At 32.7% G+C, this 62,059-nt stretch overlaps 1 long non-coding RNA gene and 1 other non-coding gene across 5 annotated transcripts; one reads left to right on the top strand and one right to left on the bottom strand.

Moving 5' to 3' along the window:
- The first annotated feature begins 27,786 nt into the window (after nt 1-27,786).
- LOC149921293 (uncharacterized) lies at nt 27,787-51,493 on the top strand. 4 transcript variants are annotated; one of them, XR_016477459.1, is made up of 3 exons: nt 27,787-27,924; nt 30,287-30,396; nt 31,567-31,585. It is a non-coding gene; the product is annotated as an uncharacterized LOC149921293 (long non-coding RNA). The 4 variants fall into 4 exon arrangements; XR_016477456.1 differs by lacking the exons at nt 27,787-27,924; nt 30,287-30,396; nt 31,567-31,585 and adding exons at nt 27,983-28,050; nt 50,145-50,254; nt 51,180-51,493; XR_016477458.1 differs by lacking the exons at nt 27,787-27,924; nt 31,567-31,585 and adding exons at nt 28,011-28,050; nt 32,798-32,864.
- A 10,122-nt stretch (nt 51,494-61,615) lies between these two features.
- Nucleotides 61,616-61,692, bottom strand: TRNAT-GGU (transfer RNA threonine (anticodon GGU)). The gene has a single exon. It is a non-coding gene; the product is annotated as a tRNA-Thr (tRNA).
- Between the last annotated feature and the right edge of the window lie 367 nt (nt 61,693-62,059).

The raw sequence follows: 62,059 nt of genomic DNA, 5'->3' as shown, positions 1-62,059 counted from the left end.
CAAAACATTATTAAATTATCAAAGCAACAAAATGAGAAATTCAAAATACAAAATTTAATTTTTAGAACGCTTAGGAAAGGTGCAAAAAACTATTTTATAGAGAAAAACCAACCCATTGTATTTTAGGTCTTAAATAATCAAATTTATATGGAAACACAAAATATAAAGCGAAAACCAAAACTTTAAGTGAAAGCACTAATAACAAGTTGGCAAGCCAAAATATACCTCTCCTCGGAAGAATTGTCCCTAGTGGTATTAATTTCGAGATAACCCTTAAAGATATATCTCCGCAATTTAGAGTTATTTGTTAAAAAAATTCTCGTCGCCATTATATCGAAAATTTATTTGATTGTAATGTTGTGGGCGAGTGATAAGAAAATAAAATGGCAACCAGAATTATGCCTAATTATAAATGATTATTTTTATTCAGAACAGTCTATGGAACGTTCTAGATTTAACTTCCATCAATGACCCAACAATATATATCTCTTCTACGTAATTGTACAGAACTGGTACGCAAGTGTTTAAGACTAGATTTGTCTTATTTCATCGTGATTGAAATATAAACCAAAACACACTTACACTTAATTTCAAGGGTATAATTAGGTAATTCCAATTCAAAAAATAAAAACAATTAATTTTATCTTACAGCTGACTTGAGTTAGTTCACAATTACTTTAACACTTTTAGTCTTAAACACGCACTGTTCATACACTTAAGTCCATTCCCTCACGTTCCAAACGCGAAACACAATTTAACTCTTTTCTTGACCGAAGACCGAACATACTAATTAAAACCGCAAAGTTACCTCATAACTTTTGACCGACACCAGGACCCCGTCCTGTAGTAGTTCGTCTGACAGCCAAGAACTAAGAAAGATGATTTCTTCTATATTGACGGCAACGGCTTTATATACTTTTATTATGTGTTGTTCTTTGACCCGTCGAGATTTGACTAAAATTCGAAAAATTGAAGATATTATATTTTTTACCCGGTTTAATTGATAGTTCCCCACACGGTGGTGCTATATTATTACATTGATATAGTTTCCGCGGGAGTTTTGAATAATTATCCTTTTTCAATGCGTTATTAAAAGGTAACAATGAACTACTTTTTGTGTTTTAACGAAATTTTGTAAAGAATTTAACAAAAATTTAAAACAAAACAAAAAACCAAAGAATAAACTAACAAAGTTCAATAAACAATATATACAGATATTATTTAAAATTTGAAAGGTTTTACCAGCCATGGCTTTAGAATTTAAAATAAAATAAAATTACGTAATAGAAAGACTGGATACTTCATGGCTAAAATTTATATATTTTTATTTACATGGGCGAGCTTTCGGACCGTGGTCCCTTTTCAAGCCGAGGATTACAAATGAAAATTAAAAATGAACAATCCTAAGATTTCACAAAAATACATTTTTTATACTAATTTTACGCCTTATCAATTTATTGATTTTTTTAATCTAATTTTAAAATTTCCCAATTGTATTAATCCGTTTAGTAAAAAAATTTAATATAGTAAAATTTAATTAAATATTTATAAATTATATTAATCTTATATTTAATTAAATATTTATAAATTATATTAATCTTATATTTAATTAAATATTTATAAATTATATTAATCTTATATTTAATTAAATATTTATAAATTATATTAATGTTATATTTAATTAAATATTTATAAATTATATTAATCTTATATTTAATTAAATATTTATAAATTATATTAATCTTATATTTAATTAAATATTTATAAATTATATTAATCTTATATTTAATTATATTAAAGTTTAATATAGTTTATAAATATTTAATTAAATATAACATTAATATAGTTTATAACTATTTATTTAAATATAAGATTAATATAATTTATAAATATTTAATTAAATATAAGATTAATATAATTTATAAATATTTAATTAAATATAAGATTAATATAATTTATAAATATTTAATTAAATATAAGATTAATATAATTTATAAATATTTAATTAAATATAAGATTAATATAATTTATAAATATTTAAAATGATGTAAAATAAATTCACAACACGAACTCAACATTCACAACCTACACATAAACATTACAATAACGAAATATCCAATCAAACTGAGTTAAAACTGTCGCTACGGTGAGCATTATTGTCTAATTCAAACTTCACGCCACCCGCCATTTATCATCATATTCTAGCATATCGAAATATATTGTCTAATTCAAACTTCCCGCCACTCGCCAATAATAATCCTATTCTAGCATATCGAAAGAAATTGTCTAATTTAAACTTCCCGCCACCCGCCATTTATAATCATATTCTAGCATATTTTAAAGAAATTGTCTTATTCAAACTTCCCGCCACTCGCCATTTATAATCATATTCTAGCATATCGATAGAAATTGTCTAATTCAAACTTCCCGCCACCCGCCATTTATAATAATATTCTAGCATATTTTAAAGAAATTGTCTAATTCAAACTTCCCGCCAAACTGGTATTGGATCTAAAACTGAGTCTTGAACTTTACATGAAGGGTCATCTTCAATGAAATCCAATTTTATAAATTCAGATATAGCAGACTACCCAATTTAAACTACATATTAAACTCTATTGGGCAAGACCAAAAAATTATGAAGACAAGTAGTGACCTCCGTGTGATCATCATCTGTTACTTCCAATTCAAGACCATAGGAGCGCTCATCTTGTAAGGAAGATCTAATATTTCGGGTATTTTACCAATACGGTCAATCTGCATGGTGTCCATCTCATCCTGTTTTCTATAAGTCAGCTACAAAAACCGTTTATCATCTATATACCGATTTTACTATGAAACACCTTTAATTGTATACTTTTGTCCCGGTTTCATTAAATCTGAAGTAAAAATCCAAACTTGCCAAATCCAAAGAATAACGAAGGAATTGAATTTTCTTTTTGTTGAAGTGTTTACCACACGCATAATGGTTATTCCCAAGTTTGAAGTTTAATCGTTTAATGGCTTTAATCAGTTTGTTAGAATGAGGAAATCTTGAGCGGTAAAATTAAATGATATAATATGATCAATTGTAAAATGCTTATATTTTATTTCAAAAAAATACTCAAAGACTGACTTTTACAGCTAAGAGCGGTACAAGTTTTAGGCATTTTAACCATTTTTAGATTTATGTCTAAATTTACAAATAATTGTTTTATTTTTATTCCTTTTGAAAATATTTATATGTCAATATATAAACATATTTATGTGAATCTCAAAACACCCGCCAAAAAGTGCTTTACTTTGGTTTTCAAGCGATGAAATATCGAAATAGTCGGCGTCGTCAACCTAGCTCACCATTTCTTCAAAATTAAAATCCAGTTCACGCATAATTACGCGCTATTGGGCACCGTAAATTTCAAATTTCGCGCCAGCGTAGAATTTCAGAGAATTCAATTTGAAACTCGGCGGGCTAAGTTGACGCCAGCTCGCCGAAAACTAATATTTCTCTTAAATCCATCCTATAATTATGCGCCCATTGTGCGCTATTGTGCGCCACCATTTTCAATTTTTGCGCCATAACGGATCAAAAGTTATTAATTATCCAATATTTGAGATTGAGCCCGCCAACTCATTAAATTTCAACGCAACGTTTTTCAAAATATAGTTCTGATTTGGCGCTATTAGGCGCCACTAATTTAAAATTGGAAAATGTTATGTTACTGTTACATATCTATTTATTTGAGTATAAAAACTTCCTGAAGTCTTTATTTTAGTAGAAACGGTAGAGTTATCAAAAGGACTGAACAGTGAAAATCATATGGTTGCGAAACTTGAGGAGGTTACAACATATTTCCGTTGCAATGAAAAGAAATTTGAATAAAGAGGAGTTATAGGATTTCGAAAAAGCAGTGAAAACCCAGGAAAGCAAACAGGGCATTACTTGAGCTTTGCATATAGACACAGTAAGATAAAATACTAGATTGAAGTGAATCGAAAATCACCATTATTCATTTAATTTTATACTCAAATAAATAGTTATGCAACAGTAACATTATGTAATTAAAAAATGTTACAATGTGTAAATAATATTGTTTTTACCTCTCCGAGGGGACAAAGTCCCCTAGGAGGGGTTATACAACGACCGTGTCTGTCTGTGGGTCTGTGGGTGGGTCTGTGGGTGGGTCTGTGGGTGGGTCTGTCTGTCTGTCAGGACTGCGAACGCGTTCGCATTTTCGGTGCAAAGTGTAATCACTGCGTACGCAGTTTCTCAAAGGGTTGGCAAAACCACCGTGTGACGGTGAGCGTTAACGGATGCATTTGCGGTTTGGTTTGGATTTTGTTTTTTCGCTCACCGTCGTGACGGTTTGGTGTATTACGTTTTTGTAATGTTTATGCGTAGGTTGTGAGTGTTGAATTTGTTGTGTTTGTGTTCTGATGGTTGTGCATGTTGAGTCTGTTGTGTTTATATGGGCGTTTTCTCTCCAACTTCTTCTTAATGACTTTGGGACGGACCGAGTGCTGAGTGTAATGCTACCTCTCAACGTCCAATGGCAGGGTTTCCACCAGTTGTACACGGTATTCGTCTTAGTATCAATTTGCGATCGCATCGGGCGGGATTTGAACCCGAGACCTCCTGATTGACAGGCGGACGTTCTACCACAGAACCACCGACACTTGTTACGCCTTATTGAAAATTAGACCTTCAGCTTTATCGGAAGCGTATTTAATAGAGTACGAAATTTTGGTTTAATTGAAATAGAATTGAAATTGAAATTATTGCATCGAAGAAATTCTAATTTAGCGTTTCTCTATTGATTAAAAACAAATGCGCCACCCAGGTTTCGAACCCAGACCATTCGGCTCTACCACAGAACCACCGATAGCTGCTTAGATTCACTGAAATTAAGACAGGCATCGTAAGCATAATAGGTAATAAAGTCTTTTTTTATTAATGAATTTATGAAGGCCTAATCTGGTATTTTTTAAAGGTTAAATCTTGTTTTAGCGCAGTCAGCCGAGATTAGAGGGTTAAAGGGTAGACCCTGTGGGTGGTCCACTTTCTTAACGACCTATATATAGTTCTGTTAATTCAAAGGAGATAATTTAACGTTAATTGCTTTAAGAGGTGGCGGTTAGTCAAGTGGGTCTCTGTGCTTTGTTGATGGTAAGGTTTTGGCTTCTTGTAAATACATTTGGTGTGGATATTTGGATATCAACGATTTCTAACGCAGTCAATGATTTCTTGGGTGTGCGAGTCATTATATGATATTGGAAATTGGACGGCATTGGTCTTTTTCATGTGGTATGCGTCACAACGTCAACAGGAAGTGAACGAGTCGTCCACTACCAGATATCTACGGTATCTTCATCAAGGGCGAGTGTTGAAATAAAATGAGCGTTAAAGATGCGGCAAGTATTTCGTAAGCGAGTAATTCCAAAAAGCCTCTGTAGATATTTCTTTCATTAAAATTTGCTTCGTATTATATTTAACTGATAAACTTGTTCTGTAAAAGGGTTTAATTCAATTGTGCATTGTTATAGTACGTCTAACTTACTGTTGTAACTACTTAACTTATGATATTCTGAATAAATTAAAATTGGTCGTTTCGTCTCAATTATTTTAATTATAATTAAAATTTTATACCGGGCGGGATAGAAATGGGTTAATATTTTTAACAAATAACTCTAAATTGCGGAGATATATCTTTAAGGGTTATCTCGAGAAATTAATACCACTAGGGACAATTCTTCCGAGGAGAGGTATATTTTGGCTTGCCAACTTGTTTTAAATATGCAAATTATAAATATTAAGCAATTTCAACTTTGTACCCGGCGGGCCAACTTAATAGGCAGATCGCCAACTTTAATATTTCAACTCCAAAACGAGCTTATATTATCGCGCCAATTAAGCGCTATTACGCGCCATATACTTCGAATTTTGCGCCATACCGGTTTTTTAAAAATTCAAATTATAAATATTAAGCAATTTCAACTCTGTACCCGGCGGGCCAACTTAATAGGTAGATCGCCAACTTTAATATTTCAACTCCAAAACGAGCTTATATTATCGCGCCAATTAAGCGCTATTACGCGCCATATACTTCGAATTTTGCGCCATACCGGTTTTTGAAATATTCAAATTATAAATATTAAGCAATTTCAACTCTGTACCCGGCGGGCCAACTTAATAGGCAGATCGCCAACTTTAATATTTTAACTCCAAAACGAGCTTATATTATCGCGCCAATTAAGCGCTATTTCGCGCCATATACTTCGAATTTTGCGCCATACCGGTTTTTGAAATATTCTAATTATAAATATTAAGCAATTTCAACTCTGTACCCGGCGAGCCAACTTAATAGGCAGATCGCCAACTTTAATATTTTAACTCCAAAACCAGCTTATATTATCGCGCCAATTAAGCGCTATTACGCGCCATATACTTCGAATTTTGCGCCATACCGGTTTTTGAAATATTCAAATTATAAATATTACGCAATTTCAACTCTGTACCCGGCGGGCCAACTTAATAGGCAGATCGCCAACTTTAATATTTCAACTCCAAAACGAGCTTATATTATCGCGCCAATTAAGCGCTATTACGCGCCATATACTTCGAATTTTGCGCCATACCGGTTTTTGAAATATTCAAATTATAAATATTACGCAATTTCAACTCTGTACCCGGCGGGCCAACTTAATAGTCAGATCGCCAACTTTAATATTTCAACTCCAAAACGAGCTTATATTATCGCGCCAATTAAGCGCTATTACGCGCCATATACTTTGAATTTTGCGCCATACCGGTTTTTGAAATATTCAAATTATAAATATTAAGCAATTTCAACTCTGTACCCGGCGGGCCAACTTAATAGGCAGATCGCCAACTTTAATATTTCAACTCCAAAACGAGCTTATATTATCGCGCCAATTAAGCGCTATTACGCGCCATATACTTTGAATTTTGCGCCATACCGGTTTTTGAAATATTCAAATTATAAATATTACGCAATTTCAACTCTGTACCCGGCGGGCCAACTTAATAGGCAGATCGCCAACTTTAATATTTCAACTCCAAAACGAGCTTATATTATCGCGCCAATTAAGCGCTATTACGCGCCATATACTTCTAATTTAGCAATTTAAATTTTTAAAACGAAATTTGTTCATTTCATATTAAGTAATCTTGTTTTTGAAATTGAATTAATCGTTACTTTGTCATGCTTAGCGCTCGCTGCTCTCAATACTTTTTCAGAAAAGTTCAACCCGAATTTTATAATCTAACTTAAAAAAACAACAAATAATTAAACACCGTATTTTTCAATACACCAAACATCGTGCACCGATTTTGCTTGTTTGGGGCTCTTAATTTAGCGTTATTAGCAAAAAAAGAACTATGAGCATAAAATAACGGGACACTTTGCGGAGCTCGTCCATTTGTAAATCGCAAATAATATTTTGAACGTTTAGTAAATTTCTTTTATGATGAGCGTAATAGCTGAACGTAAATGATTAATATAGCTCTCGAAGTTAAAATTGGAATTGATATTTAAATTCTCAAACGGATGTGGTGAAAAATTCAAACTCATTGGCGCGTAATGGCGCGTAATCTGTGCATTAATATGAAGTATGTTTCAAACTTATTTGAGAGCTTTGGCTACTGCGTAATCTCAGCCCGCCAGTTTCAAAACGTATTTGTGATTAATTTTGAACCGAGCAAAATTCGACAATGGTGGCGCGTAATAGCGCGTATTTGTGGCAATATTTTAAGTAGGTTTCAAACCTAGTTTAGCGCCTGGCGGGCTGCGTCAACTTGGCCCGCCGTGTTTCAATTTTTTTTTTAATTTTTGGTTATTATAACATTTTCAAATTTTAAATTAGTGGCGCCTAATAGCGCCAAATCAGAACTATATTTTGAAAAACGTTGCGTTGAAATTTAATGAGTTGGCGGGCTCAATCTCAAATATTGGATAATTAATAACTTTTGATCCGTTATGGCGCAAAAATTGAAAATGGTGGCGCACAATAGCGCACAATGGGCGGATATTTATAGGATGTGATTTAAGAGAAATATTAGTTTTCGGCGAGCTGGCGTCAACTTAGCCCGCCGAGTTTCAAATTGAATTCTCTGAAATTCTACGCTGGCGCGAAATTTGAAATTTACGGCGCCCAATAGCGCGTAACTAGCGCCTAATTATGCGTGACCTGGATTTTAATTTTGAAGAAATGGTGAGCTAGGTTGACGACACCGAAATGGCGTAAAAGTTTCAAAAATATACTAAAATTTTAAAAATCTGATTTAAATTTTCGACATCAGTGTGAACACCGCAAAAACACGTAAATCACGGACAAAATCCCTAAGTCTAAATTAAACTCCCGATATTCCCGTCAAATCTTGAAATCCAAGTCAAAATCTCAAAATCCCGAAATCTGTCTTAAAATTCTGAAATCTGCCTTAAAATCCGGAAATCTACGAAACACAGTCACACTCTAGAAATTACCGTCGAAATCTCATAATTAAAAATAGTATCTCTGAATCTATTGTTAAAGTTCCAAAATCACTTAAAATTTTGAAATTACTTTCAAAATCTAGAAATCAGTGTCGAAATCCAGAAATCTGTAATATAATCGCGAAATCTGACTTACAATCAGGAAACCAGCGTCAAAATCTAGAAATCACCGTCAAAATCTCGGAAATAAAAATAAGATTTCTAAAATTATTGTCAAAGTTCCAAAATGGTGAAATCAATTTAAAATTTTTTAAATACTTTCAAAATCTCGAAATCGGTTTGAGATTGACCCTAGGTATTTTCACTAAGACGCGCTTTTTTTCCTTAAATAGGAAAAACTTATAGGGACCAAATGATAAACCTTATGGGGACCCATTAAAAGTGTATTTTACTTGATGTGACGTCATAATAGTTTATATACCGTATGCATATGTTACATACCTTGTGGGGACCATTAATAGTGTGTTTCTTACCGGAAGGGACGTTTTCAGTTACAGTAGGCCTCGTTTGGGGCGCCACTTATCAGTCATGGTTAGTCTAGATTTGTTACAATTTGTTTCTGTGTTTATCTCTAAACACCCTTATTTAATTTGAACGTTCAAATGAGGACATTAGTTTTATATTGATAAATCTATTAAAACTAATTTAGAATTTATTTTAATTTAATATCTTGGAATTTGACTATTTTGTGTTTTGTACGTCCAAGCATTCCAAGTAAATGTATGCATTCCTGTTGTTCCTTATCGCTTGTTTTCGAAATGCAAAATGCGATGGCGAGCGTCGTCGCTAAAATCTTTGTTAAAGGGCCACATAATCATTTGAAAATTTCATATTAATATGGAATAAAATGGAATTATCAATACCCTTTCATGATAAAACAAATTTTTTCACATTTTTAATTATATTTAAATTCCGTCCCTTAACATTAATTGACGCAGGCGGCACTAGATCATATAAAGTACATAAAAATACCAATTAAATTATTAATTAATGATAAAAGTATTATGAGGTTATCGAAATTTACATTGTTTGCGGTTGATATATTGCGAAAAGTTAATGAATGGAGCCCTAAAAGGCTATACAATCACCGTGTCTGTCGGTGTGTGTATCTGTCCGTCTGAGCTGCGAACGCGTTAGAATTTTCGGAGCAGAGTGTAATCGCTGCGTCCAAATGGCAGGGTTTCCACCAAATTTTCACGGTATACGTCATAGTATAAGTTGGCGATTGCATCGGGAGGGTTTCGAACCCGAGATATACGCAGTTGTTTAGCCTTCACTTTTCAGTTTTTTTTGTGTGCGTTATAAGCACGCTTAATTCTTTTACCAACTCGTGACTTAATATAAATGTTTTCCAATTGTCTTTATTGATACAACACCATATAAATTGTAGGAATAAATTCTGGACCATGTTTTAAGATTGCTACACAAAGCTCATCTTTGCGTAAACATTCTTGTATCAACTTTGCCCGATTATAAAGCATCGTGAAGGGTTATCGAAAAATGTAATGTTTATTTAGAAATTTTTAATGTATTATATGGCTTTAGATATTTTTGGCTCTAGTTATAAACTATTATTCAATTTGTGACAGGGGTGTTTTATAAAGAATGCGTTGAGTTTATATTTCCTTTAAAATAAATTGGAAATTTCACATATATATTTTAACTGAAGTGCAGATTGAATTATTACAAAAATAGTGCTATAGCATTCTATTATAACGTAAATTTAATTATAATGTACTTTCTTCATACATTCAATTACAGAATTGTTTTCCATTAGCGCTCAGACATTTAAGAGCTCGTCCTCTTTTATTTTTAATTGTTTGACAGTCATCGTTTGTTGCGCAGCTGCAAACGCAGGCAGAGGAACTATATCCCGCAGCATAAAATATAAAGCAAAATCCATTTTGTTTCTCCGCACATTTCAAGTCGTTGCAAATTGTGTCTTTGCCGCTACATTCTGTAAATATTCAATTTCTTTTTATTCTTTTTACACGATTTTTTTATAATTCGCAAGATTCCGGGTAGCATTTGATGGTTCAAATCCTTATCTCACGTCATTGATCTCGAGCCCGATCAATCTTGGTTTGCGCGTCGAAACGGAAGATACTAAACGTTTGCTACTAGAGCACTTTTAATTGGTCTATTTCATACTTTTATGTTCTATTGGATGAAATAGGATTTCGAAAAAAATAATGTTTTTTTTTAAATATTATTAGATAACCCCCAAATTGGAGTAAACTTTGATACGGACAAGCTAAGTTCATTGCAAGAATTTCTTTGATCGCTTTTCAAACTGCAATAAAATGAAATGAAGAGCTTACGATGATACAGAGCCCCTACTTTGCGATGGAGTTTTACTGAGAGCGAAAATTGAAAAGCGTTGAACTTGTATCCTTTTTTACAAAGCGCTTAAATTGAGGAGCAAGGTTTTGGTTTTTACAAACCTCTAAACCTGAGGGGTGCTGTTTCGTTTTTTACAGAGGGCTTAAATTGAGGAGCAAGGTTTTGGTTTTTACAAACCTTAAACCTGAGGGGTTCTGTTTTTGTTTTTTACAGAGCGCTTAAATTGAGGAGCAAGGTTTTGGTTTTTACAAACCTCTAAACCTGAGGGGTGCTGTTTTTGTTTTTTACAGAGCGCTTAAATTGAGGAGCAAGGTTTTGGTTTTTACAAACCTCTAAACCTGAGGGGTGCTGTTTCGTTTTTTTACAGAGCGCTAAAATTGAGGAGCGCTGTTTCGATTTTCATACGAACACTAAAAATAAAAGCAAAACGAAGGGTATATTAATTTCTAATAACTCCCTTTAGAAATTAGTACATTCGTGGAGCCACATAATGAGCGTAAAATGAGATGAGCACTGAATTCTTTCTTTTTATTTGCAACTACTCAAAAGAGACAAAGGAATGTTCTCATTGACATTTGCTCCCTTTAAATTGGTCTGTTTCCACCGATATATTCCAGTAATAAAAAATTCCCGAAATTACGAAATAGCGGTAATTATTAACATTAGATTGTATCAGATGGTGCTAGCCTTATTCGTTTTATCCGTTTTTAATAAAATACATTTCTGTAAAAATCCAAAAATTCGCAAATTTCCGTAAACACTAGTTTAATTCCCTTCTTACTTGCTCGCATTTCAACTGCTCCAATTCCAAGGACAGCGCAGAGCGTCAACGCCAAGAAAACAGCCAGAAGTTTCGAGCCCATGATGTCGTACAGTTCACCGGGATATAGCCTTAATAATAAAAAATGTTTTATTAGAAAATATATTAATACAAGAATAAGTCAATTTGTCATTTTACTCTGAAAAGCTTAGCTCTTTGTATTTTTAAGCGGCGTCATTAGATTAAAGTAAACAAAATTTAAATAAACAATTAAGAACCTTCTTATAATATGTTCAAACACTCTAACGTATTAATTATCTTTAGTTTCCTTAAAACATTTATGAGCACCTATTTGTTTATTACTTTCAAATCTATTTTTTTAATGAAAGAGTTTTAAGAGTGGTAATATTTTGAAATTCATATTTCTGAACGTACAAATAAGGTAAAAAGAAATATAATAGCCAGTAGTTATCATGACTCGACAAATTTGAGGTGTTGGAGTATGATTGTAACTTACGCAACCTCACCCTTACAATTTTAATTTATTTTTGAACGTCATCTTCATAAATACTTTTGTGAGCTGTTTAATTTAATTTAATTGGAGATTTTCTGTCCAGAATGGCAGATGGCGCCATAAAGGTACGGTAACTACCACTCACGCAGTTACAATTAATACAAGAAAAACGTTTTGCTCGAAATTGGGAAAATTGAAGCTTGAATTTGGTGATTTTAGTGCTTCCAACGGCCATTTTGAAATTGCGCCTTAATCATAATCTCAAATAAAACACCGGATGCGGATAGCTAAACAGCTTTCTAACGAATACGTTTAATATAAGTGTATATATAATATTGTGAACAGCAAAAAATAAACCCTTCACGCCCTTGGTCACATTGTGTCCTTACAAATAAATGAGAAAATTAATACGAATCAAAAGCTATTGGTTAAATTCGGCGGATTTAAATTCAAATTTTATCCAAAACTCTTTCAACCGTTGAATGCTGGGGAAATCAATTGGTCAAAACCGAAAATTGGATGTTTGTTTGAAATCTAGCAGTAAGCCGATGTTTTGAACTTTTGGAAAATTGGCCTGGCTTAAGTTGAATACGTGACAGGTGCAAACTACAAAATACCGTAATATATCAAAAAATTTATAGGAAAAGCATTATTTTTACTAAAACATAGTTCAATTAAATATTATTTATCTAAATAATGTCATATAATTCATTTAAACCGGGAACTTGCAAAATTTCTTCGACGTTTGAATTTTGCCAATAATCAATTGAAGGCTTCAGGCAATGGATTGGAAAAGATGGTATTTTCGAAAGAAACTAACAAATTCTCGTAGCTTTCTTATAATTTATCAGTTTTTTAGATCGGGCAAGTTGCATTCATTAACACTGTTTTGTATGAAAATAATTATTTACCGACTCTTGTAGCACGAGTTGCAAATTTAAAAGAATGGTCTATATACTGATTGTAGTTCTTTATTCTAGGCTATTCATGATTTCATTTTTCTTTACATGCATTAAAAGTGCGAAAGAGGTATAGTGAATTGCACCAAGATAATTCGCCATAATCAATTTTAACGATAGTACTCTGTGAAAAATCCCCCGCAACATTTCGATGACTTTAACAAGTGACATTTTTAGGATCTTAAATTTGCCTTGGCTTCGCTACAGTCACGATTTCAGAATAACTAAACCGCATTCAACTATATTTTTACCTTTCTCATTTTTCTCAAATAACTGAAAAAGCTAAATAATTTTTGAAGAGCAGAATAACTATTTAAATTTACGATGTTTTAAAATAATTTAAGTTCGTAATCCAATTTTCTAAAAGTAAGAGTAACGAAACTGACCCACACAACCGGACTATATCTTTACGCACCTGCACGCAAGCAAACTGGCTACGAATCGCCTACGAAGGCTTGAACCCTTTCAAAACTAGACCAAAATACATTTATACACTATTATTAAAATATTGAATATTTAGTGTAATTGAATAATTAAATCATGATTAAAAGAATAAATTATTCAATAATGATTATACATGGTGTTTCAAAAGGTTATTCAAAAATTTTAAGGAGTTGTATCGGTGAGTGGGGCAGACTTTGAAGAGCGCCATAGAGCTTCCAAGTTGCAGTGGCGTCACCAGGATTTCAAAACTGGTGGCGCTTAAGCCATAAGCACTGGTCAGGGGCGTCTCATTGAGTGATATGAGGGAGTGGGGGCTCCTAAAAGGTTTGTAAGGTTGAAACATTGAGACCGACCGAGACCGACTTGAAAAAATTAAATTTTTATGCCCATTTTTAAGTTTGAAGAATATTTTCGCCAAGTGAATTGGAAAAATTTTTAATTTTAGGAGGCGCTTTTAGGAAATTTTAGGTGGCACTTCAGAAATTGTTCAGGTGGCTCAAGCGCCGCCTAAAACGCACTAGCGACGCCACCCCTGGAAGCAGTCTGCAACAAGCAGATTACCAAGAATCAGGGAAATGCTAACATTAGGGTATGATTTAGTGTGACAGGTAAAAAAGGACTTTGTAAAAAAATCAAGGTAAGCAGCGTAAAAAAGAAAACTTAAACAGTTTTTAAAGTCACTATACTAATTAATAATGAGATCGGAAATAGACTAAAATTCAGGCAGAAAAACATTTTATAATTTGAACACATTTCTTAATTTCACTTATTGGTGCCCTGATTCGACATTTGATAGGTTAAGCAGAGCTCTCTAGAAGTTTGAATCAGCTGATGGTTCACGTGGCATGAAGGGCTGGCCACCAGCCTCCTACTCAATTTAACCCGGCCACAGGTTATTGGCTTCACAAGTATTGGTTAAACACGTTTTGGTTTTCTTCATCTACCCGGGTATATCAAATTATTCTTAAATGTTAAAAACTCTACTCTTATTCTACATTATTTCTTTGGCAGTCTAAATAAAAACAAGCTTCACTGATTTTAAAGAAATTAATTTCACGACGTCTAAATACGCCTGTCGTTCCAACGCCGAGAGCGTCCTGCCTAACCTTTCTAAAAGTTTAAATTAACGGGGTGGTCTTGGTACTTATGACAATGGGGATTGAAAAGGGAGAAAAAAATATGCTCAACAACATTCTACTTTTGTTAATGGAGTTCATACAACATTAACTTTAAGCAAATGACTATGTTGTAATCCATTCCGTAAATTGTTTAAAATTTCAAATAGATCTCCTTAATCAAGGAACACCACTGCGCGTCTAAAAAAAAGTGTCGCGGAAAAATCAGATAACCTGTTATGGTAACATCAAGATCAATTCTTTGATTATGAAATATCGTATTGTATTAAATTACTTAATACTCCTATTTATGAATTAACATTATCTAAAATTTATTTCCCAAACGGAACCCTTAAAGGATTGTTTGGTTATCTTACCAAAAACGTTAAATAAAATAATTAGGCAAATTCTTACGAGAATTAATTTTGAAGGAAGCAAGCTCCGGCAATTTCCAAACAAGTAATGTTCTCTACTATGTCCTATGCGACTTTTTATTGCAAAGCCGCGAATCGTGTAGATGATATGCAGAGTTACCTTTACCTCGCCGAGATGCTTCACGTTCGAGTTTAGTGATCTTTACTGACGTTGACTTTACGTAGAATGTAATTGAGACTGACGTTCGCGTCGATGTTTGCGCAAACAGCTTAATTCATGCAAACGCCTGGACTACTCTTACTACGAAAGTACCTCTTTTCACTATAACCTGACAACCTTGACAAATGTGCGGTTCATACAGGCTACAGACGCAATTACTTCTAAGTAACGTATACTTGATACCGATGGCTTACGCGCCTACATATTAAAATTTACGCTAATGTAATGACTTTAATACAGTTAAAAAACTTGCGCTTTCATTAATAAAAATTCAAAACCTGTCGTTCATGATTAATATATTCGTAGACGCTTTCGTGTTGAAACTCTTAGTTAAAAATCTTCGAAATTTAGCAACAGATACTCAATAATATAAAATTATTAGGTAAAATTCCTTGTTTATAAAATACAAATATTATTAAATAATAATAATATTAAAGACTGTATTGTTTTTTGAATTTTCATCGTATTCTTTTAATTTTTTATTTTTGAAATAAAGATTTCTGTATAAAACACATTGAAAGGCAGGCATACTTTGCGAAAATATACCCTTAAAAAGACTAGTAAGAGGTGAAGCGAATGAGTTACATTTTTCTGAATCGCGTTCTTTAATATACACGACTCATTATAGTAGTGTTGTAAGTCGGAAATTTTCAGTGGAAAATTTCCGCTTTGAAAATTTTCCGGAAAACGACTGAGGCCTTTTTATCCGGAAATTTTCCGTATTTTTCCGAAAAAAATAAAAAAAGGTTTTCATTTCATGATTAGTCTAATACTTTGTTTGCATATTTAAATAAAGTGGCATTTTCACCTAATTTTTTCGAATCTGAAAGTAAAACTAAACATCTAGACTAGTTTAAACTGATTAACAATGTAACACTATTAATGTTTTGTAGTATGTTTACTAATATTAGACATTTTATATCGATAAAAACTTAAAAACATTAAAAACCCCTAAAAAGTAAATTATGTTTAAAATTTTTATTTTTTCCGGAAAATTAAAAACACTACATTATAGGGTGACCGCGTGTGTGTGTGTTTGTTGGCAAGCCAGACGACCAACCGGATTTATTTCATCAGCGATCCCCTGAGAGAGGGTATTTTATTGAAGCTCCCATACCGTTTACCCTGCTTAACAAAAACATTAGCCTAGCTGATTATTATTTTGATTAAACAATACTAAAATTAAACAAGTATTTTCGTTAGTCAATTTTTGTGCAATGTCTGATTTCCATTTCAAGTGGGTCACGCGATTAATAAAATATTTTAGTGGTAAACTAATGTACTTTGTGCGTAGTTTAAATTTTGCGCGTGCTAAGCTATGCGATCTGAAAATATCAAATTCCTAGGAAAATATCTTTTCAATTATCAGCGCCGCTGCGTTTTAATCAAATAAATGTCGCTATTTTAGCGACTAATTTTAACAAGTCCAGCTGGTGTGCGTCAAAATTCTAAGAATTCCTTCCTTGATAGTGAGAGCATTCTCACTTGGGCAAAAAGGGGGAAATTATAAATAAAAATGGCAGCTAATATTCTAGTCGGTTTACTTGATGCTGAAGAAAATAAACAGTATGATTAGAAGTTTCAATTAACACAAGGAATACCTCTGTGACTGACACCTCGGGCAGGAATCGAACCTTTTGGGTTACAGTCCCAACGCCACTACCATTGGACTACCGAGGCCGCGAGTAAGCAGGCCTCGGACATACAATTTAAGAATGACTCGATCTGATTCACATTATTAACGGGATACATTTAACCCGTTGTGGACGGTGCCGTGGCATTTTTACGTCAACGAAAAACTCTTCTCAAGAGAAGAATTCCTTCTTAGAATATTGACGCGCCCCAAGTGGCTCCAATTGCGAAGCGTCTGCTATTTTCAAATTAGATAAAAACACCTTCATCTTGGCTACGTTCAGTGAAGATTAACGGTCTTATACCATTTTACGTTTGCGTTTATTCCATTGAGAACTTTTTATCCTGTCTCACTGAACGCTTTTTACGATTGTTGTAATTTTTATAAAATATCGTCTGCGGTGTCGTCCACAGCTAGCCTTCCCGTGTGCTGTGACGTCACGATTCCGTTTAACAATGAAGAAACCTGCTCTTTCAATCGGTGAGTTTGTTGAGCTAACGTTGCCAACGTGACGTCAAAATCGGAAATTACCAAAACCGTTCAGTAGAAAAACGTTGTCAACGTTGAGACCGTTGAGCTTCACTTAACGTAGCCCTGGGCGTTGAAATTACTATATTGCCACGGAAGAAACACAAATCAAATTAAAATAATAGTTTCTATTCAATTTCATCAAGCCTAATCCTTTAATACGCTTAATTACGTAGCATAAGAAAGCATCAAGCAACTAGCTGCCAAACTCTAATACCGTCTGCTTATACGCTACCTATCTAGTTTTCTGCAGCAGGGGGCGGCGCCAGTGGAGATTTTCCTCAATAGGCGGTTAAATAAAACATCTTCCAGGAAATTGCCGAGAAGTAATATGTTGGAAAGCCAGGACCTGCAAGTTACTGTTTATACAGGGTCTTTTTTTTGCTCGGAAAAGTGTTTTTTTTTCAAAAACTATTTATAGTACCGATTTCAAATTTGGAAGGTCAATTCTCTATACCGGGGGACATCAGTTTGAGAAATTTGAGCGTTTTCGGTAATGTTTTTCACCAATTTTGAAAAATTATTTTTCGACCACTAGGGGCGAGATAAAAAATTTCTATTATAAAGTTGTAGGCCGTCATCGAAAACCCTTAAAAATGGTTCACTCGACGAAAAACAATTTATTTATCAGTGAAAATTCGAGCTTGAAAAATTTACAAGTTGGTGAAGCCAAATTACGATTGTTTGAAACGATAATTGAAACCGAATTACCTAATCCAGTTGAAACTTTGGTTAAAAAAACGACCGGATTTAAAAAACACGAGGCTATAGGTCAATCCTAAACATGCATTGGGTATTTAAAGGAAAACTTTGGGAGATTATTATTAGTGTTTGATAATATTTCGAACAATGCCTCGTTATTCAGTAGCTGAGCGTACCGAGATAGTTGCCATTTACTATGGAGAAGCAGCGCAAAACCTTAGAAGAGTGACTGAAATCTTCGCAGAAAGACATCCAAATGGAGCACCATCTGTAAATACAGTAAGACGAGCAATTCACGATTTCAATCAATTTGGTAACTTGCAACCTAGGTTTCGCGGATTGGGTCAACCGGATTTAGACTTCGAGAACAATGTACTCGCGTACTTTGTGGCATATCCTCGTCACAGTTGCGCTAAAGCCGCTGCTGATTTGGGTTGTTCTGCAAATCGTGTGTGGAAAATTCTTCGTAAGAATCGCTATCACCCATACAGAGCTACGCTCCACCAAGGACTAATTGACGGAGACCATCAAAGACGTTATGAATTTAGCAACTGGTTACTAAATGCTGTCCAAGAAGATAGACAATTTTTGCGCCATGTTTTGTTCTCCGACGAAGCGTCATTTTCTAGAGATGGGCCCTTTAATCATCAAAACAGCCATCTTTGGTCTGACATCAACCCACATTGGGGTTTTGAATATCATCACCAGGTTCAATTTGAACGGGTCAATGTTTGGGTTGGACTTGTTGGAAACCGTTTGATTGGTCCCTTTTACCTGCCGACGAACCTCAACGGCCAAAGGTATTTACATTTTCTACAGAACGAACTGAGTGACGCAATCGACGACCTTCCATTGGCTGAAAAACGTCAGTTGTGGTTTCAGCAAGATGGCGCCCCTCCGCATTTTTCCCGGCAAGTAACTGAGCACCTCAACAACGAGTTTCCTGAAAGGTGGATAGGGAGAAATGGTCCAGTGCATTGGCCAGCAAGGTCACCTGACCTAACACCGCTGGATTATTTTCTCTGGGGATTCGTTAAAGCAAAGGTATACGCCACGCCCATTGAAACTAGGGAGGAACTCATTAGACGAATAATCAGTGCTTGCCGAGACGTCACACCAGAAATGGTAGAGAAAGCGTTTGAGAACTTAATTGTCCGCGCACAAACCTGTGTTGCAGCCAATGGTGATATTATTGAAAATGTTTTGTAAAAATTTATGTGAATAAAATATCTGCATTTAAAAACCAAACGTGTACATTTTTTCAAGTGTGAAAACTCTACTACGTTTGTATTAGACTTGTTCCCTTTTCAATTATCGTTTCAAACAATCGTAATTTGGCTTCACCAACTTGTAAATTTTTCAAGCTCGAATTTTCACTGATAAATAAGTTGTTTTTCGTCGAGTGAACAATTTTTAAGGGTTTTCGATGACGGCCTACAACTTTATTATAGAAATTTTTTATCTCGCACCTAGTGGTCGAAAAATAATTTTTCAAAATTGGTGAAAAACATTACCGAAAACGCTCAAATTTCTCAAACTGATGTCCCCCGGTATAGAGAATTGACCTTCCAAATTTGAAATCGGTACTATAAATAGTTTTTGAAAAAAAACACTTTTCCGAGCAAAAAAAAAGACCCTGTATAGTACTTATTGAAATAATTGAAACTATTAGGGTAAATCTCCGGTAACATTCGACCTCGACGGCTAACAGAAACACTGGTCGCAATAGAATATTCACAAATTTGAGACGTTTTGCTAAACCAGTGTACACGACGAAAATAAATATATGTTTGAACAATACTAAAACTAATGCTTCCAACCGATTCCCAGAATACAGAAAATTGTGCAGTGCGTTATCTGTAGCGAGTAAATAATTAAGCTAATTCAGATATCAGATTATCTGTATTTACGCTACTATATCAGATCAGTTTTGTTTATAAAAATTGCAAACCAGATAGCTTAAGCCCGAAGCTTATCTGAATTTCCACAAGATTATATATTTGATGAACGTTTAAGGCAAAAAACTGCAGCAAACTGAATCCGGTGAGATTAATTATACCGGATCAGTTCAGATCGGTTACTTGAGATGTATCAGATACATTTTTACCAACGATTTCTGGGTTAAATGATTAGCATTAAAAGTCGCTAGATGATTTGAGCCTAAGGTGGTGCCTCGATTATTAGCCTAGCCGATTATTCATTTATATATTTCTTCATATATTAACTCTGCTCGAAAGAAGTATTTTAAAACACTTGAACCATTGACAGTGTTCGTAAAAGATGATGACCGAAATAATAGCAGGCGCAGTCACTCAGACTGCCAGATGTTTTCATTTAAACATTTTCGAAAAGTTAATTCACGAATGAGTTGCTTTTGGCAGTTGCAGGAATCCATACCTCTACTCGGAATGCTTATCTTGCCGTATCGCGTACTATAAGATCACTCTCACGGCTTTGGCCCCGCCTACGAGATAAAAATTCCCCTCTGCGCGCGCTCTCCTCTCACGTAGTTGTTTGTTCAGTTAACATTGTGACGTCAAAAAAACTCGGCAGCCACATCAAGACCAAATTCTGTAGCGATAACCATTCCAAGTAGAGGTATGGATTCCTGGCAGTTACATTTGGAAGTACGGCGTATTCATTATAATCCAATTTCATTCGAAATATTAGCAAAGAAAAAACTTTCTCATTTCGGACGAGAATAATTCATAAAGCGGAAACAAATTTCCTCGAAGCCAAAATGGTTTTCAGGGGCTCTCTACCAGATCTAGGTGTTTCGGGAAATTAAATTTCTAGCCTCTTAGATCTATCTATATATCTGAGAGGAGCTTCCTTCAATCGCCTCATTTTTAGTTCCGCGCATTATAGATAGCGCCTGAATTATACTCCGATTAAGTGACCAATAATAAATTTCATTTTATTTGACACGATTGCCAAAGGATGTCTACAAACTGACTCCCAGGGTTAGTGAGAGTATATGTATAGGGCTTTTCCCTTCACTTCGTCGCTGTGTGTTCTACAAATATGGAGCCCTCTTTCTAGTGGGGCTGGAGAATAAAATTAAAAGCGGAATTTTAGAATTACATTAATATTAAAGAACATGAAAATTAAGAATAATATTAATATTAAATTACATGAAAATTAAGAATTATATTAATATTAAATTACATGAAAATTAAGAATTATATTAATATTAAATTACATGAAAGTTAGGTATTGAATTAATATTAAATGACATGAAAATTAGGTATTGAATTAATATTAAATTACATGAAAATTGTTATTAAATTAATTTTAAATTCCATGAAAATAAGTTATTAAATTAATATTAAATTCCATGAAAATTATTTATTAAATTAATATTCAATTCCATGAAAATAAGGTATTATATAAATATTAAATTCACATTTCGTGCTAAATTAATAGTAAATTAACATTGTGTACTAAATTAATGAAAGTGTGTATTAAAACAATACATGAAGTATCAGCAAGTAAATAAACGCTGGTTTCATATAGAACACATATAAGGATTATATTTAAGGTTATCGTTCAATATCTTTAACAACATTTGAAATAAGAGGAAAAAAAAACAAAATAAATAATGAATATTCTGTTAAATCGAAAAAACATAAAAATTAAATTATAGTTATGAAAAATTTAAGTTTTTAAGGTCGGAAATTGTGCATTATGTACTAAATTAATAATAAATTCACATTATGTATTAAATTAATATTAAACTAACATTCTGCACTTAATTAATATTAAATTAACATTATGTACTAAATTAATATTAAATAAACAATTTTTAATTAATTAATATTAAATCAACATTATGCACTTAATTAATATTAAATTAACATTGTGTACTAAATTAATATTAAATTAACGTTATTTACTAAATTAATAATAAATAAACATTACGTAATAAAGTATTTTTAAATTAACATTATGTAATAATTTATTATTAAATTAACATTATGCACTTCATGAATATTAAATTAACATTAGGCACTAAATTAATATTAACTTATCGTTATGTAATAATTTAATATTAACTGAACATTATGTACTCAATTAATATTAGGAATTAAATTAACAATATGTACTAAATTAATTTTAAATTAACATTAAGTTTATAAATTAATATTAAATAAACATTATATACTCAAATAATATTAAATTAACATTATGTACTCAAATAATATTAAATTAACATTAGGTACTCAAATAATATATAATTAACTTTATGTTATCAAATAAAATTATGAATTAAATTAATGTACTCAAATAATATTATTAATTAAATTAATATAGTCAAATAGTATTATTAATTAAATAAATGTACTCAAATAATTTTATTTATTAAATTAATGTACTCAAATAATATTATAAAGAATGTATTTATTTATACCTAGGGAGATTGTCTGTCGAGACGGTTTTTAGCCTTTCTCTCAATCCACCCTTTGGTCCCCCCAGTACGCTCCTCCACTTAAAATAAAACGAATAGTCCCGGTATTTCATGCTGCTTAAAATTTACGTCACCTAACGCGATGGTAATCAAACGCCGGTGACGTTTTGTCTTTCCCCCGCGCGAGACGGGGGAAAGGCGTTCAATGTGTCCGGCGATTGTCGCAACATAATCATTCTTCCTAAATATAAATAAATACATTCTTGATATTATTAATTAAAATAATGTACTCAAATAATATTATAAATTAAATTAACATTATGTAATCAAATAATATTATGAATTAAATTAACATTATGTACTCAAATAATATTATGAATTAAATTAACATTATGTAATCAAATAATATTCTGAATTAAATTAACATTATGTAATCAAATAATATAATGAAGTAAATTCACATATGTACTCGAATAATATTATGAATTAAATTAATATTTAATTAGCATTATGAATGAAATACATCAAGTTTGGTTAAAATTGAGAAAATTTCAATGAATTTGATAAATTAAATAAAAAATGCTGTAATCAAAGCAGTTGGAAGGTTGATTTAAGGGTTAGTTGGGATCTATGAAGGCACAGATATTGGAAATGTTTTAGAATTAGAGTTATTTTTTGGAATTATTTTAAAAAGCAAAATATATTTCTAAAATAATTTCCATCAATTTTCCTCACCTTTTATATATTTTAAAACCCTTTCCTTAAATTTGAGCCTTGAAACTGTAACAGTAAACTGAGCAAATTTTAAATCAACCTTCCAACTGCTTTGATAAAAGCATTTTTTATTTAATAGCTGTCCCCTTGCTCTGCCCCACAGGGCATATTTTTCCTAAAATGAATAATTTAAATTAAAAGCCATAAGTTAGAAAATAAATAGCTTTTATTTTTAAATATATTTTGAACAGACATTTTAATATTATTGAATGTAATTTAATACATTAAATATTATTTTAAATATTTTACTTAACCAATTATCATCATTATTTCCCAATGTTATGTCAAATTGAGTTTTAATTTCCCATTAAGACTTAGATAACAAGATAATAGGTGTATCACTGGTAATACTGGTTCTAGTAAGCAAGTTAAATATGCTAATTTTGGTAAAACTTTCAATCAAAAACAGACCTTTGATGAGATAGTGTTTATGGGTAGCATAGCATGATTTGTGAAGAGCTTTTAATCGTTTACTTTTATCTCAATCATGTATCAAGAGTTTCCAACTCTGCCGAGCTTTAAAATTAAAAACCAACCATGTGTAATTTATATTAGCCGAGGCAAAGTGTTATTTATATTCACGAAGGCAAACGAGTAATTTATAGCCACAAAGGCAAACATTTAACAACAGTACTTGAATGGTGGGTCTCCAGCCCTGTTCTGGCTGTACTACCTTACAACGGTATAGCTCGTACACTACTGATGATAACTGATCCTCAAATAACAATAATTTCAGTCTACTCACTATTTAAGCTTTTGAATAATTAAGACGCCTTTACATAGAGGATTAAGTTTGAATGCCCAGAACGTTTATTGTTATGAAAAATTATTCAATTATTTACCGTACTTCATTACTGTAATTAAAATTCCCAAAATTATTTACACAATGCTAGATGGATACACCTAAATTAAAATTCAATGATTCATTTGTTTTTAACTCTGTAAAAAATCAGCTCAAAGGGGTAAAAAAACTTATGGAAGAGATAAATCAAAATTAACTTTAAACAAAATTTCACTTTCCACAAAATTCTTTCTGGTACTACTAAATTTTCTAAATACGTTATTTTTTACCTAGAATATATGATCGGGCTCTACGGATAATTTTCCCTACGAAGCAAATACTTAACGGTTAAATGTTAATTACTATTAAACTGCAATTAAATTAATTACTTTAATGATAATTTTAGTTAAAAAATACTTAATTACGTATAAATAATGAGATTTAAGTAAAGTTCCCACAAGAAATGGTTTATTATTTTTTGAGTAAATTGCGAAAAACAACGTTAACTCGAAGACGGACAAATTTGGATTTTTGCATTTTTCCGGGAAACTGGCTACGAGCTGATCAGTTGGCCTTCCATGTCAAAAATGGTACACTAACTCATTACAGTACGAAGCTTCTTATCAACAGTCGACTAACTTCCGTTAAATGACGGGATTCTAATACGTTTCTCGCTGAAGTTGACAGTAGCAACAAATCCGTATGAGTATCTCTGTACTGTACACCAACGCTGTTTCATTAATATTAATTAAAGTACTGGCAGACAATAATTGTTGACAGTTAGAATAATGCCGCTAGGCATCCACAATACTGAATCTTGGGCATGAAAATCGCTTAAAATAAAGTCTTAAAATTTTTTAGTGACCCGACTATTGATTCTCCTGCGCTTGGCTGTATTAATTTTAGCCATAGGAAATCGCGCTGTCCCCATAAATAAGAATGGCCTACCGGCCATTCTTAATATTTGCAAAATTTTACCTAAATAGGGTTTTGTCAAATAATTTTTTTTTTGAAATCTACAAAAATTGGATAAATTGACTAACATTGGGTAAAAAGACCAAAATTGGGTAAAATGATAAAATTTGGGGAAAATAATCAAAATTCGTCTAAATGACAAAAATTGGATAAAATTGTGTTAAAATACCTAATTTCGGATACAATTGGGTAAAATGATAAAATTTTGGGTAAAAAGACAAAATTTGGGTAAAACAGCCAAAAACCTGGTTAAAAACGTTGTAATTTCGTAAACGCTAATTAATAACGAAAACTGCTATAACTTAATGATTTTTTCGTTAAAAACGTCCCTTTCGTTCTCATCCAAATTACCCAAATTTTGAAAAAATCATACTTCAACGTTTTCCATAATATTGTTCGTTAATAATAAATTGCAAAAAAAAATGTCTCTCTCTAGCGAGTCAAATGTCTGTAATTCTGTAACGCTGTTTCTCAGAAACTACCCCACCTATTTTAATGAAATTTCACACACCTGAAGATCTAGGCGGCTTTGACAAGGCTTCATTTTCATGGATTTTGGTGGTAAAACGAGGATAAATACATTGTTTAAAAGTACAACTTTTCTTACATCGACTATTGTTATTGGATCGATGAAATCAGAATAGAATGATTTAATTATAAACTGGCCATTTTCAAGTAGTGATTATCTACTTTTGTTCCTTCATCACTTTTAGTAGTTTGACAGTTTTATTTTAGTCAATTTCAATGGATTTAAGACGATTGTAGTCAAAACTTTATTTTCAGTAAATACTGCTCTTTTTATCCAATTTCGTTCATTTTAGTCAATACAATTAGTTCAACACGATTGTAGTCAATTTCATTTATTTAACCCAAATTCCAGTTGTTTAACCAAATTTCTTTCATTTTTTTGAATTTTAAACATTTTTAACCACGTTTTTGGTTGCTTTACCCAAATTTTGTCTTTTTACCCAAAATTTTATCATTTTACCCAATTGTATCCGAAATTAGTTGTTTTAACACAATTATACTATTTTTTTTTCATTTGGACGAATTTTGATTATTTTACCCAAATTTTATCATTTTACCCAATGATGGTCAATTTATCCAATTTTTGACGATTTAAAAAAAATTATTCAACAATACCCTATTAAGGTAAAATTTTGCAAATATTCCTTTATTAATCAAATTCATTGAAATTTTCTCAATTTTAGCCAAATTTTGGCTTTTCACCCAAATTTGTCTTTTTACCCAAATTTTAACATTTTACCCAATTTTAGCAGATATTAGTTGTTTTAACACAATTTCACCCAATTTTTGTCATTTAGACGAATTTTGATTATTTTACCCAATTTGGGTCTTTTTACCCAATTTCGGTCAATTTTTCCAATTTTTGTCGATTTCAAAAAAAATATGTGACAATACCATATTTAGGTAAAATTTTGCAAATATTCCTTTATTTAACAAATTCATTGAAATTTTCTCAATTTTACCCAAACTTGATGAATTTCACCCAAAATATTTCAAATTTAGCATTTTAGTTGAGATTTGAAAATTTTATTTTTTTGGGTTTTTTGAGAAATTTTCACCGTAACTACCCTGTGAAACCGAGAAAATCCCATGCTTTTTTCAATGCAGATTTTTTCATTTGCCATAGCAAAACGGAAGCCCAGCGTAACTTTTCCCTTAGTGAAAATTCATGTTACATTCATTACACCTCGGGTACACTCCTAGTAAGTAAATAAATAACTGCCCCCCCCCCCTCGGATCGGCACTGCTAAGAGTCAGGATTTCTGAAATTTACACAGTTTCAAGGTTGCCGTGTTTAAATAACAAAAACGCTTTGTGGTTACCAACGTTTTTCAACTTTAAATTCTAACAGCCGGAAATATATTTTAACACGATTCTACTTTTAGTTGGAAAGTTCTTTATCGCAATTTTTAAAGTGTTTTCTTTGAACTTTATGTTAACTTAGCACTATTTAAACAAAACGGGTTATCTAAATATCAAAAGAAACATAATAACCTTAAGTATGACACTGAACAACGTCCATTAAAAATAACTCGGACGCATTGAAACCAGGAATTAGACGAAAAAAATAACGGTTTTGGCAGAACTTACAGTCCTTACTTAGGATGTCGTGATATATTTGACCATTGTCGAGAGATATTATCAATAAATAACTTAACGTTGGTATAATAGGAAATATAATGGTTATGGTTAATATTTTACTTTTATTTATAGTAAGTGTTGAATGAAATCATAGTTTATACAAATTACTTTTGTGTCATTGTTTAATTTGGATTAATTAAGTACACGGACACCACGGACTCCGTTCTATGTGTTTTATACAAAAATCTTTATTTCAAAAATAAATTTAAAATAATACGATGAAAATTCAAATACCAATACTGTCTTTAATATTATTATTATTTAATAATATTTTTATTTTTATTACAAGGAATTTTACAAAATAATTTCTATTATTGAGTATCTGTTGCTAAATTTCGGAGCTTTTTAACTAAGAGTTTCAACACGAAAGCGTATACGAATATATAATTCAAAAACGACAGGTTTTGAATTTTAATTTTTGACAAAACATTTTTTAATTGTATTAAAGTCATAACTTTGGCGTAAATTTTAATATGAAGGCTCGTAAGCCATTGGTATCAAGTATTCGTTACTTAGAAGTAATTGCGGCTGTAGCCTGTATGAACCGCATTTTTGTCAAGGTTGTCAGGTTATAGTGAAAAGAGGAACTTTCGGAGTAAGAGTAGTCCAGACGTTTCCCCGAATTAAGCTGTTTGCGTGAACAGTGACGCGAACGCCCAGTCTCAATTTCATTCTACGTAAAGTCAACGTCAGTAAAGATCACCTTAACTCTAACGTGAAGCATCTCTCCAAGGTAAAGGAAACTTTGCATATCAACTACACGATTCGTGGCTTTGCCATAAAAAGGTGCGTAGGACACGGAAGAGAACATTACTTGTTTGGAAATTGCCGGAGTTTGCTTCCTTCAAATTTCGTTCTCGTAAGAATTTGCCAAATTATTTTATTAAACGTTTTTGGTAAGATAACCAAACAATCCTTTAAGGGTTCTGTTTTAGATTTATTTTACAAATATTCAAAATCCTGGGAAATAAATTTTAAATAATGTTAATTGATAAATAAGAGTATTTAAGTAATTTAATACAATATCATATTTCATAATCAAAGAATTGCACTTGATATAACCATAACAAGTTATCTGATTTTTCCGCGACACTTTTATTTACACGCGCAGTGGTGTTCCTTGATTAAGGAGATCTATTTAAAATTTTAAACAATTTACGGAATGGATTACGACATAGCGAGATCGAGATCAATATTATTTGTAGTCATTTGCTTAAAGTTAATGTTGTATGAACTCCACTAACAAAAGTGCAATGTTGTTGATCACATCTTTTTTCTCCCTTTTCAATCCCCATTGTCATAAGAACCAAGACCACCCCGAGAAACTGAGCTTTTAGAGATGTTAGGCAGGACGCTCTCGGCGTTTGAGCGACAGGAGTATTTAGACGTCGTGAAATTATTTTCTTTAAAATCAGTGAAGCTTGTTTTTATTAACGTTAAAATTAAGAACCTATGGACTGTAATCAAACGATGATGAAATTAGCGATTAGTAGATAAGTTCATTATAAAAAGGGATAAAAAAGCTAAACCCTAAGCAAATTTGAAGAAAATAAAAAAACTTGCATGGAATAAGGAACTACAATCAGTGTATAGACCATTCTTTTAAATTTGCAACACGTGCTACAAGAGTCGGTACATAATCATTTTCATACAAAACAGTGTTAATGAATGAACTTCTCCGATCTAAAAAACAGATAAATTTTAAGCAAGCTACGATAATTTGTTAGTTTCTTTCGAAAATCTCATCTTTTCCAATCCATTGCCTGAAGCCTTTAACCGCCGTGGTTGTATTGATTATTGGAAAATTCAAACGTTGAAGAAATTTTGCTAGTTCCCGCTTATAAGGAATTATATGATAATTTTTAGATAAATAATATTTAATTGAACTATGTTTAAGTAAAAATAATGCTTATGCAAGGAAATTATTGATATATTACGGTATTTCTTAGTCTACACCTGTCACGTATTCAACTTACACAAAATTATTAACTTTTAATGGAATTGAAATTGATTATAAAAAGCGAAATATTTCTAAGACAGCAAAATATTTAATTCATTACGTGGTTAAGCTAATTAAGTGGAATTAAGCCGGGTTAATTTTCCAGGAGTTCAAAACATCGGCTTACTGCTAGATATCTAACAAACATCCAATTTTCGATTTCGACCAATTGATTTCCCCAACATTCAATGGTTGAAAGAGTTTTGGATAAAATTTGAATTTTAATCGGCTGAATTTGAACCAATAACTTTTGATTCGTATTACTTTTCTCTTTTATTTGTAAGGACACAATGTGACCAAAAGCGTTAAGGGTTTATTTTTGCTGTTCACAAGATTATATATATATACACATATATTAAACTTATTCGTTAGATTGCTGTTTAGCTAACCACATCCGGTGTATTATTTGAGTTATGATTAAGGTGAAATTTCAAAATGGCCATTGGAAGCACTAAAATCACCAAATTAAAGCTTCAATTTTCCCAATTTCGAGCAAAACGTTTTTCTAGTATTAAATGTAACTGCGTGAGTGGTAGTTACCATATCTTTATGGTGCCATCTGCCATTCTTAACAGAAAATCAACAATTAAATTAAATTAATCTTCACTAGTTTGAGGCAGCTCACCAAAGTATTTATGAAGCTGACGTACAAAAAGAAATTAAAATTGTAAGGGTGAGGTTGCGTAAGTTACAATCATACTCCAACACCTCAAATTTGTCGAGTCATGATAATTACTCGCTAATTATATTTTTTAACCTTATTTGTACGTTCAGAAATATAAAATTCAAAATATTAGCGCTCTTACAACCCTTTCATTAAAAAAATCGATTTGAAAGTAATAAAAGTGGCTGTTCATAAATCAAGTAATACACAAACAGGTGCTCATAAATGTTTGAAGGAAACTAAAGATGATTAATATGTTACAGTTTTTGAACATATTATAAGAAGGTTCTTAATTGTTTATGTAAACTTTATTTACTTTAATCTAATGACGCCGCTTAGAAATACAAAGAGCTAAGCTTTTCAGAGTAAAATGACAAATTGACTTATTCTTGTATTAATATGTTTTCTAATAAAACGTTTTTGATTATTAAGGTTACATTCCGGTGAATTGTACGACATCATGGGCTCGAAACTTTTGGCTGTTTTCTTGGCGTTGACGCTCTGCGCTGTCCTAGGAATTGGAGCAGTCGAAATGCGAGAAAGTAGGAAGGCAATTAAACGAGTGTTTACGGAAATTTGCCGATTTTTTTTGGATTGTTACAGAAATTTATTTTATTAAAAACGGATAATATGAATAAGGCTGGCGCCATCTGATACAATCTAATGTTAATAATTACCGCTATTTCGTAATTTCGGGAATTTTTTATTAATGAAATAAATTGGTGGAAACAGACCAATTTAAAGGGAGCGAATAACAATGAGAACATTTCCTTGTCTCTTTTGAGTAGTTGCAAATAAAAAGAAAGAAATTGGTGCTCATCTCATTTTACGCTCATTAAGTGGCTCCACGAATGTACTAATTTCTAAAGGGAGTTATTAGAAATTAATATACCCTTCGTTTTGCTTTTATTTTTAGTGTTCGTATGAAAATCGAAACAGCGCTCCTCAATTTTAGCGCTCTGTAAAAAAACGAAACAGCACCCCTCAGGTTTAGAGGTTTGTAAAAACCAAAACCTTGCTCCTCAATTTAAGCGCTCTGTAAAAAACAAAAACAGCACCCCTCAGGTTTAGAGGTTTGTAAAAACCAAAACCTTGCTCCTCAATTTAAGCGCTCTGTAAAAAACAAAAACAGAACCCCTCAGGTTTAAGGTTTGTAAAAACCAAAACCTTGCTCCTCAATTTAAGCCCTCTGTAAAAAACGAAACAGCACCCCTCAGGTTTAGAGGTTTGTAAAAACCAAAACCTTGCTCCTCAATTTAAGCGCTTTGTAAAAAAGGATACAAGTTCAACGCTTTTCAATTTTCGCTCTCAGTAAAACTCCATCGCAAAGTAGGGGCTCTGTATCATCGTAAGCTCTTCATTTCATTTTATTGCAGTTTGAAAAGCGATCAAAGAAATTCTTGCAATGAACTTAGCTTGTCCGTATCAAAGTTTACTCCAATTTGGGGGTTATCTAATAATATTTAAAAAAAAACATTATTTTTTTCGAAATCCTATTTCATCCAATAGAACATAAAAGTATGAAATAGACCAATTAAAAGTGCTCTAGTAGCAAACGTTTAGTATCTTCCGTTTCGACGCGCAAACCAAGATTGATCGGGCTCGAGATCAATGACGTGAGATAAGGATTTGAACCATCAAATGCTACCCGGAATCTTGCGAATTATAAAAAAATCGTGTAAAAAGAATAAAAAGAAATTGAATATTTACAGAATGTAGCGGCAAAGACACAATTTGCAACGACTTGAAATGTGCGGAGAAACAAAATGGATTTTGCTTTATATTTTATGCTGCGGGATATAGTTCCTCTGCCTGCGTTTGCAGCTGCGCAACAAACGATGACTGTCAAACAATTAAAAATAAAAGAGGACGAGCTCTTAAATGTCTGAGCGCTAATGGAAAACAATTCTGTAATTGAATGTATGAAGAAAGTACATTATAATTAAATTTACGTTATAATAGAATGCTATAGCACTATTTTTGTAATAATTCAATCTGCACTTCAGTTAAAATATATATGTGAAATTTCCAATTTATTTTAAAGGAAATATAAACTCAACGCATTCTTTATAAAGGGAGTTATTAGAAATTCATAAACCCTTCGTTTTGCTTTTCTCTTAGTGATCGTATGAAATTCAAAACAGCGCTCCTCAATTTTAGAGGTTTGTAAAAACAAAACCTTGCTCCTCAATTTAAGCGCTTTGTAAAAAAGGATACAACCTCTCTTCAATTTTCGCTACCAGTAAGACTCCATCGATAAAAGTCGCAAAGTAGGGGCTCCGTATCATCGTAAGCTCTTCATTTTATTGCAGTTTGAAAAGCGATCAAATAAATTTTTTTGCTTGTTTTCCACTGGCGCGCGCAACGACGCGTTTCTCAGCTTTGAAACGTTCAAACGTTTTTACGCGCGTAAAGCCACATTTTCATGCTCGCTGGTAGCGGATAAAAATCGTCAAAATTCGCTTCCGCGACTCGCAAGCGTGAAAATAAAGCTAAAATATCTGTTTGAAACAGATCGACGCGGAAAGTGAAAAAGTGTATAGCTGAAGCGGATTTTGACGATTTTTACCCGCTACCAGCGAGCATGAAAATGGGGCTTTAAGAAAATAACATTATGACGCGCGCTAGTGGAAAACAAGCTTAACCATGAACTTAGCTTTTCCGTAGCACAGTTTACAACAATTTTCTGGTTATCATAAGGGTATTTTAAAGAAACATTATTTTTTTCAAAATCCTATTTAATCCAATTTAACATAAAATTAGGAAATAGACCAATTAAGAGTGATCTAGTTTAGTATCTTCCGTTTCGACGCGCAACCCAAGAGTGTTCGAGCTTGAGGTCAATGACGTGAGATAAGGATTTGAACCATCAAATGCTACCCGGAATCTTGCGAATTATAAAAAATCGCGTAAAAAGAATAAAAAGAAATTGAATATTTTCAGAATGTAGGGGCAAAGAAACAATTTGCAATGACTTGAAATGTGCGAGGAAACAAAATGGATTTTGCTTGGGGTATTTAATGACTCTGCTTGCGTTTGCAGCTGCGCAACAAACGATGACTGCAAAACATTTAAAAATAAAAAAGGACGAGCTAGTAAATGCATTAGCTTCAATGGAAAAAAATTCTGCGTTTGAATGTATGAAGAAAGTATATTATAATTAAAGTTACGTTATAATAGAATGTGATAGCACTCTTTTTGTAATAATTAAATCTGCACTTAATTTAAAATATAAATGTGAAAATTCCAATTTATTTTAAAGGAAATATAAACTCAACGCATTCTTTATGGAACACCCCCGTCACAAATTGAACAAGAAATTATGACTAGAGCCAGAAATATCTACATTTTTTGATAACCCTTCACGATGCTTTATAATCGGGCAAAGTTGAAACATGAATGTTTACGCAAACTAGATGAGCGTTGTGTAGCAATCTTAAAACATGGTCCAGAACTTATTCTACCAATTTTTATGGTGTTGTATCAATAAAGACGTTTGGAAAACATTTATATTAAGTCACGAGTTCGTAAAAGAATTAAGCGTGCGTTTTAATAATTATATTAAAATTAAAATAGAAATAAAATATAATAATAATAAAAATTAAAAACAAAAATAAAATAATAATAATATCAATAAAAAGAATTTGCCCTGGGTTGTATTAAGTACTCGACACGGTACTCAATGATATTTCGCCACCAAAAGCGTCCTCCAAAAATTGTTATCCCGGTGCTATCCCAATCAGTAGCTTATTTTTTATTTTTATTTTAAATATTACGAATGTTATTGCATTAAACAAATTTCCAATATCAATAGAACAAAAAAACAATTCTGACCCAACACGTTATTCAATTATCAAAGCAACAAAATGAGAAATTCAAAATACAAAATTTAAATTTTTTAGAACGCTCACGAAACGTAAAATATACGTGCAAGAAACTATTTTATAGAGAAAAACCCACCCATTGTATTATAGGTCTTAAACAATCAAATTAATATGGAAACCCAAAAGATAAAGCGAAAACCAAAACTATAAGTGAAAGCACAAATAAAAACTGCGTGGGCTCATGACGACGACCCAACGAAGCCGATAAAAATCAATGCAAATAAAAAATCGTAGACATGAATTATCCCCAACATTATCAACAAAAAAGAAAAATAACCAATTGAAAAATATAAAATAATAACCCAACTAAGTAACAAGTTAATTAAAATACTTAGGAATCAAGAAAAAGTCAATCTAAATACCAAAAGCAATAAACATTGTATTAACAGAAATATGCAATATAAAATATATAAATATAACCCAATCAAACAACAAGGTAATTCAAATACTTAGAAATCCATATACCCACGGTAATGTAAATTGTAATAGAAAAAACCAAAAACACCTTACCGTTAACAATTAACGGCTTATAACGCACACAAAAAACCCTTAACTGAATAGTGAAGGCTAAACAACAGCGTATATCTCAAAATATAAAACCAACGAAACCACATTAATGAAAATGTATCACCCATTTCAACCAGATAAGAAAATACGTAAAATAAATTACGAAGTTACGAGTAAAGTAAGCAAAACGAAAAAAGCGCGTAGTATACCAATTGAAATTGTATTCATAAATGACCCTTAACGGTTCAAAAGTACCGATAGGCAAAAAACTAACTAAGTTCTACCCTTTAACCCTCTTATCTATGAAGACTACGCTAAAACAAGATTTGACCTTTAAAATTTAACACGTAAATAAATGTAAGACTTTAAAACTATTAATATACTCTTTCGTTTAAGCTGAGCTTCTAATTTTTAATGAACGGTAACCATGTATTGGTGGTTCTGTGGTAGAACACTCGCCTGTCATGCAGGAGGGTTCGGGTTCGAAACCCACCCGATGCGATCGCAAACTTATACTAAGACGTATACCGCGAACGTTTGGTGGAAACCCTGCCACTTGGACGTTGAGGCGGTTACCGTTACCCTCAGCACTCGGTCCATCCCAAACGTCGACGATTCTTCACGTACAATCACAAATCGCAATTGAAATTTATAATACACAAAATGAAAAAAGAGGGTGCATTTGGAAAAAATCTTTTCTATAATTCTTAGAAACATGTTCATTTTACACAGACAATCATTACAATAACATGAGGCGTAAAAACATTTGGGTAGTACCAACTTGTTATTTTTCATGACCTATTATTTCAGTGACAACATGTACGATTTTGACCATTTCAACACCATTATCGGTTGTCGAGTATGCTCTACAACTTACTCATTCACATTTTTCGTTTACCACCTAGTGTTCAAAAACTACAAATTCTAAAACCGTGAAAAATTTAACGATTTTTCTGAAAATCCCAAATAAGAACGATCTCCACAGAGATAATACATACCGAAAATTTCACATTTCTAGAAGATATAGTTTTTGAGAACAATGCCTGGGCCGAACAAATGAATACACCCTGAGTATTAACTCTGCTCGAAAGAAGTATTTTAAAACATTTGAACCATTGACAGTATTCGTAAAAGATGATTACCGAAATAATAGCATTCTCAGTCACTCAGACTGCCAGATGTTTTTATTAAAACATTTTCGAAAAGTTAATTCGCGAATGAGTTTCTTTTGGCAGTTGTAGGAATCCATACCTCTACTCGGAATGCTTATCTTGCCGTATCGCGTACGGTAAGATCACTCTGACGGCATGGCCCCACCTACGAGATAAAAAATCCCCTCTGCGCGCGCTCCCCTCTCACGTTGTTGTTTGTTAAGTTAACATTGTGACATCAAAAAATGACCGTCAGCCTAGTGATGTAAGTCGGGTAAATACCCAGTGGGTAGGGTATTTTTAAATAGGTATTTACCCCATGCACGGGTAAATACCCAAAACTAGGGTTTTTATGATTAGTTCGTTAGTTAGTATCGGGTCGAGTGGAGCTATCTGTTATCCTCCTTGTCTACATCTTTTGATTGCTTGGGCTTATTAGGTAGGGCAATTTGGGCAAACTACATTTTTAAAAGCAGTTTTATTTTAGTCAATTTTATTTCTAGCCTGGGAGTTATTCAAAGATAAAAATAAAGGTGTTGCTTTCATATGTATATTGCTGTAAGGAATACAAACATTCTAATGTCAACAAAATGACAAAGTATATCAGGAAATGTTTTAATGGCCCACATGAAATGAATAAAATCCTTAATTGCTCATGTTACTGTTAGTGTTAAGCCTGGTAATAAAATAGTCATGATGAGGAGTCTGAGGAGAGCCAGGGGCAGCAGAGACTGAACTTTCAAGTGATCATCCAGATAATGAATAAATAATATTTAATAGTTATCTCATATGTAATGTTACTATGTAAAATTTGCAAAAAAAGTGAAAAAACCATAATTAATATTTAATATGTGAATAACTTGATGTGTTTGTGGGTTTTTCAATTACCATATTCTTAATTGAATAAATTAAAAAATATTTAACAAAGAAATTAAAGGTGTTTATAAACACCTGGGTATTTATGTATTTTGGGTATTTACCCGGGTAAGTACCCAAGGTATTTACCCTGCGTTATAAATACCCGGGTATTTTACATCACTACGTCAGCCTCATCGAAACGAAATGCTGCCGCGATAAGCATTCCAAGTAGATGTATGGATTCCTGGCAGTTACAATTGGAAGTACGGCGTATTCATTATAATCCAATTTCTTTCGAAATATTAGCATTTAAAAACTTTCTCATTTCTGACGAGAATAATTCATAAAGCGGAAACAAATTTCCTCGAAGCCAATATGGTTTTCAGTGGCTCTCTACAAGATCTAGTTGTTTCGGGAAATTAAATTTCTAGCCTCTTACGTCGTTAGATCTATCTATATATCTGAGAGGAGCTTCATTTTTAGTTCAGCGCATCATAGATAGCGCGAGAATCATACTCCGATTAAGTGACCAATTTAATAAATTTCGTTTTATTTGACACGATTGCCAACGGATGTCTATAAACTGACTCCTAGGGTTAGTGAGAGTATATGTATAGGGCTTTTCCCATCACTTCGTCGCTGTCTGTTCTAAGAATATTTTGGAATTAAATAATATTAAACAACATGAAAATTAAGAATTATATTAATATTATCAAGAATGTATATTATATTACTTAAAAATTAGGTATTAAATTAGTATTATTAAGAATGTATATTTATTAGCTAAAAATAAGGTATTAAATTAATATTAAATAACATGAAAATTAGGCATTAAATTAATATTAAATAACATGAAAATTAGGCATTAAATTAATATTAAATTGCTTGAAAATTAGGTATTAAATTAATATTAAATAAAATGAAAATTAGGCATTAAATAAATATTAAATTGCGTGGAAATTAGGTATTAAATTAGTATTAAGTAACATGAAAATTTGGCATTAAATTAATATTAAATTGCGTGAAAATTAGGTATTAAATTACATGAAAATTAGGCATTAAATTAATATTAAATTACGTGAAAATAAAGTATTAAATTAATATTCAATTACATGAACATTTGGCATTAAATTAATATTAAATTACGTGAAAATAAAGTATTAAATTAATATTCAATTACATGAAAATTAAGCATTAAATTATGATTAAATTAACATTGTCATCTAAATTAATATTAAATAACAAAAAATTAGTTATTAAATTAATATTAAATTCCATGAAAATTAGGTATTAAATAAATTTTAAATATCCATGAAAATTAGGTATTAAATTAATATTAAAATAACATTATGTACTAAATTAATATTAAATTAACACTTTGTACTAAATTAATATTGAATTAACATTATATACTAAACTAATATTAAAAAACATTATGTACTAAATTAATATTAAATTAACATTATGTACTCAATTAATATTATGAATTAAATAAACATTTAACTAACATTATGAATTAAATTATTTCTTTAATTCACATTAGGATTTAAATTAACATTTAATTAACATTATGATTGCAATTAGTATTTAATTAACGTTAAAATTAAAATGAATATTTAATTAACATTATGATTTCAATTAATTTTTAATTAACATTATAATTTAAATTAATATTTAATTAACATTATGATTTAAATTAACATTATAAATTAAATTAATATTAAATTAGCATTTAGATTTAAATTAACATTATAAATTAATTTAATAATAAATTATCATTATGAATTAAATTAATATTTAATTAACATTGTGAGTTAAATTTATATTTAATTAACATTATGAATTAAGTTAGTATTTAATTAACATTATGAATTAAGATTTTAAATTATTATTGAAATATAACTATGATTTTCCCGGGAAAAAAATTCGGTTTCAGGAATGTAGATGGCGACATTTAGCTGCGGATTATTTTTCATCTTTTGACCATTTGTTTCTTTATTAGAAAAAGATGGCGTACCGTAGACTAGAGAAAGAGAAACTGCGTTGCTTAAGTAATAAAGGAAAAAAAGTTTCGAACATAAAAATGAGGAAAAATTAAAACAAAAATAATAAATGAAAAAGATGGAAATTTAGTGGATTGGTATTTTTCTAACGCCACCGGTCCTCAGTAAATTAAATTAAGAAATAAAAATTAAATAATAAAGTTAGCTGGATTTTGGCCGTGACGAAAGTGTGACCTGGAGGAAACAGAAGGAGTCGTTCTTTTAACAAAATGGTGATATATTTACAGTGAAATTCTCATTTTGTTGCATTAGAAAACCCAATTTAAGCATCGGATGATCTTCGGTAAAAGATTACAGTTTACACCAACTAATGGTTTTCAAGTTATGCGTAAAGACGGGATGCAATGTTTTTACTATACGGCTCCGTACCTGTTCCTCTATAGTTTTACTCGTAGAATACTTCTAAAAAGGAAGCTACCCGAGGTGATTTAAACCGATACTGACGAAACTCGGCGGTTTGAACCTTTTAGTAGACCTTTAAGGGCTTTCGTTTTGGCAAGGCAACCAAAATAAGGTTTAATTAAATGACATGGAAAAATCACAGACCAAAAATTTAAAGTTTTTATTTTTATTTTCTTTATTTTAAAAACTACAAATTCGAATAGTTTGTTTTATTTATATATACAAGAAAATTTGGTTAAACTCTTGTAAAGTTGGGTAATTTTAAGCAAAAGTGGAAAAATTTCATTATATTTGAGTAATTGAATGAAATTTCTGTAAATTTGGCCAATTTGAGTACATTTGAATACAATTTGGTAAATAAAATTACTTAATTAAGCTACTGGTGGCACTTGTACATAAAAATAACGTTAAGTAATTATTTTTATTTTTACTTGTTAATTGTATTAAATTTGAGAAAATGTAATTAAAATTCGTAACATTTAGTTTATTTAAGTAAATTTATTTTCAAGGTTCGCCAGCAAATCCAAAGGCTTAGAGCTCTTTTCAACGTTAATTCTTGTTAGTTTCAAATTCGTCCTTCAACGTTAACCAAAATAAAACCTATTATTACCTTTTAAATGATTTATTTTGATACATGATGGTTTTATGGTCTATCTCAGTTTATTAAAAATAATTATCGTTAATCCATTGAAGTGCCCAAACAAATGTGAAGTGTTCAAACAAACAAAAGAGATCAAACCATAGAGATAGAAAGACGTAGAGGCCATATTCAATACGCGGAGATTGAAAGTCAGTGCTGACCCCTCCCCCGCGGGCGATGCGTGATAGGTGCAAGCTTACGTGGCGCCACCAATGCGCGGCAAAATAAACTACAATAAGTATTTAAGCCATATTATTGTTCGGGAGGATATCGTGTCAAGAATAATTAAAAGTCTATGTAAATATGATGTTTCTTTTTCAGTATATTTATTAAATCTGGAGATAATTCTCAGATTGAATAAATAATTAAAATTTTGACAAGTTGTCCTAAGGATTTGGCATTGTAGCTGCTCTTATTGCCCTTGAAATAGAATGAGCTTGGTAAGTTTCTTTTGAACAGCTTCTATCATTAGTTGATTATTGATGTCTCTATTTATTTTTCTTAGTTGTATGTTCACATAAATTTTGATTATTTTTTTCTATGTTCGTCATCATACTCATGTTAAGTTAAAGTTGGAAAATTTCTGTTGCAACTAACTGATTCATCACCGAAATTTCTTCAAGCCAATGTTTCTTGATGGACATTTCATCCAAAGATACCCTTTTTAATATTGGATGCTCGGATTTGGTAACCTCCTTTTTAATGTAATCAAAGCATTCAGCAGTGAACAGAGGTTGACCATCAGTTTTATTTGTCCATTCTCGTATTGTGTTTGGATTTGGTAAGCAAAGCTGCCTCCTTAAAAATACCTACGCCTTTGGAGAATAACATCCCGCCAATAATAATGCTATTCTAGCATATCGAAAGAAATTATCTAATTCAAACTTCCCGCCACCCCCCAATTATAATCCTATTCTAGCATATCGAAAGAAATTGTTTAATTCAAACTTCCCGCCACCCGCCATTTATAATCCTTTTCTAGCATATCGAAAGAAATTGTCTAATTCAAACTTCCCGCCAAACTGAGTCTTGAACTTTACATGAAGGGTCATTGTTGCAAAAAAAACAATTGTAGACTTTTTAATGTTTCCCGCCTGGTTTTTCCTTTGCGTTTTTAACGAAACCTTTTTAACTGATAACGCATAGTTTTTTATATATATATATATACCTCGCTTTCACTCACAATGTCAGTTACTCGCCACTCTACGCGCTATTCATGTTGTGTGCATATTGTATTCTTAGTTAAATATGTTGTCTTAAATAAACCAGTTATTACCAGTACTATATTGTCTTCGATCATGAATCGCACTTGCTGCTTTATGATGAAACTTCATCAGTCATCTTCAATGAAAACCAGTTTTATAAATTCAGATATAGCAGACTACAAAATTTAAACTACATATTAAACTCTATTGGGCAAGACCAAAAAATTATGAAGACAAGTAGTGACCTCCGTGTGATCATCATCTGTTACTTCCAATTCAAGACCATAGGAGCGCTCATCTTGTAAGGAAGATCGAATATTTCGGGTATTTTACCAATACGGTCAATCTGCATGGTGTCCATCTCATCCTGTTCTCTATAAGTCAGCTACAAAAACCGTTTATCATCTATATACCGATTTTACTATGAAACACCTTTAAATAACTAGAGATCCCCAACTCTCAGCAGTAGCTCTATTTATTTCTATCTTTATGGAAATAAGCAAATGAGGCAAGTAAGAATTAACTGTTAGTTTCCACAGTAAAAATTGCGATTAAAGGGAATATTACCTCTAGTTTTAGGTGTCCAACACCAAATTTCGAACATTTCCCGCTCTCTCCCATGACTTTACATATTTTTGGCGCAGTTTACTGACTTCCCGCCAAAATTTCTTATATAAAAAATTTCTATCCTGTGCCACAACCCTTTAAAAACCTCCAAAAGTGTTTGATTTGGATTTCAGCAATAAATAGAGTAGACATAGCAACACACGATGATGTTAGGGCGTCTTTTTTGGCAATTTGGAATTCATTTTTAATCTGCCTGGTAAAACACTTTAGTTTGGTCCCAAATTTCATTTAAAGAAATATTTTTTAAGATCCCCGATAATCAAAGATTTCCTTAATTCATTAGTTTTAAAATAGGCCTTTCTATAAAGTAACATTGACCTTCTGGTTTCAATGTTGCTGCTGCGTCACGGGTGACGTATCGATGACGTTTTACTAAGAAAAAACCCTGGACATAAAAGTAAATTCGACGAGGTACCCTGTTTTTGAGCATAAACGTAACTGAACTTCTACGTATTTCGTGACGAATGAGCTACATAAAAACAAGTTCAGCAATCGTAGCTTATTTTATTGAAAGGCCTATTGATGTCAGGTTTTGCAAATGGCCAAATGATATCGCATGTTTTCTCAAAAAAGGAAAATGCTTGATTTGTCAGGAAAAATGATCCATCCCTGTCTGATTTCATTGTCCATTTGTGGAACTCTTTCTTGGATTGGCTTTTATTTACAAGGCAGTTTGCCCAGAAAGTTGGGCACACGTAAAATCCAAATAAATTATTTAAAGCGTAACCTACTATTTGATGGATGGATTTCAACCGTTTCTTTGGATCCTATTCTGGACTCAACTTATTTACTTCCTTTTCTATCCTCAGTGGAGCTATAATAGGTTTTTAGTTTCTGCTTCCAAGTAGTTAGATTGAATTTCATTGAAGAGGCACGGACATAATACTGTTGTAACAACGTTTCGGTCATTTTGATCGAGTTCCTTAAACGTTGCTATGGGTGAAAATGATTTACTTATTTCTTGTTTAAATTCTTTATTAAGTAAGAGTTCGTGTCTATTTATAATAAATTTTTTCTTATCTAAAAGTCCAATTTCATCAGAAAAACTGATAAATGGTCAGTTGCATCTTCCGATATATCAATAATTTTAGACTTCTTTATTTCTTCTAAAGTATCCTGTAAACATCAATTTTGAAAAGTAACAAAATTAAAACCCAAACACTGATATAATTTAATTATGTTAGAGCAAACATAACCAACATGCATAAAACTTAGAACAACCAGAACTTGTAGATGTCCTCGAATATGTCCCAATAACGATATACTTACAATAACCACTTTCGGCCTTCCAATGTATGTAACCTTATGCAAGTTAGACGCATTAGCAAGTATTTTTTGTAAATTTACTTTTAAAAATTGTTTATTTCAATCAATACCTAAAAAATAAATCAATATATTAGCAAAAATCCCACAGTTAAGAAAAGTAACGCGAGGCTTAAGATCTTACGTGTTTCAACAGTACGCCGCTCCGCCTTTGTAAGTTGTTTTATATTGTTGTTTTTAAAATAATTGTGATCATTAGAAATGAAATCCATAACGTAAACAATTTCGAGTAAATTTTTTCGAAAATTTGGTTAATTATAACGCAATCAGCAGTATCACTGTAATTTTGGAAATATATTTTTTCTTATGGAAATAGGGTGCCAAACAGTTTTATTTCTATGCTACGTCACAAATATCTTACCTTGATTACCCCTTTTTTCACCCCTCTAATTCTCCCACCGGGGGGTGGCGGAGTTCTCGCATGGGGTGTGAATCGCGCCCCTCAATTCTATTCTTTAGCTTTCTTCTTCCATGCTAACAAGATAGTTCTTATTAATTCCCAACCCAAAAGTAAAATTTTAGTTTAATCTTTTCAATTTTTCCGTTCTCTAGAGTCATTGCTCATTCGCGCTCACCTCTTAAAAGTCTTTGTAAGGGTAAGTACGCCTTTTAATGTATTTTCTACAGAAATCTTTATTTCCAAAATTTTTATTAAAGGAAAACGATGAAAATAATAATATTATTATTATTATTGAATTATATTTTTAATTTTATAACAAGGAATTTTTAACAATAATATCAATGATTGATTATCTGTTGCTAAATTTCGGTGAATTTAAACTGAGTATTCTTACTCGAAAGCGTCTACGAATATCTAATTTATGTAAGACTGGTTTTGTATTTTGATTTACGACAGCGCATGTTTTTTAATAAGATTACATAATTCATTTTTTCCAGAATTATAATTAAGTCATTAACTAGGCGTTAATTTATTTAGGTAGGCGCGTCAGCCAGCGGTATCAAATATATGTTACCTGGAAGTTATTACGTCGGTAGCCTGTATGAACCGCACCTTTGTCAAATATGTCAGGTTATAGGGGAAAGAGGTACTTTCGAGGCATAAGTAGTCCAGACGTTTTCCTGAATTAAGCGGTTCGCGCGAACATCGACGCGAACGCCCAGTCTCAATTTCATTCTACGTAAAGTCAACGTCAGTAAAGATCACTAAACTCGAACGTGAAGCATCTCTGCGAGGTAAAGGAAACTCTGTATGTCAACTACACGATTCGCCAGAACTTGTAGATGTCCTCCGATATCTCCCTTTATCGATATACTTACAATAACCACTTTCGGCCTTCCAATGTATGTTACCTTATGCAAGTTCGACGCATTAGGGTCATTCCACGTGAAATCGTCAAGCGTTGTTGCTCTATAGTGACGAATTTCGCCCAAAAATTTTTCCCTGGTTTTTTTACCCTAAATAGGAAGCTTCCTGGAGTTTAGTGGGCTAATTTAAAAAATTTGAAAAGTTATGCATTTTTGAAATTTCTTGCATTTTGGCTAGAGTTTCGTTTCTTAATAAACATTTTTTTCAGTAACATGATTCGTAAAGCTCTTCAAAATATGAAAAATGGTACTCTTAGCTAAAACGACCTATAGATTCCGAATTTGTCTTCTAATTTATTCTATGGGCTCTAGTTTTTGATATTAGAGCTGTTTGGGGGGGGGGGGGTTGCGCAAAACATCGTTTTTACAAAGGGGTCCATCTTAGAATTCAATAAAAATTTCAAATAAGCACCTCCTTGCACATTGAAGTTTGGTGTTGGTGACCAAATTATTTTTATCAAAACTAATGTTTTGAAATTGGCCATTTTTCGCGTTTTTTTGCAAAACTGCGTTGTACGAGCTGGATAGAGGGGTGGCACTTATCGTTTATTTAACGAAATATGCCACATCGAAATTCAACGAAAATTTAATATAAGCAGCTTCTTACGAATAGAAAAGCCTCCGTCAAATTTGGTGTTGGCGACGAAACTATTTCTATCAAAAGGATTTTTTTTTAAATTGGCCACTTTTAGCATCTTTCGCAAAACTTCAGTCCGTGAGCTTAGGCGGGGTGGCACTTCATATTTAAAGATCCCCCCAAAATTACCAGATATTTCGACAATTTTTCATTTCTAGGTTTCAAAGAACTTTATTTTTAATTTTCTATTTTTAATTTTTATGAAATATTTTTGAGATGAAATATTTAAAATATTAAAAAAACAACATATAATTTTAAATAGAAGCTAGCATAAACTCTATTTATGTCTTATTCAACTTGTTAAAAAGGTCCAGGCGCGTCTTGATATTTTAGCGTGAACGGGCTCGAGCGATTTCGCGCGTGTTCCCCGAATTAAAAAAAATTGCGCGAGCCTTTCACGGTAAAATATTAAAGAGCGCGTGGAGCATTTTAACAAGTTGAACAAGACATTTATGCTAGTGCCTATTAAAATACTAATTCACTTTTTTTTAAATAGTGTCTTGGCCTTTAATAGACACTCATTTGAAAAGTAGTAATGCCTTCCCCTTGGCAATTTTGGACGATTAACAGGGCAAAGTATTACGCTATGAAATCGGTCATCGATTTACACGGAGAATAAAATAAAAGCAGACTTGAAAAAGCCAGAACTGTCCAATGAACACGAAGCCATCATATTCTTTAATCCCAATTAGCAAATCGGAATTAAAATTATCTCGCTTCTCGGGCGAAGAATCCTTTTTAATAGTTAAAGGATGTGATGAGAACTTGGCATTGGACACACGATCCGAATTTATTCCCGGACAGTATGTTGCCAAAGTTCTTGACCAAATGTTATATTTTGGGGTTGTTGTGGAAACAAATGACAAATATCGAGAATCACTTATAAGTTTCATTTACCCTCACGGTATCTTAACTTCTTATAACTGGCCCAATCGAAAAGATGAGCACTGGATTCCAGAGTGTGAAATACTTTGCCCTGTTAATCGTCCAAAATCGCCAAGGGGAAGGCATGACTACTTTTCAAATGAGTGTCTATTAAAGGCAAAGACACTATTTTTTTTTAAAGTAAATTAGGATTTTAAATTAAAATTATCTATTGTTTTTTTTAATATTTTAAATATTTCATCTAAAAAATATTTCATACAAAATAAGAATAGAAAATTAAAAATTGTGTCCTTTGAAAATTAGAAATAAAAAGTTGACGAAATATCTGGTAATTTTGGAAGGGATCTTTAAATAAAAAGTGCCACCCCGCCTCACATCATTGACTGAATTTTGGCGAAAGATGCTAAAAGTCGCCAATTTAAAAAAAAACGTTTTGATAGAAATAGTTTCGTCCCCAACAACAAATTTGACATGGATTAATGGATTTATATACCCCCGTCAAATTTGACAGAGGTTTTTCCATACGTAAGAAGGTGCTTATTTGAAATTTTCGTTGAATTTCGATGTGGAATATTTCGTTACATTAATGATAAGTGACACCCCTCTATCCAGCTCGTACAACTACGTAGTTTTGCAAAAAAACGCGAAAAATGGCCAATTTCAAAAAATTCGTTTTGATAAAAATAATTTGGTCGCCAACACCAAATTTAAGAGGGATCTTTCTATCTGCAAGAAGGTGCTTATTTTAAATTTTAATTCAATTCTGAGATGGACCCCTTTGTAAAAACGATGTTTTGCGCAACCCTCCCCCCCAAACAGCTCTTATATCAAAATCTAGAGCCCATAGAGTAAATTGGAAGCCAAATTCGGAATCTGTAGGTCTTTTTAGCTTAGAGTATTAATTTTCATATTTTGAAAAGCTTTACAAATCATGTTACTGAAAAAACTGTTATTAAGTAACGAAACTCAAGCCAAAATGCATGAAATTTCAAAATTTCATAACTAAACTCCAGAAGGCTTCATATTTAGGGTAAATTAACCAGGGAAACAATTTTGGACGAAATCCGTCACTATCGAGCAACAACGCTTAACGATTTCACGTGGAATGACCAATTAGCAAGTATTTTTTGTAAATTTACTTTTAAAAATTGTTATTAAAATCAATACCTAAAAAAAATCAATATATAAGCAAACAATACCACAGTTAAGAAAAGTAAGGCGAGGCTTAAGATCTTACGTGTTTCAACAGTACGCTGCTCCGCCTTGGTAAGTTTTTTTATATTAATGTTTTTATAATAATTGTGATCTTTAGAAATGAAATCCATAACGTAAACAATTTTGAGTACATTTTTTCGAAGATTTGGTTAATTATAACGAAATCAACAGTATCACTGTAATTTTGGAAATATATTTTTCCTATGGAAAGAGGGCGCCAAACAGTTCTATTTCTTTGCCACGTCACAAATATCTTACCTTGATAACCCCTTTTTTCACCCCTCTAATTCTCCCACCGGGGGGTGGCGGAGTACTCGCATGGGTTGTGAATCGCGCCCCTCAATTACATTCCTTAGATTTCTTCTTCAAATCCAAAAGTAAAATTTAAGTTTAAATCTTTCCAATTTTTCCGTTCTCTAGAGTCATTGCTCATTCACGCTCACCTCTTAATAGTCTTTTTACGGGTAGATTTTTGCAAAGTATGCCTGCCTTTTAATGTATTTTCTACAAAAATCTTTATTTCCAAAATTTTTATTAAAGGAAAACGATGAAAATAAAAATATTTTTATATTGAATTATGTTTTTAATTTTATAACAAGGAATTTTTCAGAAAAATTTCAATGATTGATTATCTGTGGCTAAATTTCGGTTATTTTAAACTGAGTATTCTTACTCGAAAGCGTCTACGAATATCTAATTTATGTAAGACAGGTTTTGAATTTTGATTTACGAGAGCGCATGTTTTTTAATAAGATTACATAAATCGTTTTTTCCAGAATTATAATTAAGTCATTAACTAGGCGTTAATTTATTTAGGTAGGCGCGTCAGCCAGCGGTATCAAATATACGTTACCTGGAAGTTATAACATCGGTAGCCTGTATGAACCGCACCTTTGTCAAATTTGTCAGGTTATAGGGAAAAGAGGTACGTACGTAGTAAGAGTAGTCCAGGCGTTTGACTGAATTAAGCTGTTTGCGCGAACATCGACGTGAACGCCCAGTCTCAATTACATTCTACGAAAAGTGAACGTCAGTAACGATCACTTAACTCGAACGTGAAGTATCTCTGCGAGGTAAATGAAAGTTTGCATGTCAACTACGCGATTCGCGGCTTCGCGATAAAAAGGCGCGTAGGACATAGTAGAGAACATTACTTGTTTGGAAATTGCCGGAGTTTGCTTCTTGGAAAATTCATTCTCGTAAGAATTTGCGTAATTATTTTATTTAACGTTTTTGATAAGATAAACAGACAATCCTTTTAGGGTTCCGTTTTAGATTTATTTTTCAAATAATCAAATTCCTGGGAAATTTTAATAATGTTAATTAAGAAATAAGAGTATTAAAGTAATTTAATACAATACCATATTTCATAATCAAAGAATTGCACTTGATGTTGCTATAACAGGTTATCTGGTTTTTCCGCGACACTTTTTTTTTACACGCGCAGTGTTGTTCCTTGATTAAGGAGATCTATTTGAAATTTTGCGGAGTAGATTACCACATAGCGAGATCGAGATCAATATTATTTGTAGTCATTTGCTTAAAGTTAATGTTGTATGAACTCCACTAACAAATGTAGAATGTTGTTGAGAACATCTTTTTCTCCCTTTTCAATCCCCATTGTCATAAGTACCAAGACAAACCCTGAGAAACGGAGCTTTTAAAAAGGTTTGGCAGGACGCTCTTGGCGTTTGAACGACCGAAGTATTGAGACCTCGTGAAATCAATTTCTTTAAAATCAGTGAAACGTATTTTTATTTAGACTGCTAAGGAAATAATGTAGAGTAAGAATAGAATTTTTAACTTTTTAGAATAATTTGATATACATGTTTAACCAATACTTGTGAAGCCAATTACCTGTGGCTGGATTAAATTGAGTAGGAGGGTGGTGACAAGCCCTTTATGCCACGTGAACCATCAGCTGATTCAAACTTCTAGAGCGCTCTGCTTAGCCTATCAAATGTTGAATCAGGGCACAAATAAGTGAAGTTAAGAAAGGCGCAATAATGTGTTCAAATTATAGAATTATTTTCTGAATATATTTAAGTCTATATCCGATCTCATTATTAATTAGTATAGTGACTTTAAATACTGTTTAAGTTTACTTTTTTACGCTGTTTACCTCGATTGGTTTACAAATTCCTTTTTTACCTCTCACACCAAATAAAACCCTAATGTTAGCATTTCCCTGGTGTTAGGTTTTCTGCTTGTTGCAGGATACTTCCAGGGGCTAGATCTGAAAAGCTGATACATTTTAAGGAAGCTACGATAAATTTTTAGTTTCTTTCGAGAATATCATATTTTCCAATCCATTGCCTGAAGCCTTCAACCGCCGTGGTTTTATTGATTATTGGCAAAATTCAAACGTCAAAGAAATTTTGCTAGTTCCCGGTTTAAAGGAATTATTTGACATTTTTTAGATAAATAATATTTAATTGAACTATGTTTAAATAAAAATTATGCTTTTGTAAATATTTGATATATAACGGTTTTTCATAGTTTGCACATGTCACGTATTCAACTTAATCAATATTATTAACTCTTCATGGAATTGAAATTGATTATAAAAAGCGAAATATTTCTAACCCATGGCAAAATATTTCATTTATTATGTGGTTAAGCTTATTAAGTCGTACAATTAAGCCTGCCCAATTTTCAAAAAGTTGAAAACATCGGCTTCCTGCTAGATTTCTAACACACCCAATTTTCAATTTCGGCAAATTTCAATTTGAATATGCCAAATTTGAACCAATAGCTTTTGATTCGTATTTATTTTATCATTTATTTTTAGGGACACAATAAAATAAATGGTTTATTTTTTGCTGTTCACAAGATCATATATATACACATATAATAAACGTATTCGTTAGAAAGCTGTTTAGCTAACCGCATCCGGTGTTTTATTTGAGATTATGATTAAGGTGAAATTTCAAAATGGCCGTTGGAAGCACTAAAATCACCAAATTCAAGCTTCAATTTTCCCAATTTCGAGCAAAACATTTTTCTAGTATTAAATATAACTGCGTGAGTGGTAGCTGCCGTATCTTTATGGCGCCCTCTGCCATTCTTGACAGAAAATCTCCAATTAAATTAAATTAAACTTCATTAGTTTGAGGCAGCTCACCAAAGTATTTATGAAGATGACGTACAAAAAGAAAGTAAAATTGTAAGGGTGAGGTTGCGTAAGTTACAATCATACTCCAACACCTCAAATTTGTCTAGTCATGATAATTACTGGTAATTATTTTCTTTTTACCTTATTTGCACGTTCAGAAATATGAAATTCAAAATATTAGCGCTCTTAAAACCTTTTTATTAAAAAAATCGATTTGAAAGTTATAAACAAACAGGTACTCATAAATGTTTTAAAGAAACTAAAGATAATTAATATGTTAGAGGGTTTGAACATATTATAGGAAGAGTCTTAATTGTTTATTTAAACTTTATTTACTTGAATCTAATGACGCCGCTTTAAAATACAAAGAGCTTTGCTTTTCAGAGTAAAATGACCAATTGACTTATTCTTGTATTAATATATTTTCTAATTAAACGTTTTTGATTATTAAGGTAAAATCCCGGTGAACTGTACGACATCATGGGCTCGAAACTTTTGGCTGTTTTCTTGGCGTTGACGCTCTGCGCTGTCCTTGGAATTGGAGCATTCAAAATGCCAGACAGTAAGAAGGGAATTAAACGAGTGATCACGGATTTTGATTTTGGATTTTTACAGAAATTTATTTTAATAAAAACGGATAAAATGAATTAGGCTGGCGCCATCTGCTACAATCTTATGTAATTACCGCTACTTCGTAATTTCGGGAATTTTTTATTAATGGAATATATCGGCTGAAACAGACCAATTTAAAGGGAGCAAATGACAATCAGAACATTCCTTTGTCTCTTTTGAGTAGTTGCAAATAAAAAGAAAGAAATTGGTGCTCATCTCATTTTACGCTCATTAAGTGGCTCCACGAATGTACTAATTTCTAAAGGGAGTTATTAGAAATTCATAAACCCTTCGTTTTGCTTTTATTTTTAGTGATCGTATGAAATTCGAAACAGCGCTCCTCAATTTTAGCTCTCTGTAAAAAACAAAACAGCACCCCTCAGGTTTAGAGGTTTATAAAAAAAAACATTGCTCCTCAATTTAAGCGCTTTGTAAAAAAGGATACAAGTTCAACGCTTTTCAATTTTCGCTCTCAGAAAAACTCCATCGATAAAAGTCGCAAAGTAGGGGCTCTGTATCATCGTAAGCACTTCATTGTTTTGCAGTTTGAAAAGTGATCAAAGAAATTCTTGCAATGAACTTAGCTTGTCCGTAGCACAGTTGACCCCAATTTTGTAGTTATCATAATGGTATTTAAAAAAAAAAACACAATATTTTTTTCGAAATCCTATTTAATCCAATTTAACATAAAAGTAGGAAATAGACCAATTAAGAGTGAACTAGTTTAGTATCTTCTGTTTCGACGCAAACGAAGAATGATCGGGCTCGAGATCAATGACCTGATAGAAGGATTTGAAGAATCAAACGCTACCCGGAATCTTGCGAATTATAAAAAAATCGCGTAAAAAGAATAAAAAGAAATTGAATATTTTCAGAATGTACGGACAACGAAGCAATTTGCAACGACTTGAAATGTGCGGAGAAACAAAATGGATTTTGCTTTAAATGGACTAAAAGGAGACCTAATAGAGCTAATTTCTCTGATTGCGTTTGCAGCTGCGCAACACAAGATGACTGCAAAACAATTAAGTTTAAATCAGGACGAGTTAAACCATGCCAGAGCTTCTTAGGAAGACAAATGTGCTATTGAATGTATGAAGAAAGTATATTAAAATTAAATTTACGTTTTACTAGAATTTGATAGCACTCTTTTTGTAATAATTAAATCTGCACTTTAGTTAAAATATAGATGTGAAATTTCCAATTTATTTTAAAGGAAATTTAAACGCATTCTTTATGGAACACCGCTGTCACAAATTGAACAAGAGTTTATAACTAGAGCCCAAAATATCTAAAGCCATATAATACTTTAAAATTGTCTAAATAAACATTACATTTTTTGATAACCCTTCACGATGCTTTATAATCGGGCCAAGTTGATACAAGAATGTTCACGCAAGCTAGATGAGCGTAGTGAAGCAATCTTAAAACTTGGCCCAAAATTTATTCCTCCAATTTTTATGGTGTTGTTGGAAACCATTTATATTAAGTCACGAGTTAGTTAAAGAATTAAGCGTGCGTTTTAATATTTAAATTAAAATTAAAATATAAATAAAATATAATATAATATAATAAAAAAAAATAAAAATAAAAAGAATTGTCCCTGTGTATTCACTACTCGACACGGTACTCAATGATATTTCGCCATCAAAAGCGTCCGCCAAAAAATTGTTATCCCGGTGTTAGATTATTTTTTATTTTAATTATTAATATTACAAATGGTATTACATTAAACAAATTTCCAATATCAATAGAACAAAAACCAACTTTAGATCCAAAACATTATTAAATTATCAAAGCAACAAAATGAGAAATTCAAAATACAAAATTTAATTTTTAGAACGCTTAGGAAAGGTAAAATATACGTGCAAAAAAACTATTTTATAGAGAAAAACCAACCCATTGTATTTTAGGTCTTAAATAATCAAATTTATATGGAAACACAAAATATAAAGCGAAAACCAAAACTTTACGTGAAAGCACTAATAACAAGTTGGCAAGCCAAAATATACCTCTCCTCGGAAGAATTGTCCCTAGTGGTATTAATTTCGAGATAACCCTTAAAGATATATCTCCGCAATTTAGAGTTATTTGTTAAAAAATTTCTCGTCGCCATTATATCGAAAATTTATTTGATTTTAATGTTGTGGGCGAGTGATAAGAAAATAAAATGGCAACCAGAATTATGCCTAATTATAAATGATTATTTTTATTCAGAACAGTCTATGGAACGTTCTAGATTTAACTTCCATCAATGACCCAACAATATATATCTCTTCTACGTAATTGTACAGAACTGGTACGCAAGTGTTTAAGACTAGATTTGTCTTATTTCATCGTGATTGAAACATAAACCAAAACACACTTACACTTAATTTCAAGGGTATAATTAGGTAATTCCAATTCAAAAAATAAAAACAATTAATTTTATCTTACAGCTGACTTGAGTTAGTTCACAATTACTTTAACACTTTTAGTCTTAAACACGCACTGTTCATACACTTAAGTCCATTCACTCACGTTCCAAACGCGAAACACAATTTAACTCTTTTCTTGACCGAAGACCGAACATACTAATTAAAACCGCAAAGTTACCTCATAACTTTTGACCGACACCAGGACCCCGTCCTGTAGTAGTTCGTCTGACAGCCAAGAACTAAGAAAGACAATATCTTATATATTGACGGCAACGGCGTTATATACTCTTATTTTGTGTTATATTTTGACCCGTCGAGATTTGACTAAAGTTCGAAAAATTGAAGAGATTATATTTTTTACCCGGTTTGATTGTTAGTTCTCCACACGATGGCGCTATATTATTACTTTGATATAGTTTCCGTGGGAGTTTTGAATAATTATACTTTTTCTAAGCGTTATTAAAAGGTAACAATGAACTACTTTTTGTGTTTTAACGAAATTTTGTAAAAAAATTTACAAAAATTTAAAACAAAACAAAAAACCGTACCAAAGAATAAACAAACAAAGTTCAATAAACAATATATACAGATATTGTATTAATCCGTTTAGTAAAAAAATTTAATATAGTAAAATTTAATTAAATATTTATAAATTATATTTATCTTATTTTAATTAAATATTTATAAATTATATTAATCTTATATTTAATTAAATATTTATAAATTATATTAATCTTATATTTAATTAAATATTTATAAATTATATTAATCTTATATTTAATTAAATATTTATAAATTATATTAATCTTATATTTAATTAAATATTTATAAATTATATTAATCTTCTATTTAATTAAATATTTATAAATTATATTAATCTTATATTTAATAAAATATTTATATATTATATTAATCTTATATTTAATTAAATATTTATAAATTATATTAATCTTATATTTAATTATATTAAAGATTAATATAGTTTATAAATATTTAATTAAATATAAGATTAATATAGTTTATAAATATTTAATTAAATATAAGATTAATATAGTTTATAAATATTTATTTAAATATAAGATTAATATAATTTATAAATATTTAAAATGATGTAAAATAAATTCACAACACGACCTCAACATTCACAACCTACACATAAACATTACAATAACGAAATATCCAATCAAACTGAGTTAAAACTGTCGCTACGGTGAGCATTGACGAAAAAAGACCAACCAAACCAAACCCAACCGCAAATCAATCCGTTAACGCTCACCGTCCCACGGTGGTTTTGCCAACCTTTCGAGAAACTGCGAACACAGTGAGCCAAGAAACTGCGTACGCAGTGATTACCCTTTGCCCCGAAAATGCGAACGCGTTCGCAGCCCTGACAGACAGACCCACAGAAAGACCCACAGACACGGTGATTGTCTAATCCCTCCTAGGGGACTTTGTCCCCTCGGAGAGGTAAAAACTGTGTGGGCTTATGACGACAGCCCAACGAAGCCGATAAAAATCAAGGCCCCAACATTATCAAATAACCAATTGAAAAATATATAATAAAATCCGAACTAAGTAACAAGTTAATTAAAATACCTAGGAATCAAGGAAAAGTCAACCTAAATACCCAAAGTAATTAACATTGTATTAACAGAAATATGCAATATAAAATATATAATTATAACCCAATCAAACCACAAGTTAATTGAAGTACTTAGAAATTCATATACCCACGGTTATGAAAATTGTAATAGAAAAAACCAAAAACACCTTACCGTTAATAATTCCCGGCTTATAACGAACACAAAAAAAAAACATAACTGAATAGTGAAAGGCTAACCAACAGCTTATATCTCAAAATATAAAACCAACGTAACCACATAATTAAAATATATCACATATTTAAAGCAGATAAGAACACGTAAAATAAATTACGAAGTTACTAGTAAAGTAAGCAAAATGAAAAAAGCGCGTTGTTTACCACCAGCCGTATTCTGCGTTACCCCCTAGGCAAGAGAGGAACCGCCCTCTTGCTTAAGAAGCTCCGGTTGGCTGAAATGTTTGGCGGGAATTCTCTTGCCTTTGCTTTTCTATTGGCTGTGGTTACGTCATGAGTGTTACGTAACATTTTGACTTCCGGCGCTTGTTCCGCCATTTTGTTATCAGTTTTCACTATAGCGCTTCCCGGAGCTGTTGCTGCTGTCGCTGCACTAGCTGCGTTAGGCTTAGAAGAAAATGAAATTTATAGAAGAGAACGCCGCGATGCCTTCGAAATGCCGGATAGGGAATTTCTTTCCCAATACCGTATGGGAAAATTAGATGTTCGTCGCTTATGCGATTTATTAAGGTCAAATTTGATAAAACAAGATGTCAACCAGTGTGTTCTGAGTGTTGAAGATGAAGTGTTGTCGACCTTACTATTTTATGGCTCTGGCTCTTTCCAACGTATCGTAAATAGCAACTATGAAACTGGAATGAGCCAACCGTCTGTTAGTAGGTCAATAAATAGAGTTACCAGAGCTATTATGGAAACTATGCCTAACACATGCGTGTTTCCTGTATTCGCTGAGACGGTTGAAGAAATTAAGGCATGTTTTATTAAATTTTACTATGATTGTCACACAATTACAAATTTTCATAATTTCAAAGGTCATTCTTGCATAGGTGTGCTTTACCGCATATCATTGGAGCGGTTGATTGTACACATGTGAATATAAAGGCACCAAGCGAAAATGCTGTAGAGTATCTAAACCGACATCGAAACCACTCAGTCAATGTCCAAATAGTCTGTGATAATAACCTCAGGATTCTTAATGTTGTTGCCCGTTGGCCTGGCTGCATACATGATTTTTTCACTTGGCGTAACTGTGGGTTATTCCAAAGTTTTGTTAATGGTAGAATGCCTGTAGGTTATTTACTTGGTGATAATGGTTACGGACTGCAACCTGGGCTGATAACTGCCATCTTGGATGCTGTTACACCAAATGAGCTAGAATTTAATAACAGACATAAACGAGGTAAAGTGTAACTATTATTGTAAGTTTCCAAATAATCAAAAGATGTTGATATAATAGGACGAAACGTTATTGAACGTCTAAATGGGGTATTAAAATCAAGATTTAGATGTCTTGATGAAAGTGGAGGACATTTGTGCTATGAGCCAGCGAAAGTTTGTGAAATTATCACAGCTTGTTGTTATTTGCACAACAACGTTCCTCATCCTGTAGCACCTGGTAAATAAAAATTGTTAAATATTAAGACCTTGAACTTTAATTAATTCTGAAACATTTTGGCTCTTACAGCACAGGTAGCTGCAGATGTACTCAGGATTGCTGCGGCCCATGAAATGCAAAATGACGAGTTAGAGGAAGTGGGAGAGGACAACTTTCTGGAACGTGGACGACTGTTACGACAACAGCTTGTAGACCTCTGTATCGCGCACTAAAGGTATAGTCAAATTTTATTTAACATTTTTATGAATAAAAAATCATGTGAGTTATTTCATTTCCACACCACCCTGGAGGTATAAATAATGGCGCGTTTTTTTACGAGGCATCCCATCACCACATTTAGTTACAATAACTGAAAATGGGTTCAGGCCTAAGTCCTCGGGCATCATAACCAGAAAAATTAATTCAATGACTCATCTACCACAACAGGTGGCTGCAATTGACCAGCAGTGATTGCTAGCAATAGCTGGCACATCGCTTCAGTCTTTCGCTCTTCACAAGCCACCAGTCTTTCAAGCGCATCAGCGAACCTTCTACAACTGTCGGCGACTACTTCAAGAGCTGAAGCATTCCTCTTTGAGGTATCAGCTACTCGGGCCAGAGTGTCCCTTATTTCTTGTTGAGTTTCCTTCAACTCCACAATTTCAACCGCGAGCTTTTTTTCCTCAGGTGCAAATCCGTCCAGAGCATCACCAATTCTCTCCTTAAACGGGAGAGTACGTTTCCTTGAAGACGGAACTATAAGAAGGATAGGAATGAGCTTCAAGTTGAAGTTTCCCTGCCTACGACTGATGACGGCCAAGCAGCCAGAAACTGATTTGAGGAAAGTGTTCTCAAATCAGTCGTCCTGCTCTTGGAAGCTATGTGTAGAGCTTTGAATGCTTTCACCGTGTCCCTGTTGACCATCATCGAAACCTATAACAACACTCTTATTACTATGAACAACAAGTCCAAATTGATAATAATCTTACTGGAAATGGAAATACCAATTGTGATGTCAAGCGCCACAGCATTAAATAGCGTCTGAAAAGGATTGCTATCGCCGCCAGTTTCTTTAGTTGATTGGCCATCGCTAGAAATGTATAATAGCTCAGGTTAATACGAATAATTCAATTTATTGGTAATTATTTATCAATTACAGGGCTATTTCATCCACAAACTGGAAGGTCTCTGGATCATTCCTTAAAACATTTAAATTTGTAATTAGTAGTGCTTTACGCATATTCGCATGTTTTGCCTGTATTTAAATATTTTGGCTTTGCTTATTTTTGCATGTTAATGTTTGGGCTGTATTTAATTTGTATGTTGTGCAATGTTTTTTTATCTTTTCCTCATTATTCAGTTAACCATTTAATTCAGCTTTTACCCTTGTATTTAAATTGTACTATAGTGGCTATAATATTTGGAATGTAATACGCTGTATTATTTTTGAGAAAGTACGTTACAAATATGAATGTTTACTTTTTACTTCCAGAAGCTGCTGCATCATATGCAGTGTCAATACCACCTGGTATTCCGGCATATGTGACCTCTGCAATTAGAGCTTTTACCCTCTCTTCTAATGGAATTAGTTCTGGCAAATCAAATGCTGAACCTCCGCCAGTTTGTCTAATCTTCGCATTTATTGCAGCGGCTTTAGCCCGGACACTTTATTTTAAAGAATTTCACTTCTGGCGGATGTCCGAAGGATTCCTATATTGAGAGCCAATGCCGTTGACTGCGTTAGTTATCTCTATCCATAATTTGTGCTGCTGGGTGTTCAGAGCACCTTGATAAAATATATAAAATATTTTTTATAGAGGTAACGCGATAACTTTCTAAATTCCTCCAAAATATATAAAATAGGCTTTAGAAAGGTAACGCTAGAACTTTCTAAATTCATCTCAAAATATATGAAATAAGTTTTAGAAAGGTAACGCGAGAATTTTCTAAATTCCTCTCAGCATGCTTTCATTAACAAGAGGTTATGTAATTAAGATATGTAATGCACCTTTATGTTGACGAAGTTCTGAAAAGTTTCGTTCCTCCATCTTTGAAACCAGAATATTGGTTTCTTCATCAGAAAAGGCTCTGCCTTTAATCTTCTTAGGTCCCATTACCAAGGGAATATTTTCTCAAAATTAGAATTTTATTAGCTTGTGATACAAATAATAAAAACCAACGAAAGAGGATTTTTTATTGTAACATGACTTTATTTAGACAAAATTATACCATTAATAGTTACAACATACTACAAATTGATTTTTTGTATTGTAATGGTATTTATTTTTTTATTAATTATTGTATTATTACAACGATTTCATTGGATTAAATAAATGGCAAATTGAAAATAGTAGCACCGTTATTGCATGTTAATTCTACATTATTAAAAGAGGATAAGTAATACTTAACGTCAAGAGGTTATGCTTTACAAACAAAATTTGTTTAAAATTAAATAATTTGTATGTAATAAAAAGACAAATGTTTAATTTTTGTTATAAATAATTCTAACAAAAATAGTTAAAATTATTTAACGTTTTAATTATTTTTAACAATAACAAATAGATGGCGAATAAAAGGATATTTATTTTTAAGGATTACAAATAGATGGTGAACTAAATGTAAATAACTTGTGAGGGTCACAAATAGATGGCGAACTGAAATCAGATAATTTGTTACGGTCACAAATAGATGGCAGGCCACTAAACTGGGAACTGAAAATAAACAGACTATTAAGTTATTGCTTAGTCCAGGCCATATTAAATAGTCTATGAGTGAACTGCCTTAAGCTGAACTGAACTATCTATATCATCTTTGCGTCATAGTAATGTTGTGTGGTAAGCCAATAGAAGGGCTAAAGCAAGAAGGCTTGAACGGGGAGGAGGGAGAACTGTTTCCTGTGTATTTCAGCCAACCGGAGCTTCTTAAGCAAGGGGGCGGTTCCTCTCTTGCCTAGGGGGTCACGCAGAATACGGCTGCACTTAACGGTTCAAAAGTACCAATATACAAAAAACTAACCAAGTTCTACCCTTTAACCCTCTTATCTATGCTGACTGCGCTAAAACAAGATTTGACCTTTAAACTTTCACACGTAAAAAAATGTAAGACTTTAAAAACTATTAATATACTCTTCCACTTAATCTGAGCTTATAATTTTCAATGAACAGTGACATGTATTGGTGGTTCTGACATGCAGGAGGGCTCGGGTTCGAAACCCGCCTTATGCGATCGCAATATTATACTATGACGTATACCGTGATCGTTTGGTGGAAACCCTGCCATTTGGACGTTGAGACGGTTACCGTAACCCTCAGCACTCGGTCCGTCCCTAACGTCGAAGACTCTTCACGTACAATCACAAATCGCAATTGAAATTTATAATACACCCAATGAAAAAGAGGGTGCTTTTGGAAAAACACTTTCCCTAATTATTAGAAACTGCGAACGCAGCGACTACACTTTGCCCCAAAAATGCCTACGCGTTCGCAGCTCAGAAGGACAGACACACACACCGACAGACACGGTGATTGTATAGCCCCTCCTAAGGGGCATACTCACCTCAGAGAGTTAAAATCGAACTACACAGTAAGAAAGGTTAAAGGAAAAACACATTTAGTAATGTAAAAGAGGATCTCAGGGAGATAATTAACAAATATCACTAAATAAATTAAATATTTTATTATAATAAATGCTACATATTATTATTCAAAAGTAGAAATATTAACACTCTTGCCGTTGTCTTAAATAAGAACTCTCAGGCTCAATAGATCACAATACCTGGCTTTAATAACGAGGTGGCCTTAGGCACCTGTAAATCAATTCGCTAAAGAGAATTAAAGTTTGAAAAAACGCCGGTAAAAGCGCTAGAACCACGTGCGTCATATTACTATTATTGACAGGGGCTTAGGAACCGGGAGGGGCAGGGGGGGCAATGCCCCTCCCTAGAATTTTGCTGGGAGGGGCAACTAATGTTATTGCCCCCTCCAACCTTTGGTCAGTTGAGATCTTCAAAAGACTCAAATTATCATTTTAAAAGCATATACAATTTATAGAACCTCAACTGTGTTTAAATTTCAGTCTTTTCCCGCCAATTTACATAGTAGTAACAAGTACACATGCATTCGGAGAAGCTACACTCCATTAAAAATTAAAAACCATTCTCCAGACCCCTTTTCGTTTATCTTTGCCCCCTCCAACTTCTAGAACGTTCCTACGCCCCTGATTATTGATATTGTGAAGGTTTATTAAAATTTTGACTACCAGTAGCGTAGCGGAGCCAAGGTTAATTGTTCTAAGTTTAAAAATGCTCGCGCACGGCTGGCGCGCATTCATAATACATTTCGCGAAATTTATTTCAGAAATGCCTAGTTGAGGACGTGCCCACTAGGAGGTGCAGATTTTGAATACCTACCTCTTAATAACGGGTATGTGATCGTCAAAAATTTGGCCTAGACTATTGCTTATGGGGACCTTATGATAGGCTTTTGGTGTCGCTAGTTTGATAGTGGAAATTCCAAGGCTGAATGGTAAATTTCCCACAGCACTACTTAGCCCCAGCAGATATGAGATATTTGGCATACTATGCTCACCAACATAAAAGGGTTGTTTTAGTACAGGAAATTTTCCCTCGAAAACTGCAGTAAATAGCACGTACGCTTAAATTGTTTGTCGAAAATACCGGTCTCTCAACCTAATACGCTTGTCTTTATGGCCACTATATCAGACCAAAAACAACGTCCAAGCGCATCTTCGTCTTCGCCCGGAAAAAATACGAAATATTGTCGCGATCGATTTTCGGCATTTTCGAATTAATCGCGGAATAAGGAAAGGGTGGGAAAAGAAGGCCGAGGCCCGGCCAAGGCTTAACGCGCTAATCTGTGTTCAAAAGAGACGTTAATTACGGCACTGAAACGAACTTAAAATATGAGGTGAGTGGTAAATGACGAGGGAAACAGTAACAGCTCTTCATAGTTCATTTTCATAATTTCAGGCTCATCTAACTCCAACAGCGCCCCCTGGTGGCCTTTTACGTTTTGGTACCGTCGCGCCCCCTTTTAGCGAGTGATGGAAGACTTTTCTCCATTCATGGGTCACGCGATTAATAAAATATTTTAGCGGTAAACTAATGTACTTTGTGCGTAGTTTAAATTCTGCGCGTGCAAAGCTATGCGATCTGAAAATATCAAATTCCAATGATCAGCGTCGCAGCGTTTTAACCAAATAAATGTGGCTATTATAGCGACTAATTTCAACAAGTCCAGCTGCGGTGCGTCAAAATTCTAAGAATTCTTCCCTTGATAGTGTGAATTCTCACTTCTCAAAATGTTGACGGTCGTTCTCACAGGAGGTGACGTCATCTCTTCTCACAGGAGGTGACGTAATCTCTTCTCACAGGAGGGGACGTAATCTCTTCTCACAGGAGGTGACGTAATCTCTTCTCACAGGAGGTGACGTAATCTCTTCTCACAGGAGGTGACGTCATCTCTCTTCACGAGTTCACTTGAGAAGATTGAGAGCATTCTCACTTGGTCAAAAAGGGGGAAATTATAAATAAAAATTGCAGCTAATATTCTAGTCAGTTTAGTTGATGCTGAAGAAAATAAACAGTATGATTAGAAGTTTCATTTAAACCAAGGAATACCTCTGTGTATTGATCCATACCAGAGTGACTGAGAAAACTCATACCACCTCGGGCAGGAATCGAACCTTCGACCTTTGGGTCACCGACCCAACGCCACTCACTACCATTGGACTACCGAGGCAGCGAATAAGCAGGCCTCGGACATCCAATTTATGAATTACTCGATCTGGTTCACATTATTAACGGGATACATTTAACCCGTTGTTGACGGTAACGCAGCGTTCTTACGTCAACGAAGAACTCTTCTCAAGAGAGGAGTTCCTTCTTAGAATTTTGATGCGCCAGGTGGCACTACGGCGCCAAGCTCCAATTAAGTAGCGTCTGCTAGTTTCAAATTAGATTAAAAACCTCATCTGAGCGTTGAAATTACTATCTTGCCACGGAAGAAACACAAATCAATTTAAAATAATGGTCTGGTGATCTATTGGCGCGTGGTCCGAAGCGGGGTTTCCACATCAAAGGGTCTTTTACCTGCACGACGTCCAATC

This window comes from Leiobunum rupestre, chromosome 11, assembly GCF_980474605.1.
Source record: "Leiobunum rupestre chromosome 11, qqLeiRupe1.1.hap1, whole genome shotgun sequence".
Classification (NCBI taxonomy): Eukaryota; Metazoa; Arthropoda; class Arachnida; order Opiliones; family Sclerosomatidae; genus Leiobunum; species Leiobunum rupestre.
Note: the sequence above shows the minus strand (reverse complement) of the source record. Positions and strands in the feature narration are given on the sequence as shown.